Consider the following 72089-nt stretch of genomic DNA (forward strand, 5'->3'; position numbering starts at 1 on the left):
ATTATACATTTGCCGTGTACAATAGTTTATATTACTGTATTATTTTCAATGTCGTCAGTTTTTAACACATTTGTTCTACAACAAAACTCATAGGTATCTTTGTAATAATGTTGCAGGGATCACTTGCAATCTATAATCATTCAACATTCCTGTGTAGTAGATATATTACAGTATTATGTAAAGTCTGGTTTAGTTATGTGAAGATTAACTGGTGATTTTGACGCAGGATCAAAAGCTTGATGAGTAGGCCTATAGTCAAAGATGGGTGTTGGATGTTCGGCATGTTGGTACACAAGGTTTGTATTCAAAGTGTTGCAACGTAGCTTTTATATAAAGATTGAATAAAAAGATGGAAAGACAAGGTCAATCATAGTTTTTTTAATAATGATTTCAATAAGGATTCAAAGTTACTTTGTAGTCGACTTACACAATGATTTATCAACTGCAAAACAAATTAATCAAATAGCAAAAACCCTTTCCTTTTCCCCTCCCCCCCCCCCACACACCATATCCCACTTCCTGTCTGACTCCACATCACTGCTGCACGGTCACAGTGACTGAAGGGTCCCAGAAATGTTGTGTTACATCCCAGTAAGAAAGAAAAAATGTCATCATGAAGAGCTGTGAGTTAGACTTAATGAATGCCCTGTGATTTTTTTTTGTTCCATTTTTGTTCCGCTCAGTGTGTGGGCGCTTCACCGAGTCAAACTATAGTGACTTTTAAAAATCCACCTGGTAATGCCAGCGTGTGGTGGGAGCACAGTGTGTTCACAGAGCGGAGTATCGCTCAACAAAAGATATAATTCATGTGTTCCCTTACCATACAGTCTTAGTTACTCCCTGGTATGTACAGGAAGCTACCTGATGCTCTTCTGAAATGTAGTTTCCCTGTTCCTCCTTTTCACAGGCTTCTTCTCAGATCCCATTGATGCATCTGCACTCCCTGCCTGGCCGTATCAAAATATTTAATTTATTTAAAAATATTTATAAATAGATGTACCCACAACTGTGCACTAGTTGATGAGGCCTTCATTCTGGGTAAATAAGTGGATTTATTGTCTATAGTTATATAATGTGCTTTTATTGCTCCAAAACAACTGAACACATAAGATAAAACCAAATGACCAAATGTGAACTCTTGCTGTTCTAAAAACCTCCTTACGCCTATCCTTATGGTGTTTATTGATAAACAAGAACACTGTATTGATGTATCAAAAGCACAGGGAGCCCACTCTCCTTTCTCTTTATTGTTCCCAATGGCATTAGCGAAGCCCAAAGAGTTGGCTTCACAGGCATCGCCGGGGGCCAATTTAGATCAAGATTCATTAATTGGGAGATGAGAAGAACCGTGTTTGGCTAGAACTGTTCTTGTTCCTCGCTGCCAGGTCTGTGGGGAACCTCCAAAAAGGCTGTGAACGAGGCCCAGGAGTCAGTGACAAAACAATGTGAAATCCAGTTTGGATCCCATTTAGTTAGCAAAGCTTTCTGGTAGAAAAACATCTAATCTAGTTTTGTACGTCTAAAGCTAATTTGGCAAAAACAGAGATTGAACATAAAATCTGCCTGAAGTTTACAACCCCCACTAAAAAGCCACTTAGAAACAATCTGTATTCCCCAAACAGCTGGATCCATAGTGAAAATATTAAATGGAGAGTCAAATATCCAAATATAAAACCATCTTCCATTATCACACCAATACAAAGCATCAAATGACATTCTAGTTCTGAACATCAGAGAAAAAAAACACAAAAAACAAAACTTTAAAAAAAAAGGTAATGTTCATTAAAACGATCAAATGTCCCTGAGGGTGGATAAACACTACAACGCTTCATTTAGTAATACATTTAATCCGTATCACATTTACAAGATGTTGACTTTGTTAAACGGCTTGTGAAAAAAATATACATTTTAATATATTTATGTAGATATCACTTTAGTTGAATCATATATCAGCAGTGTTTATCCACCCCCCCTGAAATAAGAAGAGGATAGAAAGTTGGCACTGAGTGGAGGAGCGTTGATGAAACACATCTGGGGATGCGCTGCAATTCAAGCCCTATTTCTTTCAAATAAATAAAGACTTTTATCATAGAATTCCGTTTTAGTAAGTCATTTTATGGAGTGAATGCTAAATGAATATAGAAAAAAAATTACATTCTTCATTCATTACAGGGAATTCAGCTCGCCCCGCTTCCCTTCAATGACGTTTATGGAAGCCCGTCATCATTTTCTTTTGATCAAAACTAAGCCTAAACTAACCGCTTCCAATGCTTGGGTTGTAAACAGACTGGAAAACAACACAGCGCCTTCATTTATATGCAGATGGGCTGCCTTTGTCAAGAATAAAACTAGTTTAGGCTCCTGAAAAAAACTAAACATGAACGTTAACTTAGATGCTTGTAAAACGTCACAAGGACTGAAGTCACTCATTAAACACGATCAGCAGTACGAATGTAAACATCACTTCTAGGCAGCATTCATCTCCTTATTGATACCTCTAACACTAATGAAAATAGGATCTATTTAAAATGTTGAGCGGGGGGGCATTAATAGAGTTTTTGTCCAGAGCAGAAATCCAAACATGATAATCTATGAAGAATATAAAAACCATGTTCTCTGAAAGAAAGACTTTCTCCCATCCCCCATCATGCCCCGCAAGGACAACTCTGCGTTATATGGTGCAATATCACAGCTCGTTTTGGTTTAACCCTCTAATAAATATATTACTAACCATCAATACACAATACTGTAAATTCTGCATCTTGCCAGCTATGTATGCAAAACAATAATGCCATAAAGACACTCACAGACCTGCTTAATAATTCAACATCCTCATAAATCCTAAAACCAGATAAATACGTACACAAACTCTTCTCTCTTATCAATATAATACAAACATAATCTCTTATAACACAACTCCTTCTCCTCTGCAATATATAACATACACTGATGGCCTAAAATGATTTTACGCTATTGACTGAGGGAAAGACCGCTTATCAAAAAACACATGCTCTTTACTCCGTTATAAAAAGCAACATTCAAATCATCGGCTTCGCACAACTTACAAAAACACTGTTGATGATTTTTGATGAGCTGTCAACTCTCGGGCAACAAGGTAGATTAAACCGGCTGCAGCCAAAGTAGATTCCTTTGATTAAAAAATGGGTAAAGTTCCTCTGTTTTTGGTTTTTATTTCAGATTTGCTATCAAATAATAACCCTAACTTTTAAATTACCCATATTTTTAACCAAAATTCACTCTTGGGGATGCGTACCGTTAGTATTTCAGTCATCAAATTCTTTAGATTTTGTGATTTACTTATTCCATTAATGCTGTTAAAAATGTAAGAAACTATTTGTGAGCTTTACCAAATGACACTCACAAAGGTCTGCATCATGACACATCATAATCATTCTGTAAGAGCCTTTGACAGTACTGAGAAGAAACGAAGAGTCTCCATGCCAGCCCTGACAGAACATTCAACCATACGTCAGCATGGTGTTTACACAGTAAACATAGTCCTGTTTTCTGTAGCAAATCAGACAAATACTCGGCAGGGCGGGGGGGGGGATTGATTGACTGAAAAACTGCCTCCCTCGTCAGTAAATCAGCAATCTGCCAACCGATTCTGTTTTCTGCAATCCAAAACTAAATTACATTTAGAGCCCCATGATAAGTAAACAGTGTAAACTACATGACCTTGTGTTTATTGTTTTCCTCCCATCAGTAGATGCGCATGTCTGGATTACAAGTGTTTTTGAGCGCAGGGATTAATAATCCAATTCTTTAGAGTGCATTTATGTAAAATAACATAGTTTTGAGGAAAAAAATCAGGAGATCATCTTAGATTTTACTCATCATGTTTTGGCGAGTACATTAGGGGAAATAAATATAACTGACATTAAACCCAATTAATATGAGTGGAATCTTTTTTTCAACCTTGAGGTCAAATGTTAAGTGATAGTTAGTTTTAGGGCAGAAAGCAAAATGGCTTGACTTGCTTTTATTTAAAAAAGGGACCATTAGAGGCATTTGTCAAGGAAAATGTTTGAAAGCTCACCAGGTGTTGAAAGCACTAAAAAGATTGGATTCAGATGAAAGAGGGTCTGAAATGTAATTTGGTCAAAACGCTAGATAGCATTTATATTTCTCTATGACCTTATGCTGACCTAACAATTCAATGCCTGCATTATTTCTTCACACCAAATATCCAAGGCCATGACTCGGTGCTTTTTCAAACTGTAATTTTGTAAAAAGCCTGCTGCACTCCTTTTTAATGATCGCTTGATTTTTATTAAAAGATGTCGTAGAACTGAGCCCTCAGTAGACTCAAGCAGTGATCCTGTCTTTTTCTGCCGAGGTAACACAGAGCTGTCAAGCCTAACCCAGAGGGGCTGATAAGATGCAGCTGAAGTGCTGAAGCAAGCTCCCTGCATGTTTCCACACTGCCAGTGACAGAAGCACACAAAGAAACTCCTTAGCGATAGCATCTGAGCTAGAGCGCTGGTTCACTTTCTGACAACAGGTCAGGACCTCGACGATTAAAATTAGTAGATGTAGAGGTAATGATGCACAGACAGCACTTTGAGACAAGAACCAATTTAGTCAACAATTAAGACCAGCAGTTCTCCTTTGGTGCTTTTATCTTTGTACATTTGTAACCCTCTCATGTGCAATTATCTCAGATGCTGATTATGGGACCCAATTCGTTTTTTTCCCTCATTTAAGATCCAAGCAGAAGTTTGTTGTGTTGCTCTGAGCTTTAGAGACATACTGGGGTTACTTTGAGGACAGGAGAATATATAAAATATGAGGACAGCAAAAAAGGGTAGCAACAATTATGGCACACACAACTCCTTGACTCTCTTTCAAACTGCAGCTCGTCTTCAGTGGATTGTAATCTGACTTAGACTGGACCAGAAACACACAGCAGTAGGAGAGGAACAACAAGTCTAAAGTGAGAGGATCACAATGGAAAAATAGGGAAGTTACGAGTTACTAAATGTATCCCTCAGAGATTACAGCAGGATGAAGAAGAACAATTGAAAACATTGTTTATGAAACCCTTCAGATGCGCACCTTGTATACGTGTGGTAAATATTGCTTCAACACTGGAAAATATGGAATATTTATATAGAAAATATCCAAAAACAATAGAAACAGTTTTACATTTATATTTTTAGAATTTTTTGTATGAAACCATTTATCTACCCACGAGCTAGTAATCTAGACCCTCCCTAACCCCTTTGGCACAATAATCATCGTAATATTAATCATTATTATATTGTTGAATTACAAGACATTTGAATAGGAATGGTCACTCACATATTAAGAGTAGTAACACAGTTTCTGTAGTCGTAACACACATTGGTACTGTATGATGTCATCACATAGTTCAAAAACATCTCTTTTTTCATTTTTTTTTTTCACCTTTGTTGATATGTAAATAGATTTACTTTCATCTGAAACAAAACAGAACTGTCTTTGCATGCCCTTATTATTTACAGAATCCCTTTTTCTGAGTTTGTTCTTGCTGGCTACTGTTAAGCAGAAATACTACACTCACAAGAGAAATGAGACCATGAACTGCATCTGCATCGTACAGCAGACGGACGAGAGAACACAGGCAACATGTTGGACAACTCATTTTGTTGTGATACAAACAGTTCAATCATTTTAAATGAGTCGGATATACTTTCGGGCAGATTGTATAAAATGTTGAAAAATGTTTGTGTCGTGTATCACAACCTTCTGACCCTTCGTTTTTTTTTTTCCGGAGGAGCTGTCACGAAGCCAAGGCCCCATTTCTCAAAAGCATCTTAGTGAATGCATCCATCGGCACATTTGATATCCCAGGACTACTCTGGGTACTCAGAAATTCTGTTGGCACATGTACTGTAAGAACGATATATTCCGTTGAAAGGCATATGTTTAAACACAAATCTTAAATAGCCAAACTAGACATTTAAGGTTTTGCAATCTTTCCAAGTTTGGTTCTGTTTATCCATCGACAGACATTTTTAGAAAAACATCTCAAATTGATTGAAAGTGTAAGTACCACTTGGATTTTGTCACTAGCAACATTTTACCAAATTAGTTAGTTTGACTTTGGAGACATTCTCATGAGGCCTTACTTTAAAGTAACAGATTGACATTTTTAATTTCTCTTTTTTCTGAGCGAGGAGAAAATCGATACAGCTCTCAAGTACGTCCATTCAATATGAGCCTCTTTCGTTGTTCTGCACCTATTTGTCTGACGGAGAAAACTAAAAAAGTATTTTCGGATGTGCAAGAGATGACCCTTGTAGAAGGTCTCCCAGCTTGAGTCTATCAAACTGTGGCCGCTAACACACGAGATGTTAGCAATTCCAGTTAGTCTCATTCAAAGCACCGTCTTCATTTAACAATGACCATTATGTCCTGCTGACAGATCGTTTAGAGAAAATGTCACGACTGGGATCCAAATGATAAATGTTCCCTTGTCAAATGTCATACACTAACTATAAACTACAAAGTCATATTTGGTAATAATCCAAGAGTTTATGACTAAGATGTTTATGTTCAAACAAGGCCTGGTCCTGTCAATCCCTCCTCTCGCTCGTTCTCGAGTCACAGACAGGGAGGTACAAAAGGTTTGGTCCCAACTGCTCCAGGAATCATTTAGAAAATATACATTCAAAACTTCTGAGGAAAACAAACTGGAAGAGTAGAAAATACTAAATGACTGGCGGGACAAAAGAAAGCAGCAGGAGAACGAGGAGAGGAGAAAAAAGCAATGTAAGGGGAACAGATTGGAGAGCTGGATGAATACAAAAAAAGCTCTGTTCTTCAGAGTAACATACAGTCTGGTATGTTAACACATTGCACTTCTGTCAGAAACGTGTAAGATTTTCTTTACCAAGAAAAATCCATATCTTCTCGTATATTTACAGTTTTTTTCCCTTAAATTGTATGCGTATATGTTGGCTCACGCCTATGTGTTTATGTTTACGTGTGTGTCAGCAAATAGCCTTTGTTTTGTCCGTACATGCTTTAGGAGTTTAATCTCACCATTAAACATACTCATGCACACATAGCACACTCACACACACACACAGACACACACTCCTCTCTAATTAGTTGATAGCCATAGAACCTTAAGGCCACTACCCAAACCTAACATATATGTAGCTCTAAACCATAGACTGTGCACAACAAGTGGATGTAGCTTTTTGGGTCTGAAAGGTGAAGCCAATGCAAAGGAGCCTAGAACCTTCTCAATTTCTAATATACAGCAGGGGTCAAAGTCCTCGAAATAATAAATCATTGCAATTCTATAGAAGTCTTTTAGAATATGACCTTAATCCTAATGATCTTAGTCGCTAATTTGAGGTCTTTCTCATTAAGGTACGATATTCAGTTTCTAAATGATGGTCCCATTTTGAGTAAAGTAGACGATAAAGTAAGGCATGCTTTAGGGCGACCTGTGGATCAGGGTAGAGACATAACAATGCGTTACCCTTTTGTCCAAAATTCTCACCTTTTACTCCAAAAAACACAAGATGATGACGGCCAAGATGCAGTACTCAAGGCTTCCACACGTTAGTCCACAAACCAAGTTTACCACTTCTTATATACAATCTATGCTCTAGAACTTCAAGAATGATTTTTGACTTTACAGACACTAAAACATCTCAAAGTCACTGTGGCCCTTTTTTTTTTGCAACTCTTCACGCCCCGCTTTTGATAAACTGCACTAAGAAAATACGACGTGGGCAAGCTTCTCATACTTGCATCTCAATGCAAACATGTAAACACAAACACTGCCGCAGCTTGGTGTCCTCATCAACCAGCTGTTCACGAATCCTTTACCACGACCCCTTTACTTCTAGTTTCACGTAAGGACGGATGGATTTCAGTGTTTCCATCCTCCAATACTCTTCACTCATATCAACCGTGTCGTTTTTTTGAGCACTCCTCTTCAAATCTGCGTTTTCTTCACATGAAAACTCTGCCTCACAGTGAGGATGAACTCTGGCTGTAGTTTCTGAGTGTCAGTCTACTGTACCTGGGCGAAGGGGGGGAGGGGGCTGGGGGGAGACACAGGCCTGTCTCTGAGATGAGCGAGCCACTGCTAGATCCCAGGGAATCGCGGAAAGGGGACGGCGGAGTCAAAGCAAAAAGCTCCTCTTCCAACTCGGCCCTCCTCAGAGGGGAGTGGGTGAGGCAGGGGATGAGGCCTCCTCGCATGGGGGAGAGAGAGGGGGAGGCCTGGCCAATGTGAGGCGGCAGGGGGTAAGATGAGTGAGGAATGGAGTGAACAGGACATCCGCTCCGGCCCGCCATGCTGGTCTCGACGGGGGGGAGGGGCTGGACGTCAGCATGGGTGGTGAGGGTCGGGGCCATCGGGATCTCCCGGGGCAACAGATAGGGGTCGGCTGGTGGAGGAGAGGGGGGGGGCTGCTTGTTGGAGTGCGAGTGCGTCGGAGAAGAGCACAACATCATGCTGTTGAGCTCCGTGATGTTGGCGGTGAAGCGGTTCACCACGCAGCTGATCTGATCCATCAGGGAGCTGGGATGCGGTGCCGGGTAATTGTCCAGAACAATCAGACGCCCGTCACTCCCCACCACCAGAGAGCCGCTGCTGGTAGGACCGCAACTGCTGCCCCCCCCGCTGCTCACGCTCCCCCCGCTGCAGATGCTGCTCGGGTAGTTAGGAACGCCAGTCATCGAGTGATCGTCCCCGACTCCGGCCCCTAGTCTCTGGCTGATGGTGCTGATGGGCGAGGGCGTCTGCGGCAGGTACGTGTTCGAGTAGCGCTCCTCCACCTCAGAGAGCTCGTACAGGGTCTTGTCGGTGACAGAGTCCTGATGAATGGACAGGGAAGACATGGAGGGGAGGGAGGGCAGAGGCATGTGTGGGGGCAGGTCACCCCCACCAAAGTAACGCTCCTCAGAGGTTTTGGAGAAGGGCTTGATGACGGCCGTCTGGTTGTTCTCCTTCTTCTTGATGTGGAAGGACAGCCGTTGCCACAGGTGGTTTCCGCGGTTACTGCTGCGCTCCGTCTGCGCCCAAGACACTGATTTACCGTTGGAGCTGGAGGGCAGCAGGGGAAAGAGAGAAAGAAAGAGGGGCTGTTTCTAGAGCTTCAAGGTAGATTTACGGTAGTCAGTTAATTAGCAGCTTATTGATTGTTTTGATGTTAATGTAATAAATGTAATTGGTTTTTGATTAAACGAACTTCATTTCCGATTATTGATGATATAAATAAGAAGGTGCACTCACTTCTATCTTATTCAGTTTGGATACATAAAAAAGTACATTTTGGATTTGCATGTCTGTGTTTTACAATTGACAACAGGTGATCACTGAACATTGTCTTCGTTTAAAAGCTCTACCTTTTGTCTTGCAAATGAGATTAACATACTGAGACAACATCATTGACTGTACACTTTCTTCAGAATAGATATGGTAGCTTTTTTAAATACTCTGCTCATATTTGTTTAAGAATCACATTGTTCATTATAATTGCTTGTTTATATGGATAACAAATCTAAAATAATACCTTTTAGTAGTAACCTGTTAGTTTGCGTCACTTATTCAAAAACTACAACAGCTAAAATAAACATAAAGCATTAACTGTGCCTGCTTTACATTAGTTCTTATTTATTATCCCACATGAGTAGTTTCATTTAATAGATACAAACATATTTAAATGAAGCCCTGACTCATCACAGAAAATCAGTTGGACTTCATTTGCATGTCATTTCATTGCAATTAATTTTCCCATTCAATTTTTTCCTGACAGTATGTTCTTCATTTGTCTTTGTCAGCTTCCCTCTTCCTGTCTCTGTTCTACCTACATCTTACCATTTTCTCCACTTCACATCAGTCACAGCACTCTCCCCTGCCTCCCCCCACTTTCCTTTCTCTCATCCCTTTGTCAGGTTAATTAGTGTGATTAATCTTTAGTGGAACTTCTGATTAAACCTCACACCACCGTGGCTGGTGTTGAAAAGAGCCTAAGTCACCCTGGGGAGACACACACATAGATAGACTCTGTATCACGCACACACACGCACATCCATATGCTGCACATGCCGACCTGCGCCTACACATACATCGTGCTGTGATATACTCGCTAAAAGACTCTCGGACAGAACGCTTTGGAGCCAAGCCAAAGCCTGACATGCCACCAACAGAAACACATGTTGCACATACTAAAGGAGCGCCTGATTGATCCTATCTTACATATATTGCAGCCATTTGAATGCCTGTTGAAAGTAAACCATGCACTCTTCAACAGTTCAAACATTTGGATGAGTCATCAGTCGAATATTTCATCTTCTTATATTTTTTTGAAGTACTTCTTCCATTTCCCCCCTGTTTCGCTGGTTTCATGTCTGTCTGCATCTGTTCAGACTACACAATGACAGCATCTCAAAGGCAACAGCTTCCAGCCCTGCACCGAGGAGAGAGACAGCCCTGCCAATTACCACCACCCACAGGGGAAGATAGGACCGTGGAAGAGAGGAATAAAAAGGAACCAGGATGGAAGAACTCCTGACATTTCTCATAACAGCGTGATTGAAATCTTGCTTGCCAAGCGGGGTGAACTCAAGTAACACGCTGACAAACGAAAATGTGTTCTTGTCTTTTTTCTCCCTTTTCATCCTGGGCAAGTGGCTGTGCGTCACTCCTTTTGTGTCCATTGATCGGTTCCCTGTCGCTGTAGATGGCTTGCGGATGGCCTTCAGCTGGGTGTATGTTATTATGTCCCGCATTTTAGCCGTATTCCTTGAGCCATTTCTTCTTCTTGTCTGATTATACCATCAATTCTGATTTTTATTTTCTCTCCCCATCCTCACAATTTTCTCCTCACCCTCCCTTCCTTAGCACACCTTGCTTTGCCATGTCTCTATTAGGCAATTGTCTACAGTTCATGTAAGGGTCACAGGAACAGTCAAGCAGACTCTGGGGAGTTCAGAGAATCAATCTCCCAGACACACACACTAACACACGCACTATAAGTAGTCTGAAGAGTGGGGCTATTACAGAAATGGTACCTTGGACTGTAACTACGCAGTAACCTGGCATTAACCTGCCGAATGAGGCCCTTGTGTACACAAAATCACTACCACACAAAAACAAAGACACACACACAGACACACACACACAGACGTACCTGAGATTCTCTGCAGTAGAGCCCTTACGTTTCCACAGATTAACCATACTCGAAGAACGGCTGGCGGCTGAGGAAGATTTGCCGTCGCCCACGTGCATGCGCACCACTGTGCTCGTGGTAAAGGCACTGCGCACGTTACGCTCTGGTTTGGCTAGAATGATGTACACCTGTTGTGAAATAAAACATTATTTCATTATCCTTATAAAGCAAAATGTTTCTAAAAAGAGAACACTGAATTCAATAATGTAAAGAAAGAGCAAATACCAACATCAAGCCATCTGTTTTTGGTTGTAATTTGTTTGTTTGAGAGTCAAGTCATGAACTCCGTGATGGCTTACCTTGTTTATGTACAGCTCTTATAAAAAGACAATCCTCAAAAGAAGCTGCAGCTAATTGTTCATAATGATTGTTATTCTGCTGTTGTTTTAGCACCAACGTTGCCCTTGAAGCATCAAGAGGATTACCCGCTACTACTGGAGTAGTTTGGATAAACATAATATTATTCTAGATCAGGGGTGGGGAACCTTTTTCCTCTCAAGGGCCATTTCAATTTTTTCAACATCCTCAGAGGGCCGTACAAATTATTGACCTCTGCTTAAAAATACTAAAATCACAGCCAATTCATTTGGCCTTTCTTTCATGCTGTGCAAAGAAAAAACAACCTCTTAATCCAGATATTTTACCAATGCATGACTCGCGTATTCACGTGCACGGTTGTGGCATGACCACCAAAACAGAAAGATATGGACACAAGATGTGTGCAAATGTATTTAGTTTCCTATCCATGTGGACATGATTTAAGTGGTGGGGGACCTAACCTCCGCGGGGCATGCTCCCCCGGGAAGATTTTGTTTTTTAATGTTGAAGTTAAAAGCATCAATCTGGTGCACTTTGAGAGCAACATCAGGAGATCTATGGATACCTCTCTCAACACCCATATGAAACAGAACTGTAAGCAGATAAAAAAATTTATATGGATATTTTACAAATCGCTCCTTTTTCAAACTGTATTCTTGTTTATTAATAACGACTTTTTTTACTGTCATATAGTATTTTATACCTGTTTACTTTATTCTCTTATTTTTTTATAACTATAATGATCATATAAAGACGTGCCTTTACCTCACTGGTTGGAGAAAAAGCTTCTTATATTCGTTTGCATAGCTAGCTAACCAGATGCTAATAACAACAAAGTTATTGATCAGTATGACAGATGAACAGATCGCCACTGGGCTTTCAACTAAAGACACAGACACGCAAAAACTGCGGCATGTGTACAGCTCCTTATAGGTACTGCAATTAATGAATTGCCGGATCTGGTGCTCTCTGTCAGAACTGCACCCCTATCAAACGAGACATAATACCACGTGATGACACGTTAGGCTCCTGTTGTGTTCAAGGACCCTGAACTTGGCTAGGAAAAACAGGCACTCTCTTGTTTAATTTTTTTGCGTGTTCTTATAAATTATCTCGAGGGCCGTACCAAATTGTCTCGCGGGCCGTATACGGCCCGGAGGCCGGAGGTTCCCCACCACTGTTCTAGATGAACCCCTTTCACTTCAGTGCGGTTGGTGAAAATATCATTTAAAGTTTCTTACTCAATTATTTAAAAACTGATATTGAACAGTCATTTTCAATAACTTGGTGTGTACTGTGAGTGTTGCCCGTACATTCCCCCTCTAAGGACAGAGTGTACTGTGTGCACATTATGAAAACTTTCAGCAGGATGAATCTCAAATTCAATGTGTCCAGTTAAAACATTTGTTATTTCTTGGCTATAGTTACTATAAATACCATCATTAAATATACATTGTGTACTGATGTAGAATAATAACCAGTGTGTTTAAAGTTTGGACAGCTAACGGTGAGACAAACTGTATGTTCTGAGGCTTAGTTTAGGAAGACTGATGAAATACATAGATTTATATCAGTAAATGAGTGTACGGTATATACAGTATATATATGTAGAAACTGTGTTTTTTAGCTATAGCCTTACCTTGGGTACGAACATGCAGCACAGCGCCACGGTGGCACTGAGGCTGACACTGAAGCACATGGTGATAATTTTGTAGTTAGAGCCAAAGTAGATGGGTACGAAGGCCAGCCATATAATACAGGTGGTGTACATGGTAAAGGCTATGTACTTAGCCTCGTTGAAATTAGCTGGGACGTTGCGGGTCTGGGAGAGAGGGACAGAGTCAGAGAGAAAGTTTCATTTTTAAACATTGTTGAATCATTTGGGTATTATGCCTTCAATAAGGGAAACATGAAACCAAAAAAGACACTGTTAGGGTTGATTAAAGGCCTTTGCATTATAAGAAAACACACTGCTAACCAGGTACCTTTGCTAACAAAAATAAATCTGCACCAACTATACCACTTTTTTTTTCTCTCCGTGGCTGTGTTCATAAACACGGTTAAACATTGACATCATAAAGTGTTCAATTTACTGCTGTTGAAAGTGGTAGAGTGCCAAACACAAACAACGGTTCAATTATTGCTTCCACAATCTGTCTGCACGACTTCTCTCATGTGAAGCAGCTTGAGGTAGTATGCAGGTTTCTACAAATAATAACATTTGCTTCAAACAACATTTTAAAACATGCTTTCTGACACTTTTGGAACTTTCAATTTAGATTAAATTACTTAAGTGTTAAAAACACTTCAGCAGGTACCTTGAAGGCATAGAAGGTGCAGCTGAGGATGAGCAGGCCATTGTATCCCAGCGGGGCAACCACGCCCAGGTTATTGGTGTTACAAATGAGGTTAACCTGGCGGATGCTGGGGTGGTCATGGATCACCTATTAGATATTAGAGGGGGGAAACAAGGCGGTGATTAAAGGCTTAACCAAGCTTTTACTACAATCACCATTTATGTTTTTACCACAAAACAGTTTGCAAATGTGTGTAAACATCTGCATTAAAATAAATGGTGGAAGAAATTAGCAAACTAACATTTCCATTTATTACACTGCCAACTTGAGATGTTCTACATTTTAAGTGTGAGCAGGAAAATAATTACAGAATTGCAGGATTGTTTGATTGCTTTAGATAAGAACAACACTATTATCTGGGATTCTCACATACCTGTTGATTTGCTAACTTAACTACTCATGTAACAGCCTCTAACAAAATAGTGATGAAATGGAAAGAAACTCGTGGAGAATTAAGGCCTCATTATGAGGAAACTTCTTAAAGTAATATTGGATCTACTTTATGTTTCCATCACTCTCATTTGTCTGTAAACCTGTTTTGATGACTTTCAACAAGGCACTCTTGTACTTATAATAAAGAAACAGACAGTGGCACACAGACAGCTCACCTCTGGTGGCTCCATGAGGAAGAGAGCCACGATGATGCCCAGCTGCAACAGTATGAGGAGGAAGGCAATGATGAGCTGAGCGCAGGCGGACATGAAGCGAGGTTTCTTTGTACAGATCTTCTTCTTGCTGCCTGCCAGAATCCGAGCAATGCGATTTGTCTAGGGTCAGAATGCAAACACCATTAGAACCCTTTGATGAAATATGCAATGAACACACTGTATCCTTGTTAGGGCAAACAGCTCTCTGTATTCTTACACTGCTGCCATTGACCTTGTGTAGACACACAGGTGAGAAACATTATAAATATTGCACACAGGAGTCAAAATCTGAAGCATACACTCAAGGTAAGCTCTTATTGGAATGCCATTGAAGTCACCTGCTATTTTTTTAATCCTAACTCCCTGTTCCCAAAACCCTTTCTCCGTAAACCCCTCAGGACAGGGGCAGAATGAACCTGTGCCCTGCATCTGATTTAATGCAGCACATCAACCCCACCATCAAAGGAATGACAATCTGTCGTATCAGGGGACTATGGCCCCTATTTCTCTCTGATTAGGTCCACCGTCTCTAACATGTCAAGCTGTTACCCATTGAAGATTGATGACAGAAGCATGTTATCATCATCCAATTTACTTTATACTAACCAGGTGTATGGCTGGGGACCCAAGGACGTGCTGTGTTGAATTTGGAGCAATTTGTCATCATCATGATCATCAACAGCAGCCCTTTCACAAGGCCACTCATTGACTGCTGTTCGCTTTTGCTGTTTCATTCTGGATATACTAACATTACAACCAAACACCTCCCTGGACTCAAAAAGCAACGAGCGGTTCTCAACAATGCTGCAAACAGCACTTCAGGCGGCCAAGCTGTCATCTTGTTCAGAATTGCCATCTCACTAGTGAATCTAATGACAGGGGTACTCCAAGACCTTAGAGGTAATTCCTTTAGCCCTTCACCCTACATCTTGTACTCATTTCACAAATTCTTAAATCAATCTTTGGAGTACCTTGGTGACGAGTGCAGAGTAGCTCATGGCAGGTGACAGGCCTATTCCCAGCCGTTGGAGGTAGCAGTGGACTACATGGGGTTTGGTAATGAGGCTGAAGGTACACAGGTACCCCATGCAGATCCCTGCCAGTATGATGTAGCACAGCTCCCGACTGGAAGATTTCACTACTGGGGTGTCCCGGAACCTGAACACATTCAGAAAAACAAATACGTGCAGAAACGTCAGTCAGGAGATGCAGAAAAACACTATTTATACAAATCATTTTAAACACAGCAAAACAACACAGCAAGAAAATGGTAAGACAAGAACGTGCAAAACTGTAACAGTGAAAAAATCACTAGAGATATTTAGGGATAGGTTTTTCTCTCAGTATGCTCAACACAATTATCATACATTATATGCAGCAGAGAGGATTCATATTACCTCAAGCAAAAACTAATATGATACAGAAAACGGCCACGTACAGAGCCATGGTCAGTGGGAATTCAATGCCGGTGCATATTACTCAAGGGAATACTATAGATCGGGTCAAACTTTCGTAAAAACAATATCTTGATTTCAGAAATTATAATTGAACTGTATGTGTTTATGTTGAAATTATTATATTGTTTTGTGTTTGTGGCTTGATGACGATCAAAAGGGTGATCATTTTTGTTTTCACTTGACTGTACTTGACTGTTATTTACATGAGTTTTGTTTGTTTAGGTGTTTATATGGATTGCGTGTCACTGTGTGTTTTACTGTGTGTGTGTGGACCCCATGAAGAAAAAAGACAAGACAAAGTGCAAAGAGTGAATGTAAAGTGTGTATTTGTGTTGAGTATAGCACTGTTTGCATTGTTCCACTCACTTCATATTTTCTATGAGAGATGACGGATGTATTACCTGATGAAGACTGCAGTGACAAAGAATGTGAACATGAGCCCGAGGCAGGCGAAGACCACAGCAGCTATCGGTTCAGGGTCTCCCCACCGCAGGTACTCCACTGGGATGGGGTCACAGCCTGGGGATAGAAGAACGGGGGAGATGCAGTTAACACAAAATTCATTAAAGACTTTTTTTGATTTTATTTAATCGTTTATTTGAAGAGGGACAATGCACATTGGTGAACATTTAAAACAAATAATGCTTTAAAACGTAAACATGCCGGATTTTAGCTGTGAGCTCATTTCCATCCGTAGTCCCTCACATACAACATTTAAGAACATGACATTTATATACATAGCAAAAATAAATACATGATATATATAGAAATTGTAATATATAGAATTTTGTATTCATTGGGATAAACCCCTTGAGATGCACCATCTTGTTTTCAAGGGGGTCCCGACAATGGCAACAACGTACAGACATACATAAACAAAAAGACAAAATGCAAAACATGACACACAAGACAATATGCAGAAAGAGCATGAGCTCTTTCATTGCAATTATTATCATTACATTATTATTTCATTTCATACAAGCTTTAACCACATGGCAGTACAAAGTAGCAGCTGATGTTGGTAAAGCCCAGCCAGCAGATCTTGATCTTTAGGTAAGATTGCCATTATTTCATAACTCTTAATTCGTTTAACTTACATTTTCCTTTTATATATATTTAGTTGTTATTATTTTGGAAGGAATCCGCTATTGGAACACACATATATTATTCAGCATAATGTTGATCATAATAAACTTTTGCTCTCTGATTGAAGGTTTCACTTTTAACCCTTACCCTACTTCACATCATCATTTGACCTTACAACACACCTCAGTTGTCCACACTTTCTTTCTTATCCCTCACTCTGTGTCTATTTCTCCCTTCTTCTCATTCAATCATTGTCTCAGTTTCCTGTCTTTTTTTGTAATGGCTTATCCATCATTCTGTCCCTCTCTTTCCTCCACCCATTATCTCCCTTATCTCCCTTGATCCTCATCCCTCTCTTCTTCCTCCCTAATTCTCTCCCTCCCTTCATCTATGCCTCCCTCCTAGGCAAGGAGATAAAAGCGTCATTAATTATAGGGACAGTTCTAATTATGAACCATCTTAATTCTTGCCCAAATGATCTGGCTGGTTGGTCTAGACATTATGTAGCAGCAGAGACGCACGTAGACTTTCTCTCAATCTTCTGTCCATGTACATCTTCAATTGTTTCCTCTCCGCCTTACTGTCTCTCTTTGTCCCTCTCACAGACAAATACACATGCAGGCATGTACACACACCTGTTTGTACAATACTGCACATCTCAGAGAGTTAAAGAGGCACTACACAAGACTTAAGTAATTTAATGAGATTGTTTTTAACACAGTCAATAACGTTTATCAAATCAGTGAAGTGGTTAGGTCTTGGGACATAAACAACAGCCCTAATGGCTAGGGAGCCAAGGGGATGGAAACAAACAGACAGAAACTAATTCAACCACCCTGCAGAGGATGTGGCTCACTTGCAGGCTTTTTAAGACCGGATGAAATCTATGTCATCTAAAACAGTGTGTGTGCAAAACAGAATAATCCATACTACGATTTCCATCTGTGACAGCGCAGTTGGTATTGTATTTACTTTTTTGAGTCTGTGTGTGTCATCATTGCGATTAAATAGTTTGATAACAGATATTTTATTTGTTGTTATTTATTCTTTTTTTGGTCAGATTTTGGTCACAAACGTGAAAAATGCAGTCATAAATCTTGACAGTCTAAAATTGAAAAATCAAGACAAAGTAATGAAGGAAGTAGGGGTGTAAAAGGGGCATTGTGGCTGAAGTGATCCCATTGCAATATTGTATCAAATAAAGACATACAGAACATAAACCATACGTAATCACAAGAAAATCACAGGTCTGATTCCCTTTTTATTTAAGGAATTACTTGTATGTAAATGCTACTGTTCAACATTATGTTTAAGTGCTTTGTTACTACTTTAATATAAACCATATTTAAGAGAGAAGGGCTACACTCTGTCCTGCCTAACAATGAGCTGTGAGGACCACCCATCCGTGAAAATGTAAAGGAGGAAACTTGCTGAGAATTTAGCTCCGATTAATCTGGCCCACATAAATCTTGATGTTAGGGCCGAACATCCCAGAACAGTGTTTTCCTCAAGGGTTTTCTCAGAGCAGTCGAAAAGCATCGGCTAGTGGATTTTAATACTTAATTAGTTCACGAACCTTCTGTTGTGTTTGACCCTAAGCCAAACTGTTTGGAGGGTTCAGTCAATAAAAAGTTTTGAGGCAAACTCCTCTCAGACTCAAACTGTGGAACTTTACCGATCAGTGAAGAGGCTCAAATCCCAAAGCTAATCCTCCTTTTTCTGCTCCTTTCAAACTCCCTGGCTGCTGCTTCTGTCAGAGCCTCCATTAATCTCCATCTCTCTTTTAGATTCACTTTGTTCTTCTCTTTATGTTCCTAAGTCACTTTTCCCTCCCTCTTTTTTTCTTGTGTTTGCTCTATTGCTGTCGCCAAAACTCTCCATTGCTTTCTATGGTTTTCACAAACACTGCACATCTGTCCCTTCCAGCTGAGCTCTCTCTCTCTCTCCTCTGTTCTGTCTCTCTCTCGTTCCTTTGGCCTGAGGGAGAGAGATCAAAATGTATGCTGGAGGAACAGGGCAAGCAGTTTGTTTACACCTCATTATTACTGTTCCATACTGTATAGCCCCACTGGGGGACAAGCAGCACTTATTGTTAATGAAATGAGTCGCGCACACACAACGTAATAAACTGTTAACCCCAATCACTCATTTCTTTATCTCCGTTCTTTTTTCACTGTCAATTTTCTCACCGGTTGGCTCTCTGTTTTAGTTTAAGGATGCTTCTCTTTCTGGCAGTGAAGCTCAATCTGAATTTTCAGCAGGGCTCGATTCATGTTTTAACCATGGGGCATGGTGATCAGATAGCAAGCGGTATAATGAGAAGCTGAAAGCAAGGCAATATTCAAACGCTTCGTACGCAATGGAGGGGACATTTATTTTCATGGCAACTGAAGAGCATGTGCAGTGAAAGCTGCTCTTGATGAAGAATAACTAAAACATTCGACCACGTTGGTAACAAATGAAAGGGATGAGGAAGAGGGACTAGAGGGGAAGGAATGAGAGAGGAAAGAGCTTTTGTAACTGGTGCAGAACTTACTGTACAATATGCAGTGATAAGGGAAAGCACCACTTTATCATCTAATTCTACTTGGCATCTTTTGTTCTCTGACCCTATACACACACACATGCAAATAATGTAGCTTCATGTGCTCATTGCACCATTTCAATTCAAGTATTCTCTTTGCCAAGTAAATATTTCTCTGAGTTAGCACTTGGATGTTATGAATAAATATGCAGAAACACATAGAGACTGACCTGTGAGGTCAAAGGTCGGCCAGGAGCCCAGTTCACAGGCTCGGCAGGTGTACTCGTCGAACACAAACTCATTTTCTTTACAGGGAGTGCACGTCCAGCAGCAGCTCACCTCCCCTTTACGGATCACCTGGAGGGGACAGATGCAAAATGTCTTCAGTACCTTTGTACACGCTGGGAACCCTCGTGCACCAGCCACTGTGTTACATGGAGTCTTTTATTATTCATTATGACAATTTCATTTAATGTCATTTTAATTCATTTGAAATAGGTAGTAAAATATGTGTAATCTATTCCAACAAAGACAATTTATTGTGTGTGGTCAAGCTCCAAGGCAGAGTGCTGGACTCACAGCATTGCCTGCAGTTACCTTAGCAAAGTTCTTACCTTTATCTGTGCTTTGTCACAGGGTTCACTGCAGACTGACTTGATGATGCCTTCCTTGTTGGGCCAGATTTCATCATCATCTATCTTCAAGCCTCTGTTGTCCCAACTGCCAACATTAATATAGTCATAGTAGTCCTTCCCCATCTTCTTGAAGTTCATTATTTCGTACCTGTGGATGGAAAGTTTCACATACAGGTTTCATTCAACACATTAAAACCCACATGTCGTGTCATACCCAGCAAGCCAAAAGACCAGACACAAAATAAATCGATGGGATTAACCGCATACCTGCCAGGTGAGTCTCCATTCTTATCAAATAAGATTCCCTCTCCTGACACTCCGGTGAAGTTGGTTTTCATCAAGAAGTCTAGCAGCATAGAACCATCTATAGGTCGCATGGCATCACACAGGCCCTTAAAATACATAAGCAATCGTGTCATATCCAAAAAAAATGACCCACAGCTTAACAAATGGAATAGATGGATTTGTGTGTGCACAGAAGTAATGTTGATCAATGGACATTCCTGTTGATTTAATTGACATTTTAAGAACTGAATGGAAAAGCATATTAACACTAAAATATTACTCAAAACATGATTATTGGCCAGTTGGATTAACACATTAACATAATGATACATTTGAGTCAATACAAAGACTTGCATAGAAGGTGAATCCTCCCATGGAGTGTTATGAACATTGAAAAGTATAGAGGAGCAGGGTTTCTTCCATGACTGTCACATTCAGGCTAATAAGTGCCAAGCTGGATTATGTCATTTAGTCAAAACTTAGTCTGAAACATTTCAATAACCATGTCTGCAAGGGGAAAATCTCAAGTAGTTCCCAGAAAGGTTGGTCTATTATGGCCGAATTCAAGGATAAGCAGCACTGATGTATTTTTTCTTTGTTAGCTAAAATTGTCTAAAATGTTAGCTGTATCTAAAAATACAGAATAGTTTATGTGATCATCCAGGTTCCCATCTTACATTTTTTAAGTTGTGTGTACATGTATGGAGTCTGACAATTGGTCAAAAATGTCTGATGTGTGTAATAATGCAGCAACACCCAGCTAGTTCCTTTCTCTCCCCCCACCATTGTCCATTTCACCCCTTCCTCTCCCTTCTTTGTTTCCTTGTTTTGTCGTAGTCTGTCCCCCCACTCATCCATCAGAGCAGTACCTACCTGATAGCCTGGGCAGAGTGCCCGTTGCATGTTATGCAGGCCATATGCCATCGAGTAGATGGCATTTATGACAAACCCCATCTTGGTGTCCTGTGCATACTGCTGCCGAAGCGACTCTCGCTCTGCAACAAAATGGGAGGGGAGAGGGGAGGTTGGTGGGTGAGGAAGGATGGATAAAAGAGGCAGGTATATCAGAGAAACCCTTAATTTCCCTTCTAGTTAAATGAAAATCAGTGTGCTTTTTTTCCCCTCCTGACATCAAAGACCACTCTCATTCCTTTCTCATCGGACACCTCCCACCTCCTCATCTCATTTCTGTCTGCCTCTTTCTGTGTCCTGTTCATTTGTATTTCACGTCCCGTTTCATTAGAATACATGAGACATGACTTCCTTTGATTCAGCTCTCACACGCAGTTTTGCCTATGAATGGAGGGATTGAAAGGGAGAGAGAAAGATGGGGGGGTGACGAATACAAAGACATAAAGAGAGGGTGCACTCAGCCTCAAGGGATATCTCCAGATAAACCTGAAAGCTGTGTTCAACCATAAGGTGCGTGTGCGTTCAGCAGGTCTGTTCTAATGTTTTTTGCATTAATAGTAGCCATTATGAAAGCCTATAAAAATGCAGATTGTTAATGTAGCCTGTTATGTTGATGCAGCCTCTCTCCCTCTGTATCACTGTGGTCAACAGAAGTACAGTACAGCTGTAACTCAGAAACCCTTTGTCCACTGTCCTCGTTTGTGTTTTGCGTCTGTACTCACTGCCACAGGTGCGGTTGAATTTGTTGTTCTCCTGCGGGTGACCTTTAAGTCGACAGTGGAAACGATGCTGCCAGAACTCTGGAAACCAGGGGTTTCTGGGGTTGTTTTCTGGACGAAGTTTAAGGTAGTAATCATCAAACCATTTCACATCAGCCGACTGGAGCTTGATGGTAATGCCACCTGCTGCTTCCCTAACAAAACCATCTGTTACATCATACCGGTCGGCCCATCCATCACTGCAAGAAACACAAGGAGAGACAAAGCAGAAACGTTAACTCCATCGATTTAACGTGAAAGAAAAAAAAAACCCTGCTCAAATCAACATTTGCATAATTTCCCCGAATATGTATTGAAATCATTTGATCATACCAAAGTATTTATAGTTATGCTGCACAAGACATTTAGAGAACTCATTCGGGCATTTGATGCTTTTCAGACGTCATTCCATCAAGATGGAGGTGGAAATAGGTGGGAATTGTCTTTGTGATTTTTTCAGTCTATTGTAACTGAAGGTTGAATAATGAGGGTGACTCAATGGAAGTTTTTACTGCTCGGTAAAATCCTGCCAGAAGCAAACGCTTACACCTTATCTGATCTCCATTAATGCTTTCAGAGTCCCTGTTTGTTTGAGAGAGCCTCTATTATAAAAAGGAAGCCTCTGGCAGGTGTTTTGTCTGGGGAGTTTTCATAGTGCCAGCACCTATAGGATTTAACTAGTGGTTGAATTAAGAAAACTGATTAGCCGCTTCTATAGTACTTGAAAATTATAATGTAGTAGTGAAGATGAGTGGGTTTGCCTCTTGAGCCCATTACTGAAATGTCTCTTAAGAGCTGGACTTAGAGTACACAACTATGTAGGTGTGTGAGAGAGAGAGAGAGAGAGAGAGAGAGAGAGGGAGGGTGTGTGTGTGTGTGTGTGTGTGTGTGTGTGTGTGTGTGTGTGTGTGTGTGTGTGTGTGTGTGTGTGTGTGTGTGTGTGTGTGTGTGTGTGAACAGCTTTCCATTTGTGTCTACCTTTTTATTTGTATTTATGTCGTTCTTCTCGTCACCCTCTGCCTCTAAGCAGTTGTCATAAATCATGGTGGAAGCATTTCTAGATGGCTATCCATTACAGGATAGATAACGCCTGTATGAAATGCGGGTGTGATGGTGTGGTGTCACATTTGTTAAGTGGTAGCGGATTGGGATTTTGCAGTGGTTCTGTCGACAAAGCTTGTTGCCACAGATACGTGAGAAAACGCTACTTTATTGGGCACAGACATGTTAAGAAATGAGTTCATTTATTTAGTTAAAAAAAGTATAAGTTATGCACTCTAAGTGGTCAAAATATAATTCTAAAAGGAAAAATGTTGTGAAATTCCTCTAATATGTTTTTTCATTATCTATTACTGTCTAATGTTACCTCTGTGAGCCTTTCAAAGTGACTGAATCACTTGTTGATTGGCTTGATGATAACTCCCACACATTTACAACCAGGACCCGTTGCGATGAGTCATAATTAGACATTAGGGATTTTTCATGTGAAGAGGACGCGAGCTAAGAAGATTTGGGGTTGGCCCTTTGGCTGTAGCATTAATAAGTATTTCAATAACAGTTTGTTGAATTTGGCTGTTTGAATTATTAGCACATCCAGGGTTTCCTATAATTACGTCAATGTGTCACAGAAGTCTTCAATGTTCAGACACATTGAAGGACCTCCAGTAAATGATCTGTTTATTGAGAAAATTGAAAGGCAGGCTCTATAAAGAATAACTTAGATTTTTTACTTTTCACCAGAGTCATGACCAGAGAGATTTAAATATGTTGGACTGGTAATAACTGGATAACAGAAAGCCATGAGATAAAGCCATCTTCATGAAAAATAAGTCTTGTAGATTAGAAAAAAAATCCATAGGGCTTGAAATAGTTCTGACTTGTTTTAAACTTTTAGCAATACCTATTGATGCTCAAACCATTGACCGTTGTTCAGGTCTGGTGTCATGCAGAGGACGCGTCCCATGCAGAGCGACAAAGTGCTATCACCACATGTCCTCATAATGGATCAATAAGTAGCTCCCCTGAGGGGAAAACAAACAGCATTTGATGTCTTTACTTGAGTAGGCTATTTGCTCCTGTGTTTAACAAAGTGTTGTATTGACGGAGACAAAGCGGGTGGAAGAGTGAGAAACACAGTAGTGAGAGAAAAATGAAGACATAAAAATCAAAGAGATTGATGAGTGAGGCAGTGAAAACCGATCCAAAATCAAACAATCATTGATCAGCACTTCCTGTGTTGATAGATTTCTTATTTTGTTTTCTCTCCACATCCGTCTCTTTCAACCTCTCATTAACACATTCATGTCTCCCTTGAGCCCCTTCGCTCTTTTTTATACATCCATTCCTCCAACTCTGACATTCCACTGCATCCATCAACCAATATATTTATTCTCATTTCTTACTGTTTGTTTTCATGTTTGTTCCTTTGTAGACATTCACAAATATATGATAATCCAAACACATGCACACTATGTTTATCTCTCTTGTGTTGCATTTATATTTTGTTGTTATGATTTTGGAGCATTTTACTTTCTTTTACCTATAATTATTTAGCTTTTCACCTGTTTGGCAATTTTCCCAGCAGATCACACATGAAACTCATCAAAAGCAGAACGACAAGTGTGACATGTGAGCAACAAACACACACAAAAACACCTGCAATAATCATCACCTGAAAGTCTAAATGTATTTCTAGAAAGTTGTCACTAATTCAAATGAGCAAATGTGACCTTACTGTCTGACCAAATGGCTTCACTCCCACTAAAAGATCCTGTCTGGTCAAATATAAGTATTTAATAAATCGTAAGCTCCCAGTACAAATCACGGACATGTCTGTTCTCTGTCTAACACAAATAGAAAATCAGATTTTTATCACTTCACAATCAGCACTGTAACTCCCACACATGATGGACCAACACAAATAAACATCCACTTTCTTTTGAAAACCACATCATTATTTTATAATTGAAACATGTTTATTGTTTGGTAACATGAAAATCAAAAACTGTTCTCATGATCTCAGATTAGTTTCCTAGGGCGTAATTAAAGTGAGATTTAAAAATGAGATGAACTCTGTTTTTATTGAATACTCATTGCTGAATGTCCTGGAATACGCTGGAAAAAAGCAGGGATCACTGATGTAGGAAAATGTTTCTATTTGAACACCATGAAAATGCTATGCAATGGTGTAGTGTTCTCACGTTTGGTGTCATTTGTCATAGTAGGCGGTGAGACACAGTAGGAGTTGAATGTTACCATCTTTCAAAAACTAAAATCTTGTTCTCGAGGCTGAACACAATGCTTTAGGTCTTTATTTCTGTAATTGTACCACAAAATTATTTTACCTCAAGTAAAGTGTTTCAAATTTACGGAAGAGGATTAGGGCCACATTAAAAAAAAAATGTGCTACGAAAAAATTCAGAATTCTGACTTTTTTTAATCAGAATTATGACTTTAATCTCAGAATTATGACTTTTTCCTCAGAACAAAAAAACATAATATTTTTTGGGAGAAAAAAGTCAGAATTCTGACTTTAATCTCAGAATTCTGACTTTTTTCTCAGAATTCTGACTTCAAAGTCAGATTTTTTTTTCTCCCAAAAATAATATTTTTTTTCAAATCCTCCCAAAAAAATAATCATGTGGCTCTAATCCTCTTCCGTACAAACTAAAGCCCTTTAGTATGAAATCCTAATGCTTTATCATGGAACACTTTATTTACAATTTGTTACGTTCCAGGCTCCTTCATTATCTATGTTGACTTTAAAGAAAAGAATATACTTTAACTTATTTTTTCCCATTTGTCAGTGTACTTATTTGTTTGAACCTATATGATTTTATTTATGTTTATCTAAGTCTACTTGTGCTGCTATTAGTTTACCTGCTGAAGGACAAATGAAGGATTTCTAATTGCTGAAGTATGGAAAAACATGGTGAGCAGTCTTTCAGCGAATCCCAAAACTATGATTTAAGTAGTTAACCTAAATGCAAATAACCTGCTCTTTAGAGGATATTAGTATCCTCTTAGGAGACTGGACTGTTCAATTCCAAAGCGTCAGTAAATCCTGGTGGGCAGATTTAAAAGGGATGAGAGGGGCTAATGTGATTGGCAGTGATTGACACAAGCCCAAAACGCAGTCACTGATAAAGTATGACAAATTAATTCCTCCCACCCGATTTTGAAGCCATGTTCCTCCAACCACAAAATTATCAAGTCCTCTGTATAACTAGAAAGTGCATCAAAGATACACACGGATGTTCACTGATCGACATTTATAGTATGCAAGTATGTAGGCGATGTTGCTGCTAGAAGATGGCTCTAGAGGAAGCCTCAGGCTCAATGTATACATTTTTAAGAGAGTGCAATGAGAGTTTGTTTGTGCATCTATGTGTGTGTAAGGGGGGGATGGTTGTCTAGGTGAGTGTGTGTCATCCAGGCTAATCAAACACTCATTCTATTTTTGATCAATACCACTATCATTAATAACATCCTCGTTGTATCTCTCGTACTCTCTGTCTGTCTGTCTGTCTCTCCACATGTCTAAGAGAGCAAGGCTGTTACCATGGTTTCCATCCCACACACACACACACACACACACACACACACACACACACACACACACACACACACACACACACACACACACACACACACACACACACACACACACACACACACACACACACACACACTTTTTCTATTCACTATTCAATTAACTTCAGATGGCCTGTCTCTACCAATATTGGAAATGCTATTTGCATAATAGTACAGTATGCCAATATTGTAGGCCAATGCACTACCTAAAGCAGAACTTTACGAACCAATTCTAGACACTGAGGCCTGAGGCCATTTCCTTTCCATTCTGTTCATTTAAAGTATAAATAGAAAGTGGAACTCATTTGCAAATGATTATTAATTGTCCCTTCGTTCTTTCCTGGTGGTGAAATTTGCCCCAAGCCGAATGTTTTTTACTCTGAGTTCCAGCAAAAGTCAACCAGTGATTATTGATAACAGAAAAACTAAAAAGCCCTCAACAAACATATATTTGATGCATCTTGAAACTCATTACTATATTATCTGATGTCTTCCCCTTTGTTTAAGATTTGTAACAGTTGCAATTGAGTTCAACCAGCTATCATCACAACCAGACAAAGATGCAATCAAAAACGTGTCATTAGAGCTGAACAATAGATCACACTATCAATGACTTATGGGAGCAGTGCAAAGTAGAAGCAGAGCGTTGTGGTGAACATTATAAATTCTCTCTTTGTCTCTCAAAGAAATCAAGAAAGTTGCCTTAAGAATCAAAACAGATTTTGTTCTTAATTTGCTCTTTTGACAAAGGACTGGATGAGTTTCCTGACAGTCTGCAGCTGAGAGGACAAGAAGTAACCCTGTGTGTTTCAGCTCAGACTGAGATCCTACTTCACCCGAAACTCAATTTCCGGGTAAATTGATAAAACTCTGATAATCTTCCCAATCCTTCCTGTATGTCTCCGTTCAACAATACTTAGATAAAATGCAAGAGTTCATTCAAGTTGGTAATATTTTTAACTCAAGCATTCATACCCTTGCTTCAGCTCCGTCCATCTACAGAAAATCTACTTCCATTTGCTCCGTCTGCTACCGTTAACCTTGGTTGCTTTGTAGAATGCAAATTTACAACAAGTACAAATGATGTTTTACCCTTTAGTTTTGTGAAACATGGCATGTACAATCTTAACTAAAACAGTCTTTAACATACACATGTTTAGACAGTATATGAACTAAACAATGGATTTCTTAAAGCTGTATACACGCATATCCAAACCAAATAGGGCAGTTGCCTAGCTGAGGGTGAGCAAACAGTGAAAGAAATATATAAATAGCTCGAATGTTCTTGTATTTATTGCAAGAACCTTTCCAGCACAACTCTTCATTCTGAAATATTTTTATTGATTGTACCCCAAACATCAGCAAAATGACAAAAACATAAACCAAATACACACCCACACTCACTTCTATTAACTCCAACGCAACCATCACATACCCCATAACCCCTCCCATCCACATACTCACAACAGATAGAAAGTAAAATACAAATTATAATTATTATTAATTAAATAGATACATTGAAAATTGAGAATAATTTGTGTATAAAAAAGGAAAATAAATAAAAAAAGCATCTAGTTTTTATCCGGTTAAAGGCTGGCCTTATTCAAATATTCAATGTAGGGCTTTCAGATTTTGGGGATTTAGGGATTTAGGATGTCCTTTAGCTAACATTTATGAAAAGGGCATTTCATTTAAAGGGGGCATTAAAGTAATAGACTTCTAAAGCCAGTACATGGTGATTTTTTTAGAAGGAAAGTTGTGTGTTGTGGGCAGTAAAAGGATTGGGATTAAGGTTCATACCATAAACTTTTCCAAGTGTGTTACATATTTGACAACCGAAAAGCATTCACTTTTGGACAGGACCTGAACTAGCGTGCAAGTATTGAAATTATCACTGGTAATTGGATACGTTTTTTCCAAATTCAGCATTTGTATTTGAAAAAAACCAAAACGTTTTACTGCTTGAGACCATGCCTAACACGCAGAGGAAGATATGGTCTTGACGGCTGTCGGGTATTGGGACACCAATTTCCTCTTTCCAAATCTGTTTCAGATGGGCTGTCGCGTTAAGATGAAGGGAATCGATGGAGCCATATATTTTGGAGTCGGAGCATTCATGGAACTCGTATCTTTTATTAATCTTTAGACGTACATTTCCCCTCTGTGGGACTAAGGTATTCTGATTCTCTTGTGTTTTAAGGAGATTAGAATCTACTTCTGCTCACAAGGTGATTTGGTTTATCATTGAAAAGAGTTTTAAAAAATATCTGAATTTCTTTTCAAATGAAACATATAGAAAAACGTGTGATCATTAGGAGAAAAAGGTAAACATGGTAAAGGCCACAGTTAAAAGTATCAAAGCATGAGCCGTGTGTTGTAAACAGAACAAAAACAAGAGCTCACTGTATTATTACATCGCCTACAGCTTAACAGGGATAACCCTTTGGAGTATTTCATCTGAATTAAATTGATTTGATGATCTGTGAATGAACCACATTGTTTGGGTATTTACAGCTTAAAATAAATGTTCATTTGCGTTATTGTTTCACTTTGACCTCAGTCGTGCTGTGCTTTGTCACAATACAGGTTTGATGTGAGAGTGGAGGCATGCATTTCAATCCCAGCCTTGTTATATCAGGGTACATATCTGGATAGTTGTGTAATCACTGTTGTGGAGAGATTGGTTAGGCTGGGGAGAATAAGGCAACATTTTTGAATCTGATCTGAAGCTGTGCTGTCAATAGGTCAATTTAGTAATTAATGTCTGAGTTCAATAACATCGTGCCACCCGACCCCAACCCACCCACTCACTAGCTGCCATGGCAACCTGGCAGAGATTCTAGATGAGCATCTGCTGCTTACAACCATACATACTGCACACGAACATACACAAACGCACCAGCAGTCCACCAACCTAACCTGACAACAATAATTACTGTGGCAGACAACGCAGGTGGGGAAAGAGAACACAGGTCACTCACAGATAGACGTTTACAATCTGGCAAAGCAGGAACGATTCAAGAAAGAAAATGTAAGCTGCTACGGATGTCTTTGGACATCAAAAACAAAAAGTGTTGGCATCACAACAGCTGCACATACATAATCTCTGCTGTCAAAATTCTAACTCGGAACAACAAACAAACAGTCGTCCCACAAAAAAAAGTGTGTATTTAGTGGTTTAATGCATTAAAAATGCATCTCTCATAAGTAGATGAAGGCTCCCTGAACACAACAACATACTGTAGCAACAACTGTCCATTTGTGTCATCACAAAGTAATCTGCAGCAGACTGTTATGCAAAACACTAGTAGGGTGTGCTTTTTACTAATCCTATGCAGTCTCAATTTATAAAGGCAAGCACTCACTAGTTGGGATATAAGAGTTACCTCATTCAGCCCCTCCCCTCTGATGGATGGTGAAAAGGAGCATCAGTGCCCTGGATTTTCATCATGTAGTGGGTTGTTTCTCCCAGAGGACATTTAGGCTAAGACACCTCACAAAGTTGCATGTTATGATGAAATAATGCATGTTATATTTTTAAATAATGGCTTCTGGATTTAGAAAGCAAATCCAGTAACAATTTTGGCTACATGGCACACCTTGTCAAAGACATGCTTTATGTTTTTCATTGTCTATGAAGTGTGAGTCACATGAGGGGCTAAGCCATATGCAATCCATCAACGTGTGGGTGGCTTTTTAGTGAGGCTTTAGGAAAAATCTGATCTTTGACTTTTTTTTTGCAAGATGTAATTTGAAAAGAAAATGCCTGCCAGACTTCAACCAGAACACCTCATCTTTAAATATCCTCAATCTAACGGAGGTCAAAGTTCACAATGACAACAGCAAAACTAATTTAGCCAAATGTCAGGACGGTCATTCACACAGACAGTGGATCTAAACTCTGATACTGTGTGTCCGTGTCCGTGTGTGTGTGTGTGTGTGTGTGTGTGTGTGTGTGTGTGTGTGTGTGTGTGTGTGTGTGTGTGTAGTAGTAGTAGTAGTAGTAGTAGTAGTAGTAAGTAACGTAACGTAACGTAACGTAACGTAACGTAACGTAACGTAACGTAACGTAAACGTAAACGTAACGTAACGTAACGTAACGTAACGTAACGTAACGTAACGTAACGTAANCAACAGCAAAACTAATTTAGCCAAATGTCAGGACGGTCATTCACACAGACAGTGGATCTGTGTCTGTGTCCGTGTGTGTGTGTCCGTGTGTGTGTCCGTGTGTGTGTGTGTGTGTGTGTGTGTGTGTGTGTGTGTCTTTGAGTGAGATGGATGCAGGGCCTGTGTCCGTGTGTGTACCCAACTGTGTAATTATCTGAGTGATCGGACCACTTTACACGCCCATCATTCAATAACACGCGCACACACACACACACACGGCAGAACAGCCCACGCCTGCTTACCTTGGCAGCAGGTTCACTTTTACTCATCTATCCATGCCACACTTCATTAACCTCGGTCTCTATTTTTTCTGACAGTGCCTCACCTCTCATCTCTTTCCGGTTTCTCCCCACGTCAGGATCCTCTTTTTTTCCTTCTCTCCAAATGTCTTCCACTTCATACATCTGTCTTTATCTATTTCTCTCACGCTTATTTCCTCTTTTATATATTTCTCCCCTAAGGTCTTGTCGCTGTGCATTCTCAATCTATTCATTACTTGCTATCTGTTCCATCTGTGGCTTTCATTTAAAGGTTCGTTGAACTTGCTATTTATTTTCCAGACCATTTCTTAATCTTACACAGAACCATAACTGCATTGGAAAATCGTCACTACAATTTAGAAACCCAAATGTCTGGGAGAAATAGGAATGGATTAATGTCACACACAGATACACAAACACATGCAAAAGATCTTTAAAGGATGTGGAACGTTTCAACAAAAATAAGCATTTAATGTATAAATCACCACAACTGTACATTTGCATTTCAACCCTACTGTCACAGCATTAGTATTACTATGAAAATATTTTATTTTCCTCACAGTTTCCATCTTGACCCTAATGTTGACACTTTAAATAGCCTCGAAGTGACCCTTTTTCCAAATTATAGTTCAACAAAAAGCCTTTTAAACCTTAGATATGGCTTTACTGGCTCAGTTGTCTGTGTAGATAAGTCACACAGATAGACGTACACACTCTTTGCTTCTTCTAACTTCATTCACACACTCTCTGTCCAGGCTAGTTTAAGCATAGAGTGTATTTCAGATCTTGGCAACCCTGCTGATGTCCCCTGGGCTTCAGAAACAGACTCTGATTTGATATGGGGGACACAATCACAACTGTCGAGGCAGTATACAGGGAGAATTTAAAGCAAAAGTTACCAAGACACCAACATATTCAATAAAGATTGACTGTGAGAAGGGCAGGTGGAGATGTAAAATACAGTAGAAAAACTGGATCTACAGAGCCTCATCTGAATTACTGTTGTCCCCCTTTTTCTAATACATGCACAAATCAAAAAGCGGTAGTCAGACAATCTATTCATATCCTTTTTTTATTCTGTACCGACACATTGACACGAACTATAGCTCAGAGAAGGTTACTTGGAGAGGGAGGGACGAGGAGACAGAATAAGTCGTGACAGAAACAGACAAAGTCTTTTCCCTAATGAAGAGAAATGATATGTATTTCCCAGCTCCATTTTTAGAATGCTAACATCAACAATGTGTATTGACCTTCAGGGCCTGTTCAAACTCACTCTCACTTGTTGGACTAAATGTCATTTCTATCAATGTTTAAAGCAATTGAGAAGTATTTAATTGTAACAGAAGTTGTTGGAAGACGTTAATGTTAAGTCCATATGATCACATGCCGTTGTGGAGGCAAAACATTGGCAAATATCCAATTCAATTTGTTTTCATTGCTGCACAAATCTACTTGGAATCAATGTAAGTGGGGGGTAGAGTAAGGTAGAAGGAGGCAGGGTTAGAAGGCCAGTTAAAAATAGTAATTAGCCATGGCTTCAACAAATACAGATTCTAAAAAGGAAAGAGAAAGAGGGTAAAAAAAGCACTGATGTCTGTAAGAGGAAGGAGAATATCTGTATTACACTTTCTTCCAAAAGGCATATCACAAAGTCTCTACCTACTGAATAATTGGAAACAATGTATGCCTCATGTGCAAAAAGCATGGCATTGGTCTCTTATTCATATACACAGTTTGCAGTTTAGTGAAACACTTTAAATGAATGACTTTGTTGACACTTAAATCAATCATTGCATTTGTAAAGTGGATGAGCACTTTAAAATGTCAATGCTAACATCCCACCTCCACAAAAACACATCCATATGTAATGTTAAAAGCACATTTAATAGTCTTCTTTGAAATATAAATAATCATGTGATTACAATAAATTGGTGTTTGCTTTGTATTTCTATTCACTGTATATTACAGTATAATAGGAATGTGTTGTAGAGGGCATGAACACTTTAGTGAAGTGGACCTTGCATTTCCATTTGTATATTGGCAGAGCTTTGTTCTACTGTAAGCTGAACAACATACAGCTTGAATTTAATTTAAGTTGTGACTGACTGACTGTGATGCATGGTAAATGAGAACAAAAACCAATTGTCCATTTGTATTTTCCCTCTACCAACAGAGGTACTATTGGATCAAATAAAAAAGCAGTGACATGAGGAGGAATAGAGAGGGAGATGAAGAGTGAAAATAACTTTAGGTGGGGAGGTAGAGAATGAGATAGGAGTGCGGACAAGGAAAGAAAGATGGATGAGTGCAGATAACAGACATTATTCGACTCCAGCTGGGGTCTTTGTCTGGGCGCAGCTAACCGTGAGAGTCACACATACACACACACACACTCTAAAGTATATTTAGAAGACACACAAATACATTCTCATACATTGGTTCAGCAACAAATCGTATCTGTTGAATAGTGTGCATGTGTGTGAGTATGGGAGTGAAATGAAAAGTATGTTTTGACTTGTCTCTCCTATATGGACAACAAATATAGTTCAACATTTAAATTAAAACATTGAAAGCAGTGAGGATGACAATTATCTGTCTCTTAAGCCCCACATTCAACAGCAGGTTAAATACAAATGACAACTGAATTAGGTTTCTACTTTAGAAACTAGTCTTGTTCTCTCTCGAGGCCAAAGAAATGTTTTGCTGCAACATTTATGTCGGTGCTGGACCATGGTGATGTGGTTTATGTTAATACGTCTTCTACAGGCATTGAGGTTCATTACAAACCTTAAAACCCTTCATCACCATTGCGGCTTGTATGCTTGGATTCGATGGTCTGCTCTGACCACCCGTAGACAAAAGCTTTGGCACACCCATAGGCTTTTCTTGGTGCTCTCCAGCTTTATTTTCAGATTTACATCCGTCAGAATAGTACAGGAACACATCGGCTTTGTTCTGAGGACTGGTTTCCGCTAACTGTCCCTAAAACAACTTTGAGCTGGGGAAAAGGGCATTCAGTAGCGCTGCTCCATTTGCTTGGAACCAGGTGCAACATGAACTGAAACTCAGAGAGCTGGTCTCTCTAACCAATTTTAAAGTACTTCTTAATGACCGAGAAGCAGACAACTCTGTCTGTAGATGCTTTTTAAGATGACGATCGGATTGTGACCATTATGTTCTCAGTTTTTGTTTTTAATGTGTTTTTAACTGTGCTGCTTCCTATCATGGCCAGGAATCTCCTGAAAAAGAGATTTTTGTTATCCCAATGAGACCTTCCTGGTTAAATAAAGGTTGAATAAAAAAAGTCAAATGAAATGGCAAAAAGGAACGAAACAGCAAACAGCAGACTCTGAAGAGCGTGAGAAAAACACCCAGAGTGGAGAGGTTCAAGTCAACTAAATCCACAGAGATAAGACAAGATTGAGAGAGACAAGAGAGTGAGGACGAAGTGGCACAGATATCATCTCTAGGGGCGGAGATACAATGACTGACAGAAGGGTGGATCAAACGGAAGAAGGCAGTGTTTTGTATCTGTGTTTCTTTACAAGGTGGAGAAAAATGGAGAGAGTGGAGAGAGAGAGAGAGAGAGAGAGAAACACAAGGCAAGAGAAATGGAGGAATAATGTCAGTGGGTGGAGAGTTATAGAGAGATAGAAGCTGTATATTCTGCCTCTTCCTCCCAGTCTGGCCTCATCACTTTTTATTGCTCCACACATAAAAGTGTCAACTCTCATATTCAGCACAGCGGACAATGTAATATCACCTTCTCAGGTATTATACCACCAATGTAACATTACTCTCTCCCTCTTATTTCTGCTTCATCTTTATCACCACGGTGGCCTTTTGGTCTCTCGCTCCCTGATCCTCTTTACGTCTCTGCTTTTCCAACCTGCTCTACATCATCTTACTTTCCTCTCAGCACTCCTCCAATTTCTCAGTTTCTACATCCTAAGACCACTGTGCCAGAGCCAAGTCGTTTAACTGACTTCAAAGGCAACGTCCGGGACCAGACTGAGAGGTGAGAGTCGAAGTTAAGCTGTGTCGTTATTTGGCATAGACATTTCCATTCAGTGTAAATGATGACTAGTCAGGACACAAGGAATGATTACAGCGACCCGTTATGAACCTACGCTAATATGACACACAACCAAAAATCATAACTATAGTTATTATATTATAAATACTATAAAAATGTTTATATGGCATTAATATTAAACCAATACACACTATATACTGCTGAAATTCATCTTCCATCACTGTAAAGACTGAGAACCTACCGGTTTCAACTAAACTTGGATAACAAATTCAAAAAAAGAACTTAATTTAAGAAATTAAGAAAGATTAATAATGATAAATGCTCTACTTATGGTTTGGTCTATTTCAAACTAGCGCACCAGGCTTATTCAATGCAATTGCAGGTCTCTTGCTTTCCTGAGTTCATCAACATTGGTTGATTGCACTTGTTGCAAGTCACTTTGGACCAAAGCAGCAGCTAAATGAGATGAACCGCAACAGGCCATCACAGGCCATGGACATTTAAGACAACAATCTCCAATGCCAAGTATATTATTACCACACACTCTTCTCTTCACTCATGCACACACACACAGGCATTAATGGACCATCTTGTGTAACCCTAATGACGGACCGGCAGCTTAAAAGCAGCAGTCACTATTCCCTGCTTTACACAACGGCAATAATTATACTGCTGGGCTGCACACATACACACACGCACGCACACACACGCACGCACGCACACACGCACGCACGCGCACACACGCACGCACACACACGCACGCACACACACACGCTGTCTGTTTGACAGCAGAGATTAGCGAGGAGAGGTGCAGATAATGCCCGGTAACGAGACATCCAGATTATCGCCCACAGAATCCTGAGAGTGTATGTGTCGAAGGAAAGAAAAAGAGATAACTAGACAGATCTACGGTAAATTAGCTGCATGTTCGTTTGGATTTGAATGACATTCACACATCTCATTGGTACCACATATATCTCAAGCAGCACTCTACTCTTTTTCTCCCGCTCCTAAACCCTTCCGGCGTTTGTATGTGGCTTATTTGCATTAAAAAAGGGAGTAAATCATTGAGACAACTTATATGATACATAATTATGTATATATAATATTGATTGATCGATGAATAAATAGCTACTGAATCAGATGTAACATACTAGATACATTTTTTTAGTCAGGATACAGTATATTACATATAAGCTAATATACATCATACATCTGTGTACAAACACATGAATTTACAAGGGTATCGTTAGACATGGGTTTTTACTGTAATGGCAGGTAAAGATATAATGTACAGATTTAGTGGTTTTGTTTGCCTTTTCACCCACAGCACTGATCCACTTCTCACAGCTTTAAACCACAGTAGCTGGGTATTCTTTCAGCACTGGGAAATATTATTCTTGAATCTGTTTATACTCTGAGCGCATAGAGGATAGTAGAAAATGCTGCTTGTCCTCTGTGTGTCCTAATTAACACAGTTAATGTTAGTACACTCTGCTGTCTGGGGAGCAATGTATTTTCTGTGGAAATCAATCTCTTTGGCCATAGTGTGTCTCTGGTGTTAGCGCATGCTCAATAATGTGGTTTGCTTAAACTCATCAATGTCAGCAATGGATTTTCCCACATAAAAGCTTTATGCTGCATTGGTAAGAAACTTTATTACTTTAGAAATGTTATTGTTAGTATTTTTTATTAGCAACACATTTTAATAGCTTTTCTCTGGAGGCAATGTTTGTCGACTGATCTTCTGATACACCTTTGCTTTCATTTTGTTTGTATTTATTAACAATCCCCCGACCCTTTTTTTTTTAACTTGTGTTTTTCAGTATTTCTGATTTTTGGCTGGTGTTAGCGAGGAAAGAAACAGGATAATCAGGTGAGAGGGGGGGGGAGCATGCAGCTGTAGGAGCCCAGCAGGGATCAAACCCAGGGCGCTGCAGCAGGGACTCTGCAGGAGTGACACACGGTGAACGCTCTCTACCAGGTGAGGGTTTGCTGCACTCCTTGTGCTTTTGAGATTGTATTGAAAGTCTGCATTTACAGGATGTTTTATTCTATAAAGTCTCCACACTGGATTCATTTATATACAGTAAATGTTTAATAATGTGTGGCACAGACTACAGTATATTCGGATCTCGTTTAACCTCACAATTTGTTAACGCTGTCCTAAAGAACTCAAAGACTTTCCCCGGACTCTAGATGGAAGCAATTGTAGTAACAGAATAGTGTGCCAAATTATTCATGTGTCTACATTGAAAAATCAGCTTAAGCTTTCAATCGGTGACCTTAATAACCCAATGGATATCCATGGAATATTGGGAAATGTCCTCAATGATAGTAACGGGAAACAGATGGAGGCATGTGTACGGTGCACAAATTAAACATCCTGATCCCCCCCATGCAAACTTTCTCTCCATCACACACATTCTCACTCCATCTCTGTCTTTCTATAATTGTCTTGTTCTCTGTCTCCTGTGTTGCTATAGTAACAAGCTGTGCGGGGGCTGTGATGCGGCGCACATCACACCCGTCTCACTGAGCTCACCGGAAGAGAGGGAAAGTGAGGGAGACCGAGACAAATGGGTGACAGCGTTTTGTATATGTGCTTGCCGGAGTCGGGGGAGGACATCCTAAACTGCTAACTTCATGCAGTCGAAGTAGTGTGTACATGTTGACACAAACACATTCAGGATAAATAGCTGCTAAACAAATAGATTTAATGGCGTGCAGATATTTAAAATGACATATGCAATCCATGTCATCAGTTTGAAATCATTGCAAAGGTAATTAACAGTGAAATGTCCCTGCATAACGTATATAGCTCATTAGTTCTGTCTCATTATTAAAGGTGGATTACCCTGATTAACCTTATCTTGATCAACATATTCAACAAAGACTAAGCTGTCAGGATGTTAAGAGCTAAGTAGATACTGTGGAATGACATTAGTAGATTTCGAGAGTGAGGGTAATAAATAAAAGCTACCATGTTTTAATCTACGTATGAAATTGCATCCCGTATGATCCATTGACCCAGAAAATTCACCATTGTTTTTGCACATTTAAAAAATGCACAACAGGAATGAACTACTGTTACCGTCTTTGTCGTTGCTTCATTTGTCATGTTTCTCCATGTATAGCATAATGTGCTGCCCTGTTTTGCATTATCCTTGATTACTTGAAATAAAGCCTAAACTGTGGATCACTTGGGAACATTAACTGTCCATTAAAAGCAATTATGTGGCTCATCAAAACAGAACCGAGGGTACATATAGCCAAATGGCCCTAGACTTCTTCTCCAACCTATTGTGAATGACATCCTCAGTAGACACAAGACACACTGCAGTAGATTAGAGATCAATCGAACAGAAGCAGGAGTAGAACAATCAGTCAACCAAGTTTCTGATAGAAAGATTGAACCCGCACACCAAGGATACAGTCATTGACAGATCATCCATTCAGTCGTGCAGCAACTTTCCTGAGGGGAATTGAATTGGCAGGCTATGAACCTCTGTTTCACCTCCCCCACTTCTTTCTGCCTCTGAAATCCCATCTCATGGGTAAACTAAAGGTTTAGCCACCTTACATTGAAGACTACATATCCAGAAAGTATATGTCATCGTTGCATGCTAAAAAAGAAGGGGACCTAAAAGGCTAATAAGCTTTTGGATGTTAAGTCTATCATCAAGGTATAAAGAAGGAAGCTGCTGGGAAGTAGGCCAACACCATTTCATGACAATCTACTGTAGGAGCCTATACAGACATTTTGTATCAAATCTGTTGTGTTCAGTTTGCTCTGTATGTTCTATCAAATGCGTCTTTTGGTAGCCAATTTCACAAATCCTATACAATGGGGGACAAGCTACTTAGATATAGAGTGATTCTGTATGTTGTGTTTGTATTTGTTCGGACAGACACTAAGGACTGAGCTTCTCGAGTGCCTACGTGCTTGATGTTCTGCCAGACTTTACCTTTCCACTTTTCCACTGCATGTCTCTGTTCATTGTGAACTGAACAATGAATCATCCCAAGCCAGTACATCTCAGTATATTTTCAAGCCAGCCAAGGCAACCCATTTTCTGTTAATATTTCATTTGACGACCCACTTCTTGCTGTGACCCATTAACACATTAGGCAACAGAACAAATCGTCTGATGTGATGAATAGATAAAAGCATATTTTTTATCACACCAAGAAGAGGTGACTTTTAAAAACTGAATTTTAAGAGCAAGGAGAACAGTTATTGAAATACTCGTGATTAGTTGCATTCTTTCTCTCGGCATGTGTCATGCAATCCCGTTTCTCCATTGCTCTCATGCTGCTAATACAAAAACAGTAACACTATTTTAAAATAAAGTATCTGACAGAGCACTTGAAAGCATACATTTTTCCATATTCACATCCTTTGTTCCACTAGGGGTCCGCTTTTGAATAGATCACAGTTCATATTTCTCTTAATTATCTTTGACTGGTTCAGAGTCAGAGCTAAAAAGGGTCAATTAATTTCCTGTCCAGGTATAGAGGAGAGGGCAGGGCAATTCTTTACAGATAGCCTTTTACTCCTGTGATGGATGGCAAGTAAATGTATTGCACAGAAGAGAGAAATAGATTGAAAAGCTGCTGCTGATTATAGCAATAAAGTGGGGAGACATAGAGTCAAGTGTGGAAATGGAAACAGTCGGAGGGAATACAGAGTACTGAGAGCAAACATCAGAGGTAATTTGGGACCTGGTGAGTTCTTTGTTGTCAGTGTTCATTCATTTATGTCTACTATCTTTAAAAAAAAAAATACAAGTAAACTACTGTTACACTTACATTAGTGCATCTCAACAATGTGAAGAAAACAACAATAAGGGAACCCTTTATATTCCTGTGTGGATTACTATGACAACGACTGTTAAAAGGATTATTTGTTTGGTGTGTGTGGATGTGTATTTGAGTATGCTGAGCCATTAGGCTGACGTAACGGTCGGATTAATCCCGCAGTACATCTCATCAATACGCATGAAACCGCAAACACAGATTCATAAGCACACAAACTTAAAGAAGGACAGATATATGCATTTACTTTGGTATCCTTATTTCTACCTCCCTTTACTACCATCACCATCCTTCTGCCTCTTATGTCTGTCTGTTTGTCTCCCCCTCCTCTAATTCCCTGCACTCTTCCCATTGGAGTGCTGTAAGCGGATAAGGCCATTCCCTAGGAGAGCAATAAGAGGATGAGTATGTGTTGGTAGGTGTTTGTGTGTCAGCCATGCCTACAGTATGTGTAGGAATTGATGCACGCATGCATTTTTTGGCATGTTGCACATATCGGTAAGACAGCTGACTCCAGGTAGGTTATCTTGTATTATTTGCCTGTGGTTGTGCCCACTGATCTGCCCTACATACTGTATGGAGAACCTCTTAACTCCCTGTCTAGGGACTCGTAGTTGAAACACAATTAGAAATCCCTTTGTATTGCCTTTTTGTTCTTGTTTCTAGCTGCAGAGTAATCACTAGCAGTCATTAATCAACCGGTTTCTTTTTAGAGGGAACAGAGAGCTAAAAGATCAGGAGGAAATGCAGCCGCAGAACAACCTAATGACTGGAATTTGAGAACAAAATTAACCGGCTCCTACTGCTAATAGCCTATTGTGTGTTGAAGCAATCTAAAGAATGACTAGTATGGAACCAGAGATATCCTTCCCTTCTGGAATATCACTCCTTAAATATGCCGTTTAACGAGAAAACGTTGTAAATTGAACGATGATAGCAACCATACCCTCCAAAGCACCAGAACACAAAGAGCATCCAGACTTTCCATATACATGATTTTGAAGATAGAAAACTGATATTTGTCTGTAGTAACTGTATTTGTCATTTTACCCATGGTACACTAGTGTTATAGGATTTTATATCATGTGGTTTAAAATAGCCAACACCCATTTGCCATATATTCCACACGGTCAAAGCAGCATTACATTTACCAGACTTTTTAGGGATTTGTGTTGTAATGCCATTTGAGTGGCCTCAACATCCCATTAAAAATAATTTACAGCAAAAGCCCTACTGCAGGCGCTGACCTAGAGGGAACATACACAACAACAGCTAAACCTAATACAGTACAACAGAGACAACACCTCCCTATGAGGGTCATTAAAAAATACAATGTATAACACTCAGAGTGCATCACTTTATGAGACTTGAAAACACTGTATCTAATAAAAAGGTGCTTCTGATCCCTGGTATAGCTGTATAAACAAAAACTAAAGTTTGTATAAAATACTTCCATTTAGCATCAGGCACAGAAAGAGAAATATGCCCACAGCTATTAGGAACTACGGCCATTTTAAACTGTGTAAAAGCCCCTATTGCACTTATCTTATGTGTTATTTTTATTTTCAAAAGAGTGCATATTTACTTCTATGTTTATTGCCATTTTGAAATATGTCCATTGGTAAAGACAGTTTGCTGTCAACTAATTATTTTGTTGTAATTCGCATTTCCCCTCATGTTTATTTTCCTGTTTCTAGTAAATACATCAGTATGGTACCCTCAAATTGAAAACGTCTTTAAAGCAGTGTATTTGAGGCCCTTTGCAGGCTCTCATCAGGATGACCTTAAGATGAACAAAGAAGCTGTCGAGCGTAAAGATGCCTGAATTAAAACTAGTTGGCAAAAGGAAATCTGTTGTTATCTGTATGATTATTATTACTTTTTTTGTGTTCTGTTTTGTTACTTACCATTGTAAAGCGTCCTTGGGTTTCGTGAAAGGCGCTATAGAAATTGAAATTATTATTATTATTATTTGTTGTTGTGGGTATTGCCATAAGTCCTCCCACTCAACTCAAGTTGACGCAGACAAGGTAAACATAGAGAACAGAAAGAAGAATGCTTTTTGTAGTATCCTTTCTGTTTGATGGAAAGGAAAAACTCAGAAAGAGAGACAAGGAGAAAAGTAAAGTGTCAAAACGACAGGAGCAACAGGAGAAAGACAAGGAGGCAGAAGGGCAAAAGATAGAGAAAGATACTGACAGAGAGACAGAGATAAAAAGGGAAAACTTGTGAGTTGAATAAAGAATTCTTTGATATCGGATAGCTTCAGTTCAGCAGCCTTTTGATGGGCTGTATGAGAGGACTTCACCCAAACTGACAACGGAAATTGAAAGTCATGGTAGGGCTTCAGCTGGTTTGATGTATGCTTGACACTTTTGACACTAAGGAAGAAATAGATCCAAGGAATTTTGCTTCATGAATTGCTTCCTTTGACACATTCAAAGGAAACAAGCTTGATGTTGAACAACAAAAGAATGACAATAACACGTAAAATATCAAGAATGGTGAAGGTCCCGTGACGCATTCTAAGGCATTACTAGAAATGTGCTTATGTGTCAAAATAAGTGTTTTATTTCTATACTTAATAAAGCAGTTTTTCAAGTTAAGGTTTTTTTCGCCATGGTTGGCATAATTTAACGTTTAAAGACTGTCCCTATGAGTGTGCAGTTTTCTGTACACATTTAGTGAAAAATAGCAAATTTCTGCTAGCACGAAACAGAAAGTGTGAAGCTCTGGAAGAAGTAAAACAAGGAACTCTTTGAGCTACACCACTGAGCTACAGGTGCTGACCCACTGAGGAGCTACTCCTGCACAGTCAACATTACAAACAAAAATGGACAAAAAAGTATCAGGTTGCAACACGACAGCAAGGAGTATCTCCCCTCCGACGTTTGTCCCAAATAAGAAAACCTCTTACAAAATGCATTTTAACATGACTTCAAATCCAAGCACAGAACCAGACTCAACAACAGTATGTGTACTTCATCCACATGCCTAGATTACGGACCAGTTAATATTTTATCAACAATAATAGCCCCAGATCATCACGGCTTAAACATCACAGCTCAACATACTCCATGTCCGAGGCAAAGGGGTCATGGCTGGTTCAACAGAAGGACAGAGAGGATCAAACCGTGTTGAAGTTTTTAAATAGCAAAGATAACAGCTCCAAATGAGTAAGCATTATGTAGGCTGTAGTTTTTGTACAGTAGCAGATGCTAACGAAAAGAGGCCAACATGAAATATGATATCAACGACAGGACTTTAGCTTAAAATCAGATGAGCAATCAGTATTGTCTGCAAAATCCGACTTGTGGAATCTGATCATTCCAAGATATCCCATTTCAAGACACATGGACATACGCACATGTATTGCCCTAAGGAATGGAAGTCTAGATTTTGGAAAGTCTAAGTGTGTCATGGATTAGTGATTCTTCCAAAAAAATAGAACATGCTGTAAAGTGTGTGTGTGTGTGTGTGTGTGTGTGTGTGTGTGTGTGTGTGTGTGTTCTGTTAAAACGTTTCACAGAAGACCTGCAGAGAGAAGCTATGGGGCCACAGACCATTTATTGATCTCATAGCCTTACAGATGACACCGCCCCATAGGGAGATACCTCGCTCTCAACACTTTAACAGGAAATGTCACACACACACACACACACACACACACACACACACACACACACACACACACACACACACACACACACACACACACACACACACACACACACACACACACACACACACACACACACACACACACTGGAAATGTATTATCACAGTGTACCAATACAACATGAAAAATAAATTCCTCTTAATCTCCTTCCACCTCCCTCCATCATGCTTTCCTACATATTCCCCTGTGTTCTATTACCAAAAGCTGTGAAAAGAGCAGAATGAATTCACATTGTTTTATCAATTAAATGACATAAAGCAGCTTTTGTTTTAATCAAAGGATGAATGAACATGAAACAAACAAACATTACACAGCTCAATACTCCTTACATCAAAGGCTGGAAGAGAACTAACAGTAAGTATGAGTGTGTGTATCAGCACCACTGTAAGTGAATGTGTGCCTGTGTAAATGTGTGTGTTTTAGGGCAATCCCAAACCAGGCTGTGATGGATAAACCACACACACACACACACACACACACACACACACACACACACACACACACACACACACACACACACACACACACACACACACACACACACACACACACACACACACACACACACACACACACACACACACACACACACACACACACACACACACACAGCCCTCGACTGCTAATCTCTCCTCTATTCAATCATCTTTTCCCTTCGTTTCCATTCCTCGCCTTTCTGCATCTTTCCTTCCCCCTCCTCGCTCCGTTTGCCTGCTCTGCCCTCACCCTGTCTTTGATCTCCTCTCACTACCATGCAGGTGTACAATCCGCTAAAAATCAATTTTAAGGAGGGGCAGTTTCGAGACATATCAGGTGTTTTGCCACGGTGCCATTTAACCTCTTTCCTTCAAATTTCCTTCAATTTAAAACCAGCAGGAAGTGCAGCCTTAACACACAGCTGTGGTGTGAAGTGGGACAGTGCGGGGCTCTGACCTCTGTTAAACCATCCGTTCAGGGTCTCAGTTCGCATACATCACACTCTTAAACTCAAGCAGGCAGCTGATTACAAAGAAGGATAAAGTGACCCAGAATGAGAGACACGACAAGATGAAGTCACCCTTGAGTGGAAACCAAACAAATTGACTGATGATGAAAAAAGATTATTAATAATGAGGAATGAGAAATGTGAACGAGATGATTGAGATGAGAGGTGTTGGAGAACATCATCACAGGAATGTGCAGGCTCTGAATTTAACTGAAATGGCCAATAGCATTATCAATAAGCCCCTCTTCTGACAGTGCGTGGTGTATTCAATGTCACTCAATGTGACTAAGCAACACATAAAGACCTGCTATACTACACGTTTCCTGACAGTATCGCACATATAGAAGCAACCCACGCATGCATATAGCCATTCACATATCCACATACGCATGCGCCACTTATCAACCCAGCCGCTATGCTGGATTTATCCAAATATGGCAGGGGATATTTCCATGGCAACAGCATGCAGAAGGGGTGCAGACTTGCGCTGGGTGATCTCCACAGAGAGTCGGCTTTTTGACTTTTGATTCAAACTACTCTCTGTCAGTTCATTCAGCTGAATAGCTTTTTCTTTTGTGCAGACTGAATATCTGTCCTCTGGTGAGAATCCAGCGGTGGTTTCCTATTGGCTGCCAACTACACTGCTTGAACTGTGGAGTTGCAAACAAGCATTGGTTTTGAAGTATTGAGTGATATGTATTTATATTTTTTAACCAATGTGTTATCAAGGGCAGGCACAGCACAGAGATTGTTTCCCTGCAATTTGTGTTGCTGCAAATCAGAAAATACAGCCATTTTATAAATAGCACTGATGAAGAGGACATACAGTACCAGGTGAAAGGCAGACGGCGCTTAGGAGTGAATCATATTTCCAACTGAAATGACTGACTATACAACACAGAGATGTTGCTGTGAAGTCGCATAATGTACGTCAGTTATTATCACAGTATGCCCTGCATTACCAGGATGGGAATGTATTCTAGGAAGGGTCAGCGCAATGAGCCATTCATCTAAAAACTAACGTCACAAACCAACACAAACTGAAGGTAGCAGCCTTGTTTGGTACGGTTTTTGAACACACACACACAATCTGCAATTTTTTAAGTCATTTCGTGGATGAACAATAAACTATAGACTCGATAGGTATTTCGAAGCGGTTGCTATGAATGGCTGCAAAAACTATGGGAGGAGGAAATGCAAAACATCAGAATGACAGCTGAAACAGATGTGTTTGTGTCGGACCTAATTTGAATTTGAGAAAGGAGAGGATTTTTCGCGTTAAGAGAGATGAAGAGGTTGTTAACTTGATATAAGTAGAATAATGACAATGTGAATGTGTCCCATAAGTGTGTGTACGTGTAAGTGTGAGTGTTTGTGTGTCCCATGTGGCTGGATATTTATCTCAATCAAGGCTATTCATTTATGGGTCTGTCACTTGCTGGCGCCAAGTGGAATTATAGGACAGAAGCAATCAATACACTGTGTGTTTAGGATTATTTGTAGACAAGGAAGTACATAATCTTAAACCAAGAAACATAGTGAAAAACAGTGAAACCAACTTATGTCAGATGTCAATAATATTACTTCTTATTGTATAATAAACTTATCAGGAGCAGGGTATAAGCCGTGTCAGAGATGAATCATTCAGACTAGCTGCAGGAGGGGGTTATGTTTTATCTTTTAATAAGAGGAACAGTATAAATGTTGCTCAAAATAAGGTTATACTAAGACGTCCGAGGATGAATCAAGTTCCAAAAAATGTACAAACAAATTGAGGAGTCATCAAGCCTTCATCTAACTAATTAAAACGAATAATACAAATGATTGATTTTGATGCGGACGCATTATATCACAATGTTGTTGCAGCCATAAAGAATCAGGGAAAATCAAACATTCATCTCAAATGATTGCAATCTGGAGATCTTGTAGCAGTCCATATTTGTAATGACCACACTTATCTGCCCTAGGTAACTGAATCATCTTCTGCGTGCTCTCGGTAATGTAATTATCCTGGTGTTAAATGGGTGTCTGCCCAGCTGGGATAATCAGAAGTTCCTTCCACAGACCTCCAGTGAGAAGGGCACCCACCCGTGACCATCTGCAATTTACAACTACAGTCATTATGATACTGACGCTAACGAAGGCTGATATTCAATTAACCGACATAATCAAGACAGATTGGCCAGAGATCTACAACATATACTGCAATAAAAAATATTAATAAGCCATTTCTTCACAAGTGGAAAGACAGAAAGGAGTGAGGGCTTTGGTTGATTTAAATGCTTTTCACTTAGATCCAGAAATGTTCATTTGGCAAGTGACCATTGTGAGAGAGTGTTAAAGTGGTGTTAAGATGATGTGCATAATTTAAGGAAGCTGTTGGAATCCATTGATTAAATAAGGAAGCTAAAAGTCCAGTATAACAGCTCAGATTTTATATCCAATAATATTATTTTGTTTGTTGTTTAATTTGAACAAACTGCAAATTGCTTTGCCGAAGTGAGGTGTACCATAACTGGTCTCATCATCTGTCTTTTGTATCCATTATTAGCATTTATTTGTTCAGAATTGTTTCCCCATTTTCTTCTCTCTAATTGCAGGGGATTCCTTGCATTGAGCTTCACCAAATGAGTGCAAAGTGAAGGAGGATCCTACTATAGCCTTGATCCCACTGTCCTCCGTGCAGGTGCTATGCACAACAGATGCAAGCAACAATGACAAACCAGCAACCAGCTTCGGACTCTCAAACAACATGTACTTGGATTATTGGAATTAGTCTCTTTTTAGCATTGGCAAGACAGGCGGTAAACATGATCTGCGTTGATGTTGTGAGAGTGGTGCTGCCCTATTAGGTGGAAGCTCGAAACTGTCGAGGAGCGCTGCCCTCAATGTTCAAAAGTATTTCAACTCTGACCTTTTTCATCGCTGACCTTTCGATGTGCAACCAATCAGATGCTGCTGTATGTAGGGATGCAGGCTAGCAGGGGCTGAACTATAGAAAATAAATCTTAACTAAGTGGATTCACCGCAAGGCTCTGCACCCAACGTTGCAGTGACCAAAAAGCAACTCGCATTACATGTGAATGCAGTTTTGGAGTAACACCTCTGCTTATAAAAAAACCCTGGTTTCTGAAGCACTCCGACTGCGACTCAGAATTTACTTTTTTTTCAGATTCTCTTTATTTAATTAATTCACATATGGGAGCTTAAAAATCTTTATACCACTAGCTATTAAGCAACTCCAATGACTGGGCCAGTTGGAAGTGTTTTTGTTTAAAGGCTAACACACTGTATGTCGGAGGAGGGCAATGTTTGGGCCTATTCAAGTTTTGTAGCTTTAGGCCACAAATCCAAAACATTTGTTGAACTACACACTGAGAGAATCTCTCCCAGAAATAAATAAAATAAAACCATGAAAGAAAGGTATGCCTTTTACTGAAGCTGATCCTTCCCTTTGTTTCTGTTCTGAGAGGACAGAACATTCATCTCTGTTTTATGATCTTTTCTCTGTTATCACTTTCATCTCTAGTGGCAAGGCAAACCCAATAAACATAAAGCAGGTTCAGTATGAATTCATACTTTACCTCTATGTCAGCATGATGATGATGATGATGATGATGATGATGTAGGTAGATGAAGATGATCAGAAAGACGAGGGTGATGAGAATGAGCATCATGGTGGCGATGACAACACAAATGATGCTGGCTATGATTTAGTTACACAGCAGATCACTGCAGGAAGAGTAGGATAGAATCACATACATTGCATTTTAATCAAAATACATGACCATGGTTTCAAACTATTGAAGTCAACTTTGTTTTATGCATATTGGCTGGAGTAAGTGATAAAACTCGCACATTTCCCTGGGCAAAGGTCATTTAAGCTTGAAGTGAACCATAGTTTTAAAGGATACTGTTCAGATAAGTCTTGGAACCTGTTGCAATGGCTCAAAGTTATTGTAATGAAGACTTCAAGATTTAAACCATGATCACACTTACAATGCCCCACACACACACACACACACACACACACACACACACTACACACACACACACACACACACACACACACACACACACACACACACACACACACACACACACACACACACACACACACACACACACACACACACACACACACACACACACACACACACACACACACACACACACACACACAAATTGTAGGAGGATTTCATCTAAGTGAGAACAAGGCTTAATGTGAAAACCGCCTCCAAATTTTAAAACAGCATGTGTGTTTTTCTTAAAAGGGTAATACATGTCTCATGCTGTACAGTTTGGATATACAATCTATTCAAGTATTTTACATCATGCAGTTGAGAGGCATGGCAAAACCTACAGTTTTCAATTGACTCGTCACAGGGGTTTCGAATGAATTCATGTCTTTGAAAAGGAGTTATAAAACATAGCACGAGCTACAAATGATCTGGTTTGACAGCCATAGAATGTGTTTCACTTGTTGCTCAGTGGTAATGTCAAGTCATTGCTCCTAGTGTATATGCCATGATTTCCTGTACCCTTCTGTAGCAACCGGCCAACACCACCAGATAAATGACCTTCTCCACTAGATAACATATAAATGCACATTTGTGAATTAAACAAACACAAAAATTAAACAGATTACAAAACGAAAGAGGTCTGAATCTGTCCAACTTGTTCAGCTAATTACAGTAATGGAAGCATTAAGCTGATCAGTTATTTGCTTAAAGGTTATTAATTATAAATATATTTATATACAAATGCTACAAAATCAGCAAATAACACATGCCAATTCTTTTTGGAAGTGTAATAGGCGAATGCCAGTCACAATCATCTGGATCTGGGGGTGAGTGCTGAACAATTATCACCAGCTGGATGCACATGTTAGGCATCGAACTTGGTTGAAATGAGTTTGAAGTAGATATTTACTAGCTGTGCTCCTATTTTTGTGTTAATAGCCCTGTGTTTATGATCATTAATGGCTCTCCTAAGAGGGTTATTTTAGAGAAGAGCACAGAGCCTGCTTTGCCTCTCCATCTGCCTTCTAAAACATCCAGTGCATGCTCAGCGTGTGTAGCTGCTTGGCTATATAACATGGAACACACTAGTTACAAAACACATCTTCCAAACTTGCTTTTTCCAATCTGATCATATTCCTTTCCCAGAAAAAGAGCAAAACTCACAGGCACAGAGGAAACAGAGGAAACGAAGGATCCTGTGACACATCACAATACTACTAATACTGTCCTGGGGCAAACCCGGTACTGCATATCCCTCATGCATTTATGGTAATATGGTCCATTAACATTACAATACATTAGAGCTAAAATGTGTAGCAGCACCTACCTGCCGATGAGCAGGAACTCTCCCACCAGTCCCTGGCGTCTCATGGCCATGAGGATGTTGCGGACAGTCATGCCTTCACAGAAACAAGCCACCACCCGGGCTTTGGGCAGATGGGCCCGCAGCCGCTCCAGCAGCCGATCAAAGCTCTGCTCTCCAGCATTGCTCCAGATTTTGCCTGGGGATAACATGTCAGACAAATACAAATGTGGTCTGTGACGAATGTGATATGTTGGATCTCTGTTGTTTCATGTGTTGAGTTCCTTTGGGGGTTTTCTTTGTCTGAGTTGCTCTATTTCATTATGCTTTAGTTTCAACCATCTGACACCCAGTGTGAAATGGGTCTTCACCATGTAATAAAAAACAGGCTGATTTTTGTTGTAAAATATATGTCTTGTTGTTGGTAGATCTCTTTAAGCTGCAGATACATTTATCTGAACTGTGGACACCCTGGTGTTTGAAAAAAAAGTAGGTTATTGCTGTTTGCTTGCTACACTTACACAAACTATACACCCACTAAAATACAATTCCATTTCTTACTTGACTAGATATTCCACATTATTATTGATTAGTTCACTCTTGTTGTTGTGACCCGAGTATCTTACCAGAGTGGGCGATACAGATGCCCTCCTTAGCTGCCATGTCCTTGAATGCTTCCATTCCACTTTCACCGTAGTTGCCTGGAAAAACAAAGAAAGGGGAAATGAATTGAATTCTGTTTTGTTTTAACAACAGCAGATTCAAAATCAGAGGTAAATGCATGATTGGAGGGATAGATGGTTAAATAGATATAATTCATAGTTAATACATAATGACAATGAACAATATTGATTCCATTCAAGTTGCAACTGACTTGTGCAAACTACAAAGTCATTTTCTATCACGCATGGTAAATAAAAAATGTTGGTGGAAAAGGAGGACGTTTGAGACCCGATCCCTTGTCTTTCTCAAAAACATGCCCACTGCACTAACTCGTCTGCTACTGCATATCTCATTAAAGCTACATTTTGTGTCAGAGAAAGCGTCTCCCCACAGTGGCACCCGTGTCTTTGCCAGAGAAAGTGGGTGACCTGGAATTTATGCAAATGAATGGTTGTACACACTGGCAAAGGATATGATAGGATTCCCCTCTTTAATTTCTCTTCCTCTCCCTTTTACCTGTCCCCCTCCTCTGTTTTGATAGGATCAAAGATTCAAATCATCTCTTTCTAACCCCGTTCTTTTTAAATAATGCCTGAGGTTGATACATCTTCTTTGTATTTATCCGTGCTCTAGTTACACTGATGAGTAAAAATAAGTCAAAAGGATAAAGAGTGATGAAATAAAGAGGAACATATTTTTGGGAAAAAGACAAACAATGGCGGGAAGCAGAGCACGCTGAAAAAAGCAGATAGGGCAAGACATCCCACAATCCCTGACCGCTGTTGCAACTCAGTGTGTGTCAGTGAGTCTATGTGTGTGTAGTCAGGCCAATGATGAGTGTGGTGGAGCGAGGTGTAAAGTCCTGTAATTAGTGTCTCAGTGAGAGGAATCGTAGACAGATGGTACAGCCCGTCTTTCCCATGCATGTTGACACGCGTGCACGCATTCAAACTGTTACCATCATCAAAATCGATAAAGCTTGTAACCTACTTCACTCGGTCTCAAAAGGGATTTTTATGTGCGAGACATCTCTCTCTCACTCAGTAATCCTGTCATGTGTCTCTTTATCACTTCATTTCTGCCTCTGAAAATCTTACACTCGCTTCAAATCGACTTCTCTAAATTCACTTTTCAACATTTGATACTTTGATCTGATTGTTTCAATTCAGCTTGCCCACCTCGTCTATTACTTAAAATCCTGCCTCATATCCACTCACAGGCCTTTTAACCTTAACACAACTTACAGCCAATATGTCCTGTGTAGACCATGGTTAGCATCACATTTTGGAGCAGAACACATCACACTAGGGCCAGGAGGCCATACATTTATATTATAGCAATATTGGGATTTGTCACTATAGGTACCACTACCACTTCTATTACCCACCTAGTCATTATATCAACATCACTGATTATTACATATTAAAAATCTCATGTGCACACATTCGTTAACCCAGGATTGATATTTAGAAAAAAAATGTAGGTATCTTATTTCACATAGGGTAGATTTACCTCAAACTCTCTCCTCAAATATAGTGCCTTCCTGTGGTTCATCACCTCCCACTGAAAAAAAACCCACTGGGACATCCAGCACAGAGATCACACATTCACAGCTTCTCTCGGTTTCCTTTCTAACCCTTTGTGCTTTTGTCCCCTTTACCTCTTATTGATCCCCTCTACAAAGCTGCGTGTCCTTAATCTCTATAACTATATATATCATTTCAATGGCAAACGAAAAAAGAACAAAAACAGCTTAAAGTAAAAATGTGCAGAAATATAGGAAATCCTTTCTCACTGTGTGCTCCTCACGTGTACACCCCTCTACCCTCGTTTGCTTTTATCCCTCTTCCTCGACTCATTCATTTGATATATTGCAATAAATTACAACATGCAAGGCTGAAGGGTCTCCCACTTGCCCTCTGTGGAGCTTCCTCTCCCCCTCCTCTTGATACTTGTCTTCTCTACCCCCGCTTTCTCCTAGCAGCACATCAGGCAGTACATTTTAAGATGCAGAGACAGGTGCTTCAGTGTATTTCCCCCCCTATCGTTTCCATCCCTCCCCTCTAACTCACACCCTTTATTCATCCTTCTCAATTACCACTCTCATCCTCTTGTCACTCTTATCAGGTCTATTACATGCAATTACATGTTACTTCCCTTCCCCCCCCCTTCCTGTCTGTCTGTCTGTCTCTCCTCCTTTTAACCCTAGATCCCTTTTTACCCAGAGAACAGAAAAACAACATGCAGTAAAAATATAAACACTATTCAGTAAAGGGCATCATCTTTCTGCCCCTCTTTTTTGTTCTCTCCAAGTTGTCCTCAATCCCCAAACTACCCCATATCACATCTGGAGCGCTAAAACTATGTGTAGCGAAATGTCAAACACAGAAATACCCCAGGGGTTGACACTCACTGACACCCACACTGTGTTAGACAAGATTACACAGCTAATGGAACGCACACATTACCACAAAACAGCACGCCTCTGCACACAGACAAGCAAAGACTCAAAGGTACAATATTCTTGTTTGAGGAATTGTTCAAATATTTTCTTCAAATGACTTTGACCAACATTTAGATTTAAGAAATGCACACAAAACAAACTCAAAAGGTTTTTCCTTTTTGTTCCGAGTCAATTGATTATCAGAATAGATCCAGATTAGCTGTCTGTCTTCAACTCATAAAGTTCCTTCCTGGTCAGCTCCAACAACAGATAGAATAGAATAGAATAGAATAGGATAGAGAGAGAGAGAGAGAGAGAGAGAGAGAGAGAGAGAGAGAGAGAGAGGTATAAAACAAGGGCTATGTGTCGAAGCTGCCCACCGCTGTAGGCTCTGAAAAGACATGCATAAATCAGGCTACTCTAGTGCTAAGATGTTCCTATCACCGGGATGATTAATGTGTGGGTGGTTTGAATGTTCAAACATAGCCATCTAATTGATACACTCCTCCTAAAGCACACATTTATCTTGTATAATTCTATTTCCTTTGGCATTTTCACTTTCAGATGCTTTTCAGCTGTACAGCCTAATGCGTGTTTGTCTGTTCAGTGCAATATACAGGTGTTTGAAACATTCCTTATTTTTCAAAATAAAAATTGTGGAAGGATTTTATCCGTCCTTGGCACTTGCACTTTACTGCCTATTTAAAATAAATGAAAACAAATGTATCCTTTTCGCGCTGTACCGACCTCGCACCGAAGCGTTACACAACCCTGTCTCGTTCTTTTTTTTATGGAAATAGCTTCAGGTAACAGACAGGGTGTTTATCAGCAGTTTATAACAATGACCAAATCCACTTGCACCATGCTTTCATTCTACTGAGCAAACTCTGGAGTCAGAAATTAACCATGTCTGTGCCCATGCACCATTCTTGTTCGCGGACAGAGAAACAAACACACATCATGAACACACTGTTTGTGATGCTGTATGCAGGCCCACATATATCTCTACAGGTGCAAATTATTACAGACCCAGTATAATAAACAACATCCTCCAGTGAATGCTTTGAATCCATTTTAACATGGCAACAGTTTAGCCATTTGTAGCCCTTAATGACCTTACTTACATCTGTGCCAACAGGAAATCTCTCTGTAATGCTCCCTTGTATAAATTGCGGACAGAGCCTGGGCAGCCAAACAGCTGCCAAGCCATCTATCCATCTTCACAGAAGCCATTCAATGGATTCCAGATTGCAGAACAAGAGATCTGCTATCAGAGCAGATGTAGTTCTGAGACCGAGGCTCATTAAAAAGAGACAAGAACTGTTGTTATATGGGGACCCACGAAAACTGGCCCATGACCATCTTTGAATATACAACCAAAAAAATAAAAAAAATAATTGCGCACTTTCCGTCTTTCTCCTTTTCCCGATCATTACACCTTTCTCTACACTGTGTTCCCGAACCCATCGCAGTTTCATCTTCCTCAATCCTGCAACGGCCATGGCAGTTAAAGAGGCACAGGGCATGAGATGCTATAGAGACAGAGAGAAAACGGAGGAGCTGAGGAGTCATTCAAGACAAATGAGAGAAAGAAATGAGAAGACAAAAAGGGAGTGAGAGAAGAGGTGGAGAAAAGGTTGACATCTTGACTTATTGAGATTGATCAATTTCTGTTGGAGGAGAGTACTCGTGACATGTGTCAAATTGTATGTCAATAAAACCCATTGAGCTGAATTGAATGAAATTGAACCGAGCGACACAGAGCGGAAAGAGAAAGAGAGAAACAGCCGAGGATAATAATTATTCTCTACTAAAGCAAAACTGAAACCCAATTTCAAACATGTGTTAATCATTATTAGTTTCTTTCATGATAAAATATCTGATCATAACCAAATAGGCACACATTTGATCTATTCACTAGGGTGCATGTACATACTAGCAACAATAAAAGTGGTGGCGCATTTAAAGAAAGAATGCTGACAAAGGCTAATGGACAACACCTCCCTTTCCTGTGACTAGTGACTAGTGAAGCGACTGAGCACCTTCAGCTACACCCTGTTCTCTTAAAAGTGCTCGAGGCATTTATTCCAGGAACTGTTCAAACTTTTCTTCTGTAAGAAAAAGGCGTCTGTGTTTCTGTTGAAGTCTCTCCTACTAATGATGTGTCCCACAGACCTCAGCTCAATGAAAATGATCGTATATCAGTGAAAAATATTCTATTATATACCCCTATGTTTTAACCAGTTTGCCTTTCAACTCCTTCGATACTGTTTTCATCCCATTTTATGTAACATAGTTTTGAGTCGCTACGTGCACTGCATAGTCACCATCTATCTAGAATAGAATTGGGAGGGATGAAACCCTCTTTAATGGTCACACATGCAGAGCACACAGCACGCACAGTGAAATGTGTTCTCTGCTTTTAACCCATCCTAGTACCAGGAGTCTAGTACTAGGAGCCAGTGGGCAGCTATTGTACAACGCCCGGGGAGCAATGGGAAAGAGGGGGGAAGGGGGGTGTCCGGTGCCTTGCTCAAGGGCACCACGGCAGTGCAAGAGGTGAACTGGGACCTCTCCAAGTAGCAGTCCACACTCCATATTTAGGTCTGGTCGGGGACTTGAACCGGCGACCCTACGGCTCACAGTCCAAGCCCCTACTGACTCAGCCACTGCCGGATCTATACATATATCTGAATATATCTCTCCATCTTGTGTGTCTGGTTTCTTTATGACTCACTTCTAATTTCTGTAGAACTTGACCCTTAAGCTTGAAGATGAAAAATGTTGAATAAAAAGGACGAAAAGGGACTGATGATACACGACTAGTCTAGAGAGACTTCTTCGCGTTACAAATGGAAGTGAAACGGTTGTCCAACTCAACATGCATACATTTGCATATGTATTGGGGCATGAAAGGAATACACATGGTATTCCCCTGTCCAATAATATTACCTCATCATATCAATGTAATTACTGTGCTGATATAACATGTATTATTCAGTTTCTTCCATATCAGTTTCTATCGCCCTCCAGATGCTAAATGTTAATAAAGAGAATTAATCTATATGCTTACCTCCCCTTCTTTACTCTTCGTCTTATATATCCCAAGCATTACACAGCCACATACACACCTTGTACCATTTCTGGCACTGTTATTACGGTGTTCCCCATTCCCTCTTCCTCCCTCCCGTCTCTCATCCCCCAATTCTCTTCTTCCCATTTCCTTCCCTCTTCCCGCATTTTCCTCCCTGCTCTCCCCTCCCTTGCCTTTCGTATCTCTCTCCCTCTTTCTCAATCCTTCTGTCCTCACTCAGCCACCCTCCATTTCTCCTCGTTTGAGACTGATTGTGTTTGAGGAGGAAACAGTTGACCTTGAGGACCAGCTCCAAGGTCAAACCCACTTGTCTGAAGAAATATAAAGACCAATACTTTCCCCGACAATCCCACACATTTGCACTCATGACCACAAGCACACACACACACACACACACACACACACACACACACACACACACACACACACACACACACACACACACACACAGATCTGTCTCATGAGAGACAGCAAAAATGTCACTCACAAGACAAATGTTATTTCTGACATTGATATTGTTACAGATCTGTAGGAAGCTCTGTGTCCAATCATTAACATAAACAAGAGAAGACAGATTTACACAAATATCTGATCGTCTCAAGATTTCACGTTTTCAATTGGAAGAATTAAGTTCAATAATATCATTCTGCAAGGTTTAATTACCACCGAACAACATGTTATTAGGGTAAAGTGTGTTATTTTTACAATATTAATCATACTGAAAAAATAGACAGTTATTTACAGTAAGTGCATATCTGCAATATTGTTGCTTCTTTATAAATTCCTGCCCTACATTATAACCACACGATAACAAATACCTCACAAAAACACTCTCTCACACCTTTAACACACACACTTACCCTTCGTAGCTCAATTCAAATGCTGTTGTAAAGCCCTCAGGCAATGCCAGAGGCCAGTCCTCTGTGTGTGTGTGTGTGTGTGTGTGTGTGTGTGTGTGTGTGTGTGTGTGTGTGTGTGTGTGTGTGTGTGTGTTCTGCTCTTTATTACACACTTTCAGGTCAAACAAGCCTTCTCTCAGTAGACAGCTTCACACACAGCCACACACACACACACACACACACACACACTGTCCTCCAGTTCCTGTAGCTGTCAAACTATCACACCGTCTCCCACAAGTAGTCCAACTTACTAACACCTTATGAGTAAGTGAGTTTGTAAAGTACATCTCCATGCTATGATCTAATTATAAGTCGGAGATTCAATCATTTCCTATCCCATTCAAACCTATTTTCTATGTGTTTGCACAGATCTTCTCGTGTTCCTACCCGGCCATTCATCATTGAGGATGTATACATTTTTAATAGATACTTTATACTATTAGGTCGAAAGCTTTTTTTTTTTTTCTGTATGGTGTTTGGTGTAATGTCCTCTCCTTTATTCTCAGAGGCTTTATTCTGGTGGTGTGACAACCACCTGTTTTTGTAACCCCATTCAACCACTAGAGTACCTGCCAAACTCCTGCTCACTGCTATTTTTAGATACTTCTGCTTCATAAACCTCCTGGCATCAACCCAGCAACAATCATTCAATTTTCATCACATTTACGTTAGTAAGCTGAAAACTCATCTCTTTCAAAAAACACTGCCTCTCCGCTGCGATCCATCTTGTCAATGACATTCCTCTCTCCCTTGTCTTGGTCCTGATTCTTGTCCTTGAACTCAAAATACTCTAATCTTGTTCAGAAGAAACTTATTTGCCTTTTCTCCTTGCAAAGCATCACAAGTTTCTTCACAATTGTACATTTGAAAGAAATCAAGGACTTAGAACTTTGACTTTTCTCAAATTTCTTTCATTGTGGGAAAAAAGATCCAGATAATTTATGATGAGGAGTCAAGGCAGCATGATACGAGGCAGTGGCAGAGAGAACAGAAAAGGAAAAAACATGTCTGCGCTCGGAAAGGAGAGTGTGTGTGTGTGTGTGTGTGTGTGTGTGTGTGTGTGTGTGTGTGTGTGTGTGTGTGTGTGTGTGTGTGTGTGTGTGTTAGTACCTTCGGTGTGTATAGCAGACACATAACTCCAGTTGTATCTCTTGACAATGTCCACCATAGCTCTTGCCTGCTGGGCATCTGAAGGCACCACCCGCATAAAGTACTTAAAAAGGCTCTGAAAATAATGGAAATTAAATCAATGGCAGGATTATTCAGAAACATTTCAATCATCCAGTTAGGCAATGTGTCGTGTCCAATTAAAGTAGCAATAAAGGTAGCAGTAACACATTCTCTCTTAAACATGTATGGGCTACTTGAATGAAATGTATCCACAGGTTCCTGGTCTCACCTTGTCGCTGAGGTCCATACTGGTGGCAGAGTAGGCAATCTGTGGTATGTTGAACAGCTGTAGAAGGTTCTGGACCTGGATGGCCACAGAGCTTGACCCCGGTCCAATTAAACCCACGATGGGTTTCTTCCCCCGCATGGGAGTGGCCGAGGGGTCTGAACACTTCACCGTGCTCGCTCCTCCGCCACCTCCTCCTCCCCCTAGTCCCCCTCCGCCCCCCCACTCCTCTGCGTCGTCAGAGGAGACCAGTGAATCCCGTATGAACTCGATGCTCTGCTCCAGAGCCACGGCCGAGTGCCAGCAGGAGTCCCGGATCTCGCAGCCCAGGGAGATGTTGGGCAGGATGAACGGGTCAGCGTTGATGCGGTCCAGCGTGTACATCATGGCCTCCACCCTCTGGATGCCGTACTGCTCCCGCACCGCGCCACATTTGCGCTCGTGTACCTGCGAAGAAGAAATCAAGTCTAATTGAGCTGGCATTTATGAAACAGTGTTGTGTAAATGTTGCAATTACTGATGATGGCATTCATTATTTAGATGCATTTTAATTGTATTGTAGACTGAATGAACAGTAAGAATGTTGGCTTTTAACACATGGCTGCTTCACTGCACAAATAATATTAGTTTTATAGTCACAGGTCTGCTGTGTCTAAGAGTTATTTTTCTAGTTTGCAATTATCCGTAATGAGATGGAAAAAAAGATTAAATGTCGGTGGGTGGCTAAAGGTTCCTGGGGAAGCTAATGGAGGATGAAGGTTCATGGACTCACACAGAGGTACCCTGTTCCACAAATGTAATGTCTGCTTTGGGACTTAATAAGCAGGGAAACATACTACTGCAACTCGCAGTGCCATAGATGCAAAAGTCATCTCCAATCCTTATTATTTGACTATAATTGTATCCCTTTACTTCTGTTACATTTTCAAATTGTTTTCACTTCAAAACCAGACAGGATATTAAAACACAAAGTTTGCACTGAATTCCAATGACAGACAAACAATCCTGCACACATAGACAAAATACCCCAAATTACCTTGTCAGCAGGAGGCTGATGATGGACAGAGAACAGCGCTCCGATGATGATGTCACCAGGATTGTGTGCTACAACTCGCCGTTCGGACTGGACAGAGTCAGCTTCATAGGATCCCACCCAAATGGACAGAACTAGCAGCAGCCGAAGCATCATCTTGGTCCGTTGAGGTAACAAAGGAGAAGCAGATCTCATATGTGTCGAGTAGAGCCTTCACAGGAAACTACTTGTCCGAGGAACACTTTTCCTGGCCATGGCAGGAGCTTGTGGCACAGATGAGTTTATGCGAGTGAATGATTGGAAAATATTCCTTTCTTCTGTGTTGACGTTCAGATTTCAAGGTCTGACCATCACTGCAACAGCTGAGGCAGGTGCAGCAGTGCAAACTGGGAAAGTGAAAAGAAAACGTTGGCTCAGTCTCATTGGAGGAAACAACATCTGGCACCACCAATTATAAGGCAGAGTTGCTCTCCACAGTAACAGGTGAACGATAGACATGTTCACACAAACCTGGGAGTGGAGAATTCATTGTAGCTGCTGGATTTCAAAGGCATGCAGCCTTCACAGGGTTTTTTGTAGTTTCATAGTGTATCTATTTATTTCTAGAATAATCAGTCTGTAGACTATCTGCTTATGCTTCATAACCTTCCATTTGATATCCTATGAAATAAGGACTTGACTATACGCATTAAGATTTGTTTGAGTTTAATTTATCATATTATACCCTGCATGAAAAAATAGGGAAATACAATAACAACTATGATGGGGGATTTTAATCTTGTCTATCACTCAAACCTCAGATTGACAGGCAAACGTTTTATCAGATCAAGACACCTATTTTAGTTCAACACAAGCAATTTGGGTAAATCATACCTTCAGTCAAGTTTAAGATGAAATCCAGACACATTCATATAAGTAGGTTCCAAAGACTTACATTTTTCTATAACCAATTTCCCTTCACACCTCGTCTTTTTAAGAAACCAATGATAGAGAAATATGTATAAATGAAAGCCAGAGTTCATATTTGTCCCTCTCACCTGGCAAAGCTTTTGTGAGCAGCGCTTTCACAGCAAATCTCAATCACAGGACACTTGAGGTTTAATTGAAATGGGAATGAGAACTGTGCCAATCAAATCAACATAATGACCATTGCCTTGGCTATCAATGAGCAATGGATGTTTGTCCTTAATGAAGCTTAATGTGATGACTAGAGAATCAGCTCTACACCAGTGCTCTTGATTTATGTATGGAGGCGTTTCAATCCCTGGCCTAGTCCTGTTCTTCATAATGCCCCGCTCTAAATCACTGTGACAGGGCAGAGTCACCACTGTGTCAACATTATATCAATAACACAAGACAACATCATATCACACCTCACAGCTGCTGTGAGGAGTCTTACTTACTTGTGAAAACATGACAGCAACAAGGTCGCATTAAAGCATTGACAGTCCCAGTTTTCTTTGAATTTATTTTTGTTTTGGTCCTTGAAGATCAAGATAAGATAAAGAAGAAAATAAGGTATGAGAGCAGCAAGAAACTCTATCAGCCGATTAAATGTCATTCCTCAAGTGTTTGCCCCTTGACGCTAACAAAATCAATCTGGTGTGTTATGCCCCGTTCTCCTGCTGCTCTGATTGTAACCTATTACTTTCACACTGGCTTTTCGTGATCTTTCCAGATGTGACCCCCTTCCATTGTTATCATTACAATATGAATGGTTAAGATAAATTGCGTTACAGAAAGAAGAAACAAATAATTTGGCAAAAGCTTTCAGGTGATGATTCAAACAGACCTAGAGAACACATCTAGCTACGCAAACTACACCAAGCATAGATAGGAGGGACATCAGTAAACATTAAAGTAGCCAACCCTGAATTAATGGGCAAGTCTTATCATTTGCTTAACCTCAGAGTTACTCAAATACTTTACTCCCCTGCAATGGAGCAATCTAATTGAGCGTAAACAACAGGGGAGCAGGGACAGTTTAGACGGCATCCACTGCTTATGCAAAACAGGATCAAGGTCGTGACAGGGGCGATGGTGGTTAGCTCAGGGGGGAAAAGAGGAGACTGAGGGTTAAGGTAGTGTTGGATAGAAAAGAGCAATAGAGGAGAGGGACATGCCAGAAGGAAAGAAAAACCGAGTGCAGTATTAGACAAAAAGACAGAAGGTGGGAGGATTTGGTGAGGAAAGGGGGAACGGCGGCGTGGGAGAAGGAAGCAAAAGGGGAAGTGCATGTAGAAAGATAAAGAGGAGGAGAGATAAAGCTAGAAAGGGAGATGAGAACGGAACAAGAAAGAGAGTGATAAAAAGAGGCATCAGGGGACAGAGAGTCTCACTGAACATAATTAACATGCCAGTGTCAGGATGGCAACCGGCCTAACTGCTGCTCCCATAATGAACAAATCAAACGAAACTCGGCTGGCTATCTCCACACACACACACACACACACACACACACACACACACACACACACACACACACACACACACACACACACACACACACACACACACACACACACACACACACAATGACGCGATTGTGTCTTTGTCTACTGTTCCCTAGATCTACTGCCACATTAATGTGAAGTTACAAATGACACTGCTAACTCAATTAATTCAAATTCCCACTCACCTAAAAGTCCTCTCCCCACCCGCTTCTCTTTCCCTGAGACGAGCCACTGTTTCATTTGCAATCGTCTCTTCAGTATGCCTCTCTCACACAGTGGCTTACATGCTGTGCCTCTGTCACACTCCCCCTCTGTGTCCCTCTCTTGTTGCGTAGGCCTAACTGTAGCTGAGAGGAAGAGAAAATCAAATCCTCATTCCCTAAACAAACATTTTGCACACGCTATTAGGCATTTTTATGTCTAGTTCTATCCAAACTACGCACAAGGGCATTTAAAAAACCTTCCAAATCAACTTCTATACACTTAAAGAGACATCACAGGCAAAGACCAGCATTCTCTCTCCCTCCCTCTCTGTCTTGCTTTAATTCAATTTCATTAGTGCAAACTCACACTCTTTACGTGTTGAGAAAGCATTTAATTTAGTGTTCATTAAACAGGGATGATAACAATTACAATTTATCTAAAAGAATCCCTGGTAAGCAAACATTTATTTTCTCCGTCTTGCTCTGTGTGACGCACAGACGTTGCTGTTTGTAATAAATGATGGAGCAGGGTCAGCGTCTGGAGGTTTCAAAATAGATTGCTGTTGCTCTTTTTATCGTCTGAGTGACTTGAGTTGGACTGTAAAACGTTTTTTACTGTAAGTTTTGACAAATTAAATGAATTGGGGGAAAAAAGTATCCTTAGATAAATGTACATCAGGACACAAACTGACGCAATCGAGACCTAAACATGCTTAAATGGAGGTATCCTGAATGCCCTATAGTTATTGTGCATTCAACGACGTGATCTTAAGAGAACATTATCTCATCACCTTCTGGCCGTGTGCACTTGTAAGAATGATATACTACCAGCAGAAAATGAAGGAAAAAATGGAGTACCAGCATCACAGTTTAATAACCGATAACGCATCTTTAAATAAAAGAGAATGTTTGTATCTTCCTGGGAATATAACAACTGAATGCAAGTTCAACCGAGAAAATTGGCACCATCGAGCTATTCCATAACGCAATGCTTCCAAAATAATTCATCGGCAACTAAAATGGGTCGGACTGTGATTTCTGTTGTGTACACACCACAAGGAAGCAGCAATATTTCAGGGAAGCTTCAGTTATCCAGGGGAGGTTTGTGCTCATCTTCCATGTAACAATTTGTCTCCATGTGTGTCTTGTTCCCGAGTGGAAAGGGGACTTTATTTTGCAGCAGGAAATAAGGCGTTTCAGCAAATCTAAAAAGTTCAAACGTGTATTTTGCTCTTTAGTGGCTGCTGCCTTGTTTCTGAAACTACCTAAGCGCCACTATAGGAGCTGTCCCTGGTGCTGACACCACTGACGCTTAAAGACACCAACACTACAGTACATTCATATGTTTGTTTCTTACATGCATCTACCCTGACTGCTACAGCCAAATACATTTTTGTCAGACATTCCATCTAATCAGACTCACTGAATTACCTTATCGGACAATTTCAGGCAGGAAGATGTCAAACCCCCCCATCAGAATCTCTCTGAATCAAAATTCAGTGTAGTGATCAAGCCAACATCTATATCACATGATGTCACTGTACACGCACTATTGAGAACTGTGGATTATCTCCCTTTGGTAATGTTATACAACACAGTCTCTGAATAAAACATACATGTAAAGTCTTTGTGTCAACACAGTATTGACTCTACCTGCTGCAGCTGCACACCAGACAAGGTGTGAGACAGTGGCGCCTGACTTTACTATCCCAAACAAGCTCTGACCTCAAATCACTTCATCTGCAGCCATATCTCAATCGTCTGTTTCAACGACCTCATTGTAGCTGATGTACATGCTGTGTCTATGGGGCTTCGTTGTTGTTCATTTAGCGTCACTCTAAAGCAATGCATTAACTGGTATTATGGATGTGCAGCGTCCGGGCAAGCTACCTCTCTCCAAGGAGAAATGAAATACGGAGACAACAACAATGACTGGCGCAGAGCTGCATCCGTCAACCGCAGTAGGAGATCAGAGTCCATCATTTGCACAGAATGAAACACTCGTGCGATTATTTATTTTGTACAAGCGAATGGTGCAAAGCATGACAGAGACACCGTCTGAAATTAACCTTGTTACAGCATGCACGGATAAAAGCCAGGTTTCTGAACCCTCTCCGTCCAATTGGGATGTATCTCTGGAAATAACCTTAATATAATTCCAGGATAAGGAGTCCCGATGTAACTACAAGTGAGTCCCTCCATGGATACTGCAAGAACAATGATATCAAAGTGCGACTCTGAGCAGAATATTGAGTAGGGCAGGCGGGATAAGTGTGTGAAGAAACACGGTGGTCTTTTCATTACATTTCTGCAAAAATCGTAATCTTACCTTATTTGATTATATGTATCGCTGGCGTCCTCGACACGGTTTGGCAATTAGGTTGCAAGTTCCAACACGATAAGACTGCCAATAACGTGTATTCCAATGTCAAACACACCGGAGCTGTCTCTGTGCAGAGCTCCCTCCGTTTTCCAGTCACGCACACCTGAGCGTGTCTCCAAACACCTCGCGCCCCTCACTCCTCCTCTCGTGCCTAAGCCCCTCTCCACACACCCCCAACCAATCCCACCTATCTGCGAGCTTTATTTCGCCTCTCATCCACTCCTTTCCAGCTCTCCATCTTTATAACCTCCAGTCCATCTCCATTTAATTTCCCCCCTTTAGTCTAACTGGCAGAAGTACTCTTTACTTTAAGTAAAAGTACAAGTAGCGCAGGAATACTCTGTAACAAGTAAAGGTTACTCAAGTACCAAAAGCTAAAGTACTCGTTATGTTCATTACTCATTATTGATGCAAAGTGTTATCAAAGCTGGTAAAGGTGCAGCTATTTTTAGTTACCTTACCCTTCAGGGTAGCTTGTGAATTTACACCAGGTGTAACCAAAATCTTGATTATATTTCACACCATTAATCAAAATATGCAAAGTAACCAAAGTCATTAGATACATGTAGTTGAGTAAAACAAAGTCGAAGTAAAAAGTATCAAACAATTTAAAGCCCTAAATAAAGTACAAGTACCTCAAAATTGTACTTAAGAAAATGTACTTAGTTTACGCCACTTAGGCTAATTTCACTCAAACACCAACCTTTTCATTTGGCCTCCTCTCCTCTTATCTTGTATGTCCCTTGGGTCTCTCAGCTTGTTTTTAAACATTTCTTTCACCTCATCTATCTTGCTTATCCTCCTGTCCTTCATCTTGTCTTTCTACCTGAGGAGGCGAGGAGTGAGGACAAACAAAAAAACTGTGTTCCTAAAATTGGACAAGCTAGCAGCTAGTTGCACTGACTAATTGCTAACAACATGACTGTTTTGCTAGCTAGGCTAATTGCTTTTTAGCTTATCTAAAACTGTTTCTTCGTCAAGTTGTGATTCCCATATCCCGAGATATCCAGTTTTCTGCCACCGACGCACCAAAAAAGTTGTCTTCTGTGGTGCATAAACTCAACCCACACTACTACAAACCGACCTGCGCGATTCAGCCAATCAGAGCTGACTTCCGGTTTGTTGTCACTTTCTCTCCTGTTCCAAAAGTGTCCTAAGTTTAAATGTGACTTATTGACACGAACACAGCCCCTACCAATCATTAAGAATATGCCTACTTTGCATAAAACTAATGTGCTGTTCAAAGAGATTATGATTTTTTTCAAACGATTGTCTAGATAGGCTTTACAAGCACAGTGTAATTAAAATATAGCCTATGACTACAGATTTCCGAATCATAAAACCACACATTTGGTAATACAATAAACTGCAGTGCACATCACATTATACAAACTATACACAAATATGCATAGCCTACCTACACTAGTAATTTAGCCTATAGCTAAAATGGGAACAGGTCTGTTTTGCATTAATTGATTTCACTTGCCAATGTTTAAACATTGATATCCCTAAATGGCGAAAGTTGAATGTCCAAATAAAGATTTACATTTTGTTTTGCAGTTACCATCCACCAATCATAGTCACTCTGTTGACTTACTGTTTTGTCTTTGGATATATTTGGAAAGAGGTTGGAGGGCTACAATGTTGATAGCCAACATTTGAAAACTCATTTGGAAAAAAAACGAGTATAGGCTAAAGCTCTCAAAGCTAAGTAGATTGTAGCTTTCAGTATCTCTTTTTTTATTTCCCTTGTGTGCACCCATCTGAGTCAATGGTCCTTTTGACTTGTATGTAAAACCTGGACTCACACACGCCTTTAATTAAATTGTACTGATCAAAGAAATGGACGCAGGGCCTAGTAGGCGATCAGTGGTTCTTCTAATAGCCTCCTGTGTAGAATGAAGTTGGACCGTCTCTCTCCCCTCGGATCACACACACATCAGAGGTGACGCTGTAAACTGGGATAACGACGCACTGGAGGAGATCGATAACATTTGAAGTTTCATGGCGGTCACAGAAGAGCCATTAACCTATACAGCTTCGACTGGCGCCAACTTTAAAGACCCACAGAGATCAAATCATTAGAAAATAAAAAAAATCAATAGGAATCTAATGGAAATATCCTGCCCCTCTGCAAATGTCTCCAGCCATAATAACACTGACTGCAAAGACGGTCTCAGCTTTTGTACGAAAATATACTTGTTTGTGTAGCCTATTTTAAAAGGGCATGGCAACTTTTTATGAAGATAACTTTTCCTTTAAAAAACACAGAATTTATGTTTTTTTGACTGGGAGCCATAATTATTTAGAAATGTATGATGCTTTATGACTGAACAATATTTCCTTAGAAAACAAATAATATGTAACTACTTTGTTTCATCATATCCATGCATCTAATGTTAGCCTACATAAATATTGCAGTATAAAATTACAAGTCGATATTTCATGATCACTCTTTGATGCAAATGGCTATAAAATACATCTTACTTCTCCTATAATGCCATAACACGTAAAGGGGAGCTATCTGAGGAAGCGTCTGACTCGATTAGGAATCCCAGACATGAACTTGTGTGTTTTAGGATAAATAAATCTTTACTCGATCATGCAATTATATAAAGACCCATCCACGAGTGCAAAACAAGAGAAGTTACATACCTTTGCATGCAGGACAGGTGAATGCTCCTGGAGAAACACAGCATCCCTTCACGCGTGCATCAGCGCATCATGCTGTCTGTGGGTAATCTACGTTTTCACTATGGCAACAAATGAACCCCCCTCTCTCTCTTTCTCTCTCCTCCGCTCCAATGAGGAGGCTCTGTTCGCGTCACAGGTCATCCTCTCTCTCTCTATTTCTCTCTCTCTATCTCTCTCTCTTTCTCTCTGTCTGTCTCTATGTCCCTCTCTCTCCCTCTGCTCTCTCTCTCTCTCTCTGTATCACACCTACCTCCAAGATACCATCTGGAGATGGAAACTGATAGAGAGTAGCCTGGGAGGAAGGGAGATCGAGAGAGAGAGAGACAGGGTTGGGATAGAAAAAAGGGTTTTAAAGCTTGGCTATGACAAGGCTTGGATTAATTCGCCAGCCAAATGCATTTAGGATTAGCAGACCATTAAAAGAGCATTGACATAGGCCCACACACACACACACACACACACACACACACACACACACACACACACACACACACACACACACACACACACACACACACACACACACACACACTGGACGGGGCTTTAACTGATGCAGTGATAGCCTTACTAACCCTGACCTTTATCTCTCTCACTCTCTCTCTATCCCTGATCTAACTGGCCAATGTACTGGTGCATGTGCTTATAGACGACATAAAAAGCTATCTGTTTCTATCTAATTTTTTCACTTGTGTGTCTGGCTATAAATATTGTGTGTCAACATTGTAGTCTTTATCTTTTAAGTTGTCACAAGCCATTACAAAACTAGTAAAAAACCCAAGGCTCAATTACCAGTATGCAAAGCTTGCAGCTGCCACAGGATACGGACACTCAGGAGCCCAAAAAGACCACATGACTTTGTTGCAATTTTGTAATTTCATTAGGGCAGTAAGACAACTAGCCTACAGCATTTTTATCTCCTTTTTTTCTTAAGTTATGGTCAAGGGTGAAGTTGAGCCAATTTTATAAACAGAAATTGTGTTTATTTTTTTTATTTGAACCAAACTAAATCTGAGAAAATGTGGGTTTCTCAGTTGCTTTACACGGTCCTACAGTACAGATGCCAAAAGTAAAAAGATCAGTTGCCTCTAATTTAATGAACATTACATTCTGATTGAAGAGCTGAAGAACCTCAAAGGGCCAGACTGTGTAATCAAAAAGAAAATAAACCTAATGAAATGTTCCAGCAGCTGACCAAATATCAGCAGGTCACACAATCAATCGAACAGCGAACAAAATGGTACCTATCAGTTACAATAAATCAGACAAATTACCTGACAATTCTACAACGCAGTAATTGAGCTAACAGTTGAAGTTAAACTGGCAACGGACCAGCTTTGGACAGTGTTGAATTGAACTCTTTAAATATGTAAATGTATTCATAGTTTCCATTTATATATCCATATAACTTACACTTGTCTTTAATTGCTTCTCATACATTTCACAATCAGGCAGCTAACACGAACACTACATTGATTTTTCATTGATCTAGATTATGTGATGTATTTACCATTGTTGAAAATAAATTCTGCCATTTTTTTTAATGGGATATCTTTGTTGTTGCAATATGACACATTTAGAGGTAAAACGCAGAATTTGAAAGATAATCCTTATTCTGAAATCAATACTGAGAAATAGATGGATGTTAGGTAAATTGTCTGTCCGAGTAGCTGCCTCAAATGGGTTACATTACATTGCCATGGAAATGTGATGGATCCTTGCACACACAGAATTGAGTGGATCAGTCACACAGAAATCAACAATGCTTAGAGACTCCGACACACAGGACATTTCTGTCAGCTGCCACATAGTCCTTGTTTTTTTAAACCGAGCTGTTTAGCACAGATGAAATGCCAACCCTTCACTGCTGTAATAAAAGGAAATCAAGCAGAAACCAATGGATCAGCTCAATTTGACTCATTAGATTCCAGTCTCTTTCACACATTCAGAAACAAATTCAACTCCTTGCAAAGAGTGACACCTGAAACGTGATTGATGTACATTTGGATCAATAAGCAAACCCATACTGAAAAATGTGACAGAGTAGATTTCAAATCCCAGTGAATTGAATTGGAAAGGGTGAGAAATGAAAACGATCCATTTACCACACTGCATGTGCGTAATATGACACTGACACTGTTAGGCCAAATGTGTGGGCTACAGTGGAGTGCATCACAGCGATAGGTCCCCTGGTTTGAAGGAAATAAGATTTCAGGACACCCTATACTTTTATGTATGACTGTAATGTAATGTGTGAGTGTACAGCACAGGCATCTAAACATCCATAGGGGTAAAATCATCTTTTTAACACACTCCTCCGCAAATCACAAGCACAACAGAGTCAGTGTCACAGTCGGCAAATCAATTATTCAATGGCATTTCAAAATAACATTGGTTTTCCATGGTTGCCATAGACACATAGCTGATTTACAGGGTTGTCACTTGTCTGAGATATTCAAAGTAGGACACAAAAAAAACTGCAATCACATAATGTTAACGGAGAAATAAGTCTGTCGATTTGATTCCTGCTTCATTGAAGAAGTGAGTATTGGGGTTTTAATGTAACTGAAGGATTTTCTTCTATCACACCTTCCAATGTCACTCTTTTGTTTTAAAGGAACTAAATAATACAATTGTGATATGTAGTAAACCTTCACCTCTTACATTTAATTCCTAATACGCCTGATCACCTTGATTGTTTTGCTTGTGTTATCATAAGGCATTTATGCTTCCTTAAGATGCTTGATACATCCAAACTACTGTACATGTTTAACACGTTTAACAATGTCACAATGCCAACCCTTTTTATGTGACACTTTGACACCTATTTTACCATAATGCAACTTGACTGCAAAGAGTTTGAAACTAGCTGAAAACCGCTGTAATCAAGTGAATAATCTTACCTCATCAGCCTATACCTAATCATAAAAAGCCATTGAAATGACTTGAATTTCCTTTAAAAGATAAACCTAGAATATATTTGCATTTAGCAGGTTTTGCGATATAACTTAACACTGTATTGGTTGTTATTTATCACATTTTTAGGATGTGATAGGATGAATCACACTTTCGAAAAGAAGGTTATGTCCCCGGATGTTCTTGCAGTCTTTTACAGATTCTGGGTGTATACAAAACAAACTAGAGGAAGCCTCAATGTCTGTGTAAACTTCCAGCAGAGGATGACAAGCTGTCACAGTGTCTCTGACAACCAAGATAACCTGGAAACAGGGACAGCACACAAACGTTGGATGCTGCAGCACCACAATATTCAAAAAGGAACATCACAAAAAATCTAGGAAAAAACTTGTAAACCAAAAGATATTCAGTTAACTGTCACAGAAAATGTACACTTGAGAAATTGAAAGAAGGGAAATAATTATTGAATATAGATTTTCTGTTGATCAATTAATCTTATCTGTAGATCTATCTTATTCACTGTCAAGATGCAGATGAGGAGCATTAGATCACAGGTCAGCAATAACACACACACACACACACACACACACACACACACACACACACACACACACACACGCACACGCACACACACACACACACACACACACACACACACACACACACACACACACACACACACACACACACACACACACACACACATACTTATTTCCTTTCATCACTCTCGAGCTGTGAACTGCTGTGATGAAAGGAGCCCATCACCTGTGAAACGGTGTGAGAACAACACCATTTGGGTGGGCTATAGTTCCACCTGTTTCAATACATTTGACTGATACCAATGTTTTAATATTCTTGCAAAGACATAATTTATCTCCTTTGGGAACAAGGTGCAAATTAAGTTTCTTCCTTTTAGTAGAAATTTCGAAAGATTTGTCTGACGTGTGGGTGGATTTTGAATAAATACGCTTTCTGAACTGAAAGAAGGTCACATAACCATTAGATATACTGCAAGCTGGTCAAATCACCAGTGGTCTCCCTTTAATGCTGTCTCATTACGAAAAGGAAACAATAACAATGCTATGACAGGTCCCTGTGGGGTTCCTCTGTTTCAGGCAATAAACCAATAAATGGGTCATGCTGCCCTCTTGTGTCTGGATGGGATAAAATATAAGGATATGTATGAGAAATGTTGATGTCACATGGTTGTTGAAACATGCAGAAGTAACTTGAGTGAGTGAACTGCTGTTACTGGAGAGCTTTAAAGAAAGTGGAATTCTCAGTAACACACACACACACACACACACACACACACACACACACACACACACACACACACACACACACACACAGCAGCCCTGCGGTCAGGTTTATCCTGTGATGGTCACTCATGTGCGCTCCGCTGCGCTCCTGCAGCGGATAAGCTGCACCCCGTGCCCGGCTCCGGCAGCATGTGACCGGCTTGTGATCCTGAGGATTGCGCAGATGACTTTATGCTCTGGGCCTGACTGTACTACTCTGCGGAATAAGACTTTGTGGAAAAGCGTATGGTGGAGAACAATCTCTCTCACTCTCGTTTTTTTCCAACATACATTCTTGTATTGTGCGGGTGACCGTCACGCTGTATCATTATGAGGACATCATGATTTATTTTATTGTAGGCTACAATGTTTTTTAGGCACCTGTAACTTTGTTTAATGCCAGATTTGCTACATGTTTATTGAATATATTATAATAAATTGTTCAAACCGTATTTAGTACCTATGCCACCATGATCAAATGTTTTTTGTCAGCACAATAAAGCCTTAACTACTTCCAGAAAACTAATGGGAGATGTATTACCATTATTATTTATTACATCAA

The 72089-nt window shown here is 40.1% G+C and overlaps 1 protein-coding gene across 1 annotated transcript; it reads right to left on the minus strand.

Annotated features, from left to right (window-relative positions):
- Positions 1–513: 513 nt before the first annotated feature.
- Positions 514–59892, minus strand: LOC104959637 (metabotropic glutamate receptor 5-like). The gene is made up of 17 exons (XM_010787541.1): positions 59584–59892; positions 58551–58994; positions 58262–58376; positions 50679–50753; positions 50077–50251; positions 22148–22383; positions 21387–21508; positions 20496–20620; positions 20208–20376; positions 19824–19950; positions 16385–16502; positions 15498–15684; positions 14488–14646; positions 13841–13966; positions 13162–13344; positions 11166–11332; positions 514–9076 (listed from the first exon to the last, which is right to left on the minus strand). The coding sequence occupies exons 1-17, from the start codon at positions 59773–59775 to the stop codon at positions 7996–7998; spliced, it is 3801 nt and encodes a 1266-aa protein (XP_010785843.1). The 5' UTR covers positions 59776–59892; the 3' UTR covers positions 514–7995.
- Between the last annotated feature and the right edge of the window lie 12197 nt (positions 59893–72089).

Source organism: Notothenia coriiceps, unplaced genomic scaffold (genome assembly GCF_000735185.1).
Source record: "Notothenia coriiceps isolate Sejong01 unplaced genomic scaffold, NC01 NC01_scaffold00030626, whole genome shotgun sequence".
Classification (NCBI taxonomy): Eukaryota; Metazoa; Chordata; class Actinopteri; order Perciformes; family Nototheniidae; genus Notothenia; species Notothenia coriiceps.

Coding starts and splice junctions, on each gene's coding strand:
- LOC104959637 (XM_010787541.1), bottom strand. CDS start 59,775: ATGAGATCTGCTTCTCCTTTGTTACCTCAACGGACCAAGATGATGCTT. Junction 50,754..58,261: donor GTCTGCTATACACACCGAAG/GTACTAACACAC, acceptor TTGTTTTTCCAG/GCAACTACGGTGAAAGTGGA. Junction 20,377..20,495: donor AATGGAGACTCACCTGGCAG/GTATGCGGTTAA, acceptor TTCCATCCACAG/GTACGAAATAATGAACTTCA.